Here is a 72,089-nt window from a genome sequence, read left to right as displayed (position 1 = left end):
TACCCAGTTCACCATGCTACAAGCCTTCAGCTTTACACACAGTAGACTACATACCCAGTTACCATGCTACAAGCCTCCAGCATTACACACAGTAGACTACATACCCAGTTACCATGCTACAAGCCTTCAGCATTACACACAGTAGACTACACACCCAGTTCACCATGCTACAAGCCTTCAGCATTACACACAGTAGACTACATACCCAGTTCACCATGCTACAAGCCTTCAGCTTTACACACAGTAGACTACATACCCAGTTCACCATGCTACAAGCCTTCAGCTTTACACACAGTAGACTACATACCCAGTTCACCATGCTACAAGCCTTCAGCATTACACACAGTAGACTACATACCCAGTTCACCATGCTACAAGCCTTCAGCTTTACACACAGACTACATACCCAGTTCACCATGCTACAAGCCTTCAGCATTACACACAGTAGACTACATACCCAGTTCACCATGCTACAAGCCTTCAGCTTTACACACAGTAGACTACATACCCAGTTCACCATGCTACAAGCCTCCAGCATTACACACAGTAGACTACATACCCAGTTCACAGCTCCCAGTTCGCTGTGCATTTTGTTTTCAGTATCATCTAGAAAGAAAACAGATTGTGGTCATTAAGTAATGTAAAGGAACATCTAGGGATCTGTGTACAAGAATGCAGCTTACTTTAGCTAATAGCCTATATAATAGCTGATCCTGAAGGGCTGGATGCTGATGTGACATGCTGGGACTTCTTGGGCGGCTGGGTCGGCGTCTTCTGCATCATTCTGAAATATATTGGAGGGGAGGGTTAAGTCTTTAAACATTGGTTTAAGACTGTACCACTCATCATATGAGGGTGGGGGGGGGTTAAGTCTTTAAACATTGGTTTAAGACTGCACCACTCATCATATGAGGGTGGGGGGGTTAAGTCTTTAAACATTGGTTTAAGACTATACCACTCATCATATGAGGGTGGGGGGGTTAAGTCTTTAAACATTGGTTTAAGACTACACCACTCATCATATGAGGGTGGGGGGGGTTAAGTCTTTAAACATTGGTGTAAGACTGTACCACTCATCATATGAGGGTGGGGGGGTTAAGTCTTTAAACATTGGTTTAAGACTATACCACTCATCATATGAGGGTGGGGGGGTTAAGTCTTTAAACATTGGTTTAAGACTACACCACTCATCATATGAGGGTGGGGGGGGTTAAGTCTTTAAACATTGGTGTAAGACTATACCACTCATCATATGAGGGTGGGGGGGTTAAGTCTTTAAACATTGGTTTAAGACTATACCACTCATCATAGGACACCTCCTACCTGTAGTGTGTTTTGTTTTTGCTGCCTCTCTTCTTCAGACCTTAGTGAGTGATTGACATACCTGAATATATGTTCATATTGAATGTATGTCAGGTCAGTCTGGCTCCAGTGAAACAGGTGATTTTAAGGATGCAAATGAAAGGTTTTTATAATGTTTAAGACTTACGGCATGGGAAAGTTCTGCAGGAGAACCAGGCACCACCATTGCCTAATTTGATGTGTGTTTTCCTTTGAAACAGAAAATCACACAATCGGATGGTTTTCCCAAAAAACATTACATCCACTATTGATGAGAATTTCCTACATACCTCAGTGAAATCACATCGTGCTCCCAGTGCAATGTACAGAGAGTACTGTAAGTTAAGAAAGAGGAGGTTGTTAAGTTTGATAGTTAAGATAACAACAATAATGATAATAGTAAATCATAATAACACCCCCCCAGGAATATATTTCAGGATGTAGAAGACACACCCCCCAGGAATATATTTCAGGATGTAGAAGACACACCCCCCCAGGAATATATTTCAGGATGTAGAAGACACACCCCCCCAGGAATATATTTCAGGATGTAGAAGACACACCCCCCAGGAATATATTTCAGGATGTAGAAGACACACCCCCCCAGGAATATATTTCAGGATGTAGAAGACACCCCCCCCCCCCCCCCATAATATATTTCAGGATGTAGAAGACACACACCCCAGAATGTATTTCAGGATGTAGAAGACACACCCCCCCAGGAATATATTTCAGGATGTAGAAGACACACACCCCCAGGAATATATTTCAGGATGTAGAAGACACACCCCCCCAGAATATATTTCAGGATGTAGAAGACACACCCCCCAGGAATATATTTCAGGATGTGAAGACACACCCCCCCCAGGAATATATTTCAGGATGTAGAAGACACACCCCCCAGGAATATATTTCAAGATGTAGAAGACACACCCCCCCCAGAATATATTTCAGGATGTAGAAGACACACCCCCCCAGGAATATATTTCAGGATGTGAAGACACACCCCCCCAGGAATATATTTCAGGATGTAGAAGACACACCCCCCCAGGAATATATTTCAGGATGTAGAAGACACACCCCCCCAGGAATATATTTCAGGATGTAGAAGACACACCCCCCCCCCCAGAATATATTTCAGGATGTAGAAGACACACCCCCCCAGGAATATATTTCAGGATGTAGAAGACACACCCCCCCCAGAATATATTTCAGGATGTAGAAGACACACCCCCCCAGGAATATATTTCAGGATGTAGAAGACACACCCCCCCAGGAATATATTTCAGGATGTAGAAGACACACCCCCCCCCCAGAATATATTTCAGGATGTGAAGACACACCCCCCCAGGAATATATTTCAGGATGTAGAAGACATCCTCCCGCAAGAAGTCACAGCATGTCACATCAGCATCTAGCTCTGCAGGAGTTTGATGTATGAATTGTGTATGTAGTGTAAAAACTGTAGGAAATAGGTCCTGCAGGTTCCCGGACATTTCTGGGTGGAATGGCCCTAGCCCTCATCCTCCGATCCAACAGGTCCCAGACTTTGCTCAACGGGATTGAGATCCAGGCTCTTCACTGGCCATGGCAGAACACTGACATTCCTGTCTTGCAGGAAATCACGCACAGAACGAGCAGTACGGCTGGTGGCATTGTCATGCTGGAGGGTCATGTCAGGATGAGCATGCAGGAAGGGTACCACATGAGGGAGGAGGATGTCTTCCCTGTAACACACAGCATTGAGATTGCCTGCAATGACAACAAGTTCAGTCCGATGATGCTGTGACACACAGCGCCAGACCATGACGGACCCTCCACCCTCCAAATCGATCCCGCTCCAGAGTACAGGCCTCGGTGTAATGCTCATTCCTTCAACGGGAATCCGACCATCACCCCTGGTGAGACAAAACCGCGACTCGTCAGTGAAGAGCACTTTTTGCCAGTCCTGTCTGGTCCAGCAACGATGGGTTTGTACCCATAGGTGACATTGTTGCCAGTGATGCCTGGTGAGGACCTGCCTTACAACAGGCATACAAGCCCTCAGTCCAGCCTCTCTCAGCCTATTGCGGACAGTCTGAATACAGATGGAGGGATTGTGCGTTCTTGGTGTAACTCAAGCAGTTGTTTTTGTCATCCTGTACCTGTCCCTGTAGGTGTGAAGTTTGGATGTACCGATACTATGCAGGTGTTGTTGCATGTGGTCTGCCACTGTGAGGACGATCAGCTGTCTATCCTGTCTCCCTGTAGCGCTGTCTTTGGTGTCTCACAGTATGGACATTGCAATTTATTTCCCTGGCCACAGCTGCAGTCCTCATGCCTCCTTACATTATGCCTAAAGCACATTCACACAGATGACCAGGGACCCTGGTTATCTTTCTTTTGGTGTTTTTCAGAGTCAGTAGAAAGGCCTCTTAGTGTCCTAAGTTTTCATAACTGTGACCTTAATTGCCTACCGTCTGTAAGCTTTTAGTGTCTTAACGACCGTTCCACAGGTGCGTGTTCATTAATTGTTTATGGTTTATTGAACAAGCATGGGAAACAGTGTTTAAACCCTTTACAATGACGATCTGTGAAGTTATTTGGATTTTTACTAATTATCTTTGAAGGACAGTATCCTGAAAAAGGGAAGTTTCTTTTTTTGCTGAGTTTATATGCATAGAGATGCAGTTGCACAAATAATACAGCAGGTGGCCCCACAACTACACATTCACACACTTAACCTGGCTGCTTAATTACAACAAAACTTATACAACTAAGGATGTCTATTTCAACCATGTTACTTATATTTAAATACAAAAAACACAGTCTTGGGAAGCACAAATAAAACGTCACAAATCACCCAGAAAAACTGTTATCTTCCTCAACAAATAAGTCCCCAATTACTTTAAATTGTCTGAACAGCACCAGAACCGCAAGATGAAATGTATTTAGAATGTTGTTCCAGTAATATGGTGAATTAAAACTAAAAGCAGATGGAGACCCTAGGAACCTTAAGAGTTAACCAGTCCTGTGAACTGGTTAGGAAACTCAGGGGTCTATACTTCAAGTTAGATAAGACGGAAGTTTATGAAGTAGGGCATTGTATACAAAAAGGGATTCATGTAGAGATCTGTGGGTCTATAGCGAAGTCCAGCCAACCTTTTGATACAGGATGCAGTGATGAGTATCAAAACTTTCCCCTGTTAGAAAACGAAGGGCATTATGGTAGATGGTATCCAAAGGTTTAAGAGTAGTAGCATCTGCACTTTGATAAATAATATCACCATAATCAAGAACAGATTAAAGGTTGACTGTAGGAAAGACAACTTTAAATGTTATCTTTTCAACCAGCTCATCTACTGTGTAGGTTTTCTAAATGTAAAATTTGTATCAATCCTAATGCCTAAGTATTTATATGCGGGAACATGTTTAATTAGAGAACCGTCTAATGGTATATACCCACTCAGTTTGAAGAATATAACGTACAAATTCCTCATGAGCTTAGTTCAACTGTCACACTCCATCAGAACCCAACATATAATATTGTTTTTTCTCCAATGTTTGTAAACAAAGCAAATGTAAGCAAACACAATACAGCCTCAAAACATGGTTAAAACAATAGTTTTGATATCATGGATGGTCAGTCCTTGCATCCATAGCTATGTCTATTAATCTGAGAGTGGTCGTATTTCTCCAGGCCCATCCATCAGCTTTTTAAGAGTTGAGCGCATATGAACCCAGTCCAAAACCTATTCTGTGGATCTTATCTTTTTTGTCAATGAGAGCGCAATGGGTGAGATTCAACAGTGAGTGCAGTACAAAGAAATCCAACTGGATCACCACAGTTCTCAGTCATCTATCCTGTCCCTATGTACAGTATATTTGGATGACTGTAGGAGCAGCTGCCCTGAGAGAGCATATACTGTATCATATATTCAGATGATACTGTTATTCTTGATACATGGAATTCTAGGGTGAAGACATGGGTAGATGATCGGGCGGGAATAGAAGAGAGGGGGGTGTCTGTGAGTAGAGGTCTGTCAAAAAAAGTCTAATCAAATGTGAGTGTGTTTGTCTCTGCTTGCTTACTCACTCAGTCAGTCAGTCACTTCGTCAGTCACTCAGTCAGTCAGTCACTTCGTCACTCACTCAGTCAGTCAGTCACTTCGTCACTCACTCAGTCAGTCAGTCATTTCGTCACTCACTCAGTCAGTCAGTCACTTCGTCACTCACTCAGTCAGTCAGTCACTTCGTCACTCACTCAGTCAGTCAGGCACTTCGTCACTCACTCAGTCAGTCAGTCACTTCATCACTCACTCACTCAGTCAGTCACTTCATCCCTCACTCACTCAGTCAGTCACTTCATCACTCACTCAGTCAGTCACTTCATCACTCACTCAGTCAGTCAGTCACTTCATCACTCACTCAGTCAGTCAGTCACTTCGTCACTCAGTCAGTCAGTCACTTCGTCACTCACTCAGTCAGTCAGGCACTTTGTCACTCACTCAGTCAGTCAGTCATTTCATCACTCACTCACTCAGTCAGTCACTTCATCCCTCACTCAGTCAGTCAGTCACTTCATCACTCACTCAGTCAGTCACTTCATCACTCACTCAGTCAGTCAGTCACTTCATCACTCACTCAGTCAGTCAGTCACTTCGTCACTCAGTCAGTCAGTCACTTCGTCACTCACTCAGTCAGTCAGTCACTTCATCACTCACTCAGTCAGTCAGTCACTTCATCACTCACTCAGTCAGACACTCAGTCAGTCAGACAGACACTCAGTTAGTCACTCAGTGAGTCAGTCAGTCAGTCACTCCGACAGTCAGTCAGTCAGTGAGTCAGTCAGTCACTCCGACACTCAGTCAGTCAGTCAGTCAGTCACTCAGTCACTCAGTCACTCAGTCAGTCAATCACTCAGTCAGTCACATGTTTGGGCAGTTAAGATTAAAACCTGCTATTTGATCTCTTAATGTTCATCGTTACATAATAAAGTCCAGACCTCTTCAACTGGTCTCCTCTATTTACCCAATGTAAGTAATCTACTTCAATAGAACCACATAACTCGCTATATATCTTTATGCTGACTGTCCAAGATCATTTTCCTCAAGGCACAAGTCACTCTAAACTCCAGAGTGCTAAATTGAAATCAGTAAGAACGTATGAGCATATGATGGTCAAAGAGCAATAATGTCTTCCACTTGTTAAAACCAAAACATTACCCTGACTCCATTCATGTGCAGTATGTGTTACATCAAAACCATTCCACCGATCTGAATCCATTTCCTCTGTGTGTTACATCAAAACCATTCCTCCATTCTAAATCCATGTCCTCTGTGTGTTACATCAAAACCATTCCACAGATCTGAATCCATTTCCTCTGTGTGTTACATCAAAACCATTCCTCCATTCTAAATCCATGTCCTCTGTGTGTTACATCAAAACCATTCCACAGATCTGAATCCATTTCCTCTGTGTGTTACATCAAAACCATTCCTCCATTCTAAATCCATGTCCTCTGTGTGTTACATCAAAACCATTCCACCGATCTGAATCCATTTCCTCTGTGTGTTACATCAAAACCATTCCACAGATCTGAATCCATTTCCTCTGTGTGTTACATCAAAACCATTCCTCCATTCTAAATCCATGTCCTCTGTGTGTTACATCAAAACCATTCCACAGATCTGAATCCATTTCCTCTGTGTGTTACATCAAAACCATTCCTCCATTTTAAATCCATGTCCTCTGTGTGTTACATCAAAACCATTCCACCGATCTGAATCCATTTCCTCTGTGTGTTACATCAAAACCATTCCTCCATTCTAAATCCATGTCCTCTGTGTGTTACATCAAAACCATTCCTCCATTCTAAATCCATGTCCTCTGTGTGTTACATCAAAACCATTCCTCCTTTCTAAATCCATGTCCTCTGTGTGTTACATCAAAACCATTCCACCGATCTGAATCCATTTCCTCTGTGTGTTACATCAAAACCATTCCTCCATTCTAAATCCATGTCCTCTGTGTGTTACACTAAAGCCATTCCTCAAATCTGAATTCATGTCCTCTGTGGGTTACATCAAAACCATTCCACCGATCTGAATCCATTTCCTCTGTGTGTTACATCAAAACCATTCCTCCATTCTAAATCCATGTCCTCTGTGTGTTACACTAAAATCATTCCTCAAATCTGAATTATTGTCCTCTGTGTGTTACATCCAAGCCCTCCCCCTTCTCACCTTTCTTGCATGAAGATGGCATGATGGCTTAGACTTTGACCCCCATGGCTCCAGTTCATGCCGTGGTGTCTTGATGAACAGCTTAAGAGCTGTCTGGGAGAATCCATATGCTGCTTGGCAAAGGAAGAAATGTAGATAAGATGTAACATAACTACATCACCTACTTCTACACCAAATGATTGACTTAAAAAAAAATGTACATGGCTCTGTTCATGATTAACGGGTTGTGCTGATATACAATATCTAGACACTATAGATAATAACAATAACCAGGATTAAAAAGGGAAACATTATTATCTGACCCCTAGCGGAAGGTTACCAGGCCAACAAACTGGTCAAATGTACTGTCAAAAAGAGGGGTAGAGATGAACTTGCAGGTGGGAGAGGTAGTATTTTTTTGCAGTTTGACTACATTGAAAAATTGCAAAAGAAGTGTGACTACAGAGTAAAGCATATTTCATGTTCATACCACAGGCTAAACTCAGTGGCAACACATCATCAAAGTGGTTGAAAGCATACCACATAGTAAATGACCTAGTTGTGGACATCTACCTTGAGGATGATCAACATGTGCAACCAGTGTACAGATATCTTAATTAAGGACCGTGTTCATCAAGGCCCTCACTACCATGCTCTACCAGACTTGGAGGAAGTCCCCTAATCCTGGGGGGCTATTGACAGAGGTCATTTAAGTAAGTAATAAGGCCCGAGGGTGTGTAGTTCTGTTCTTATACAGCCGTTACCTGTGGTATATTGGAAATATATCACAAAACCTAGAGGTGCCTTATTTCTATTATAAACTGGTTACCAATGTAATTACACCATTAAAAATACATGTTTTGTCATACCCGTGGTATACAGCTGTCAACCCAATCAGCATTCAGGGCTCGAACCACACAGTTTATAATGTCAAATAAATTATTGCCAAAAGTTGAGAAAAGTGGTTATTGTTAAAGTGCACTAAGATGTGGTACAACCACCAGTGTTGCAGTGAGAATGACAACAGGAACAACAGCTGGTATTGTTCTAGATCAGGTATTCAGGGTACGAGCAATGCCGCCAGGGGTACGCCAAATAAAATGTGATTCACATTTTATTTTATTTTATCATTCTTCACACTTTCAAACAGTACATTTATATTTCCCATGTCAAAAGCATGAAGAAAAGACGAAGGAAAAGAGGACGCTGATCAGGCTGACTTTTGAGAATCCGTAGGCGAGCGAGTAAACTCCCATTGCCATCAATTATACTTGCTAACATCCAATCATTAGAAAATCAAATGGATGATTTACGATTATCCTACAACCGGGAAATTACAGACTGTAATATCATATATTTCACAGAGTTGTGGCTGAACGACGACAGTGGCTCGGGTGGTTGTTGTCCTAGATTATCTTTTTGGCCTTCCTGTGACATCAGGTGCTGGAGGTGTCCTGGAGGGCAGGTGATGCATTGGGCAGACTGTACCACCCTCTGGAGAGCCCTGAGGTTATTAGTCACAAACAAAATTAGCAGAGGTTATTGCGGGTGTAGCGAAATGCTTGTGTTCCTAGCTCCAACAGTGGCTCAGGTGGATGATGTTCTTGATGATCTTTTTGGCCTTCCTTTGACATTGGGTGCTGTAGGTGTCCTGGAGGGCAGACAGTGTGCCCCCTGTGATGTGTTGTGAAGACCGTACCACCCTCTGGAGAGACCAGTGAATGCGGGCAGTTGCCATACCAGGCAGTGATACAGCCCGACAGGATGCTCTCATTTGTGCATCTGTAAAAGTTTCTGAGGGTCTTAGGGGCCAAGCCAAATTTGTTCAGCCTCCTTAGGTTGAAGACGTGCTGTTGCGCCTTCCTCTGCTGTTTCCTGAAGTCCAAGATCAGCTACTTCGTTTTGATTACATTGAGGGAGAGGTTATTTTCCTGGCACCACCCCACCAGGGAACTAACCTCTTCCATGTAGGCGGTCTTGTCATTGTTGGTAATCAGCCCTACTGCTGTTGTGTCGTCTGCTAAATTGATGATTGAGTTGGAGGCGTGCGTAGCCATGCAGTTACAGGTGTACAGGGGGTACAGGAGGGGGCTGAGCACGCACCCTTGTGGGGCCCCTGTGTTGAGGATCAGCGAAGTGGAGGTGTCGTTTCCTTCCTTCACCACCTTTTGGTGTTTTTCAGAGTCAGTAGAAAGGCCTCTTTAGTGTCCTAAGTTTTCATAAATGTGACCTTAATTGCCTACCGTCTTTAAGCTGTTAGTATCTTTAAGACCGTTTCACAGGTGCATTGTTATTAATTGCTTATGGTTAATTGAACAAGCATGGGAAACAGTGTTTAAACCCTTTACAATTAAGATCTGTGAAGGTATTTAAATTTTTATTTGTTATCTTTGAAAGACAGGGTCCTTTAAATAGGGACATTTTTTAAATATTTTTTATATTATTTATATAGTTTATATTCTTTGTATCTGTCTATTTACCACCACAAACCGATGCTGGCACTAAGACTGCATGAGATTAACTATATACGCCCATAAGCAAACAGGAAAACGCGACACTCAAAGTGGCTTGGGACTAATGCAGGGAAACATAAATAATGATGGAGCTCATGTGTGTGTAATGATGACCAGGTGTGTGTAATAATGGAGACCAGGAGTCTGCAATAATGATGAGTAGGTGTGTGTAATGATGAGGAGCAGGTGTGTGTAATGATGGTGATCGGGTTTGTGTGATGATGATCAGGTGTGTGTAATAATGATCAGTTGTGTGTAATGATGATCAGGTGTGTAATAATGATCAGGTGTGTGTAATGATGGGGAGCAGGTGTGTGTAATGATGACCATGTGTGTGTAATGATGACCATGTGTGTGTAATGATGACCATGTGTGTGTAATGATGACCAGGTGTGTGTAATGATGGTGTGCAGATGTGTGTAATGATTGTGTGCAGATATGTATACTGATGACCAGGTATGTGTAATAATGTGGAGCAGGTGTGTGTAATGATGACCATGTTTGTATGATGATGGGGTGCAGATATGTGTATTGATGGGGTCCAGAAGTGTGTAATAGTGAGGAGCAGGTGTGTGTAATGTTGAGGAGCAGATATGTGTATTGATGGGGTCCAGAAGTGTGTAATAGTGAGGAGCAGGTGTGTGTAATGATGAGGAGCAGATATGTGTATTGATGGGGTCCAGAAGTGTGTAATAGTGAGGAGCAGGTGTGTGTAATAGTGAGGAGCAGGTGTGTGTAATGATAAGGAGCAGATATGTGTATTGATGGGGACCAGAAGTGTGTAATGATGTGGAGCAGGTGTGTGTAATGATGACCAGGTGTGTGTAATGATGGTGTGCAGATGTGTATACTGATGACCAGGTATGTGTAATAATGTGGAGCAGGTGTCTGTATTGAGGACCATGTTTGTAATGATGATGACCAGGTGTGTGCAATGTTTGGGACCAGGTATGTGTAATTAGGACCAGGTGTGTGTAATACTGGGGACCAGGTGTGTGTAATGATGGGGACCAGGTGTGTGTAATGATGTGGAGCAGGTGTGTGTAATGATGACCAGGTATGTGTAATGATAGGGAGCAGATATGTGTATTGATGGGGACCAGAAGTGTGTAATAATGAGGAGCAAGTGTGTGTAATGATGACCAGGTGTGTGTAATGATGTTGACCAGGTGTGTGTAATGATGATCAGGTGTGTGTAATGATGTTGACCAGGTGTGTGTAATGATGATCAGGTGTGTGTAATGATGATGACCAGGTGTGTAATGATGGTGTGCAGATGTGTATACTGATGACCAGGTATGTGTAATAATGGGGAGCAGGTGTCTGTAATGATGACCAGGTGTGTGTAATAATGGGGACCAGGTGTGTGTAATGATGGTGATCAGGTGTGTGTAATGATTGGTAGCAGGTGTGTTTAATGATTGGGACCAGATGTGTGTATTGACGGCCTTGTGTGTGTAATTTTGAGGACCTGGTGTGTCTAATGGTGTGGAGCTGGTGCCGGTGGTTAGTAGACCAGTTATTTTGAGCGCTGGCGAGAGGGAGTGGGAGTAGGCGTGACAGTAGTCCTCCCCTGAGATGCAACTCCATCCACAGGATGACGCCAGCCAGGAGGACGGTCCGAGGGCAAGGAGCGGACCTTTCCGGACTGCGGAGATGGAAATCCCGGATAATGTTGGGGTCCAGGATGTCGGCCACTGGAACCCAACAGCGTTCCTCTGGGCCATTCCCATCACCAGTCCACCAAGCCGACCCCCACGGCGTCGGGAGTCCAGTAGGGATCTACAACCTGCCACGTTAATTATCATAACCAGCTGTGTTAATTACCCTAACCTGCCTCGTGAATTACCCTAACCTGCCACGTTAATTATCCAATCATGTCATGTTAATTATCCTAACATGTCACATTAATTATCCTAACCTGTCATGTTAATTATCCTAACATGTCACATTAATTATCCTAACCTGTCATGTTAATTATCCTAACATGTCACATTAATTATCCTAACCTGTAATGTTAATTATCCTAACATGTCACATTAATTATCCTAACCTGTCAGGTAAATTTTTCTAACATGTCACGTTAATTATCTCAACCCGCCACTTGATTTATCCTAATCGGCAACGTTAATTATCCTAACATGTCATGTTAATTATCCTAACCTGCCACTTTATTTATCCTAACATGTCACGTTAATTATCCTAACATGTAATGTTAATTATCCTAACCTGCCACTTTATTTATCCTAACATGTCACGTTAATTATCCTCACCTGGCATGTTAATTATCCTAACATGTCATGTTAATTATCCTAACCTGCCATGTTAATTATCCTAACCTGGCTCGTTAATTATCCAAACGTCACGTTAAACATGTCATTGTATTTATTCTAACCTGCCACTTTATTTATCCTAACCTGCCACGTTAATTATCCTAACCTGCCATGTTAATTATCCTAACCTGCCATGTTAATTATCCTAACCTGCCATGTTAATTATCCTAACCTGCCATGTTAATTATCCTAACCTGCCACGTTAATTATCCTAACCTGCCATGTTAATTATCCTAACCTGCCACGTTAATTATCCTAACCTGCCATGTTAATTATCCTAACCTGCCATGTTAATTATCCTAACCTGCCATGTTAATTATCCTAACCTGCCACGGCATTTATCCTAACCTGCCATGTTAATTATCCTAACCTGCCATGTTATTTATCCTAACCTGCCATGTTAATTATCCTAACCTGCCATGTTAATGATCCTAACCTGCCATGTTAATTATCCTAACCTGCCATGTTAATTATCCTAACATGTCATGTTAATTATCCTAACCTACCATGTTAATTATCCTAACCTGCCACGTTAATTATCCTAACCTGACATGTTAACTATCCTAACATGCCCTATAAACAAACCTTCTTTGGTGACAAATAATCAGTATCACCAAAACAGAAGCCAATCACAGTCCTTTTGAATCTGACAGTCCTTTTGCAGAATTGTACTGCAAAAGATGAAAACATCTTCCAACACAATAAATAGATGAATAGTTTATGTTAAATATTTGACAGTATGGGAAGGCAACAGTATTGGTGTGTGATAGGAGCGTGACATCATTGCCTAATTAAACTCAGAGCCTATCCCAAGGCAGGACATAAACACCCAATAATCTATTGCTAAACAACATTTTGAACAATAATTTATCTTTTGCATAGATGTCTGGGCTGTGGCATTTAGCCTACTTTTAAATGGTTTCGAATATACAATCAGTATTGCAGAACTGGTGGACAGGTACTCACTATACTGTAGGTATGCTAAACTACTTGTTTAATTTGAAAAAGTCACTGGAAAATATCAAAACATTCTGCCCAAACCACTATGTGATCAAAATTGCTGTTGCTCTTTCTTTTAGAAACTGCAGTGGCCTAATTCCAATAGTTCCAAGTTATACAATGGGCTCCCGAGCGGCGCAGCAGTCTAAGGCACTGTATCTCAGTGCAAGATGTGTCACTACAGTCCCTGGTTCAAATCCAGGCTGTATCACATCTGGACGTCATTGGGAGTCCCAAAGGGCGGTGCACAATTGGCCCAGCGTTGTCCTGGTTTGGCCGGGGTAGGCTGTCATTGTAAATAAAAAATACAGCAAATGAAGGGTGTTATTGTCACCATAAAAGGTGAATGAAGGGTGTTATTGTCACCATAAAAGGTGAATGAAGGGTGTTATTGTCACCATAAAAGGTGAATGAAGGGTGTTATTGTCACCATAAAAGGTCTAATTTATAACGGGAAACATGTACGGTCTGCGCCAAGTTTATAAATCACAATCTTTTCAGACTTTTCAGAAAAGTTGCACGATGAAATTTAGTGTGAAATTTACGCAATGACATGGACCCTCTATTTCCCATCAGAGCCTCAAGTGACAAAATGGACAGGAAGCAATGGTCACCAGTCAGACAACTGCTGTCTGATCCCAGATAACCTTTTATGTGTGTGTGTGTGTAGAGAGTGGAGGCTAGGGAGCTGGCTCATATCATGGTTGAGTCTAGAGAGAGAAGGAGAGAGGAGAAACAGAAGGAGAGGGAGAAAGAGAGGGAGTTAGTAAGTTTACCTGTTGAGAGAGGGAGAAGCCAGGGAGAGAGAAAGACAGAGAGTTATTAGTTAGTTTACCTGTTGAGAGAGGTAGAAGCCAGGGAGAGAGAAAGACAGAGAGTTATTAGTTAGTTTACCTGTTGAGAGAGGGAGAAGCCAGGGAGAGAGAAAGACAGAGAGTTATTAGTTAGTTTACCTGTTGAGAGAGGGAGAAGCCAGGGAGAGAGAGTTAATACGCCTGATCCACCTTCTATTAGTCGTTAATGTCTGGCATCTTGTGACGTTCTCGTGACAATTTACACCACTGTCTTGTAATGTTAAATCAACTGTTCATGTTTCATGTGTCTCTTCTAGTTGTTGTCATTCTATAATCCCAGAGTTTCATTTTGGGGCGGAGCTTTGTGTCTGAGAGCCAACCACACAGAGCAGAATCAGGTCAGTCTGCTGGAGAGGACCTGAAAAAAACCAGGCACAGAGCACAGCAGGAGGTAAGAGACCTGACACACACACACACACACACAAATACCCCTGTAAACACCTTGTGTGTGTGTTTGTGTCTGTGTGTGTCTGTGTGTGTCTGCGTGTCTGTGTCTGTGTCTGTGTCTGTGTCTGTGTGTGTGTGTGTGTGTGTGTTTGTGTGTGTGTGTGTGTGTGTGTGTGTGTGTGTGTGTGTGTGTGTGTGTGTGTGTGTGTGTGTGTGTGTGTGTGTGTGTGTGTGTGCGTGTGTGTGTGTGCGTGTGTGCGTGTGTGTGTGTGTGTGTGTGTGTGTGTGTGTGTGTGTGTGTGTGTGTGTGTGCTACTCAGAATAGAAATAGGGCAATGCCATTTTATATTTAGGTAAAAGATTTGCTTGAACATGTTAGGTCCATTCACTGTCAGTAGTTAACTGTGAGAGGAGGACATGTTTGAATGAGGATTGTGTGTTTATGAGTATATGCTCGTGTGCATGAGTGTGTGTGTCTCTGTGTGTCCATCTGTGTGAGTGCGTGTGTGTGTGTCTATTTTTGTGATTTTTTTTGTATATGTGAGTGTGTGTGTATCTATGTTTGTGAGTGTATATGTGTGTATGTGTGAGTGTGTGTGTATCTATGTTTGTGAGTGTGTGTGTGTGTCTATTTTTGTGAGTTTTTTTGTATATGTGAGTGTGTGTGTATCTATTTTGTGAGTGTATATGTGTGTATGTGTGAGTGTGTGTGTATCTATGTTTGTGAGTGTGTGTGTGTGTGTGAGTGTGTGTGTGGACAGAAAGCAGGTCCCCTCTGTGTATTTCTCTGCTATTTATAGTTAGAACAAATCCCAGATATGGGAAGAATCTGAGAGAGAGAGAGAGAGAGAGAGAGAGAGAGAGAGAGAGAGAGAGAGAGAGAGAGAGAGAGAGAGAGAGAGAGAGAGAGAGAGAGAGAGAGAGAGAGAGAGGGATAACTGATATCAAAAGTTAGAGGTTACAGGAAGAGAGAGAGAGATAAAGGTCAACTAAAGGTAACTGGGATCAAACGTCAGAGAGGTTACTGTTACATCAACAGGTAAGAGACTCAGAGAAATACGTGTGTGTGTGTGTCTCCCTCGCTCTGTGCGTGTAAAGCTTTCTTGATGTCCAGAGCCTTGTACTACTAATCAGGTCTGAGGAGTTAGTGAGGTAACTTTGGTCAACTCTGATTTCAACTCAGGTTAACCGGTACCATGAAAGTGGCTGACCTTTTAGCCAGCTATGGCAACAAGTCCTTCAGAACTAACCTGCTCTGAAGCAGGCTAACTCCATTTATCCTAAATGAAGTGTTTGAGCCATGAGTTGAGGACCAATGAAATTAGATTCTCTCCGTCTAGCAATGATTGTGTCATCATCCCCCTCATTTGAGGAAGACTACTTATTTAATATTTTACTAATCAAATGTTTTTATGTAAAAAATGATCAATAAAATACAGATGACATGACAAGGACAGAATGCATTTGAAACTTCACACACAGTAAAACTTCTGTATGACTTAATACAATTATTTTATCAATAGGAGATGGATAAAAGTTGCATGTGCATTGGTAACCACAACAAAGACGGCATTAATGAGTAGTAATAAAATAAAGGCACTTCTAAAAGCCTATTTTCAACCACAGGCTGCTGAATTTGCAAAGATAACTTTTCTTTCATTTGAATTTTATTTGTATCGATGTTTCAGCATTGTCTCAATGACTAGTTTGGCTATGTGCAACATGCATGTGCAGTTACAAGCTTGCTGGAGTTAGTGGTAGGCAGACAAGCAATATTCAAGCATTGTAGTACGGATAAAGCCTGAGCTGGAATATGAAGCTAACTGATCCTGGCTAGATTCCTTTGTAGTATACCCCTCTGGTAGGTTCTGACTGAGATCATCATCATCATTATTATTATTCATATTATTACATTAATTTGAACAGGGACAATGTATATACTGAACAAAATTAGAAATGCAGCATGCAACAATTTCTAAGATTTTACTGAGTTACAGGAAATCAGTCAATTTAAAAACATTTATTAGGCCCTAATCTATGGATTTTACATTACTGGGAATACAGACATGCATCTGTTGGTCAGAAAACCAGTCAGTATCTGGTGTGACCACCATGTGCCTCATGCAGTCTCCTTGACATAAAGTTTATCAGGCTGTTGATTGTGGCCTGTGGAATGTTGTCCCTCTTCACGCTATCGTACACGTCAATCCAGAGCATCCCATTTTTTATTTAACCTTTATTTAACTAGGCAAGTCAGTTAAGTACAAATTCTTATTTACAATGACGGCCTACACCGGCCAAACCCGGACGACGCTGGGCCAATTGTGCCGCCGTGCTATGGAACTCCCAATCACGTCCGGTTGTGATACAGCCTTGTCTTGTCACAGTCTCTCTGTGAATTCAAGTTGCCATCAATAAAATTGTATTCTATTTGTTGTCTGCAGCTTATGTGTGCCCCATACCAAAACCCCACCTCCACCATGGGGCACGTCGTCATACACATCTGTCATCTGCCCTGTACAGTCAAAACCAGGTTCTGTGAAGAACAGACTTCTCCAGCGTGCCAGTGGCCATCGAAGGTGAGCATTTGCCCACTGAAGTAGGTTACGACGCAGACCTGCAGTCAGGTCAAGACCCTGGTGAGGACGACGAGCACACAGATGAGCTTCCCTGAGATGGTTTTTGACAGTTTGTGCAGAAATGATTTGGTTGTGCAAACCAACAGTTTCATCAGCTGTCCGGGTGGCTAGTCTCAGATGATCACGCAGATGAAGAAGCTGAATGTGGAGGTCCTGGGCTGGCGTGGTTACACGTGTTCTGCGGTTGTGAGACCAGTTTGATGTACAGCCAAATTCTCTAAAATGGAGTTGGAGGCGGCTTAAGGTCGAGAAATTAACATCAAATTCTCTGGCAACAGATCTGTTAGACATTTCTGCAGTCAGCTTGCCAATTGTACGTTCTCTCAAAACTTGAGACATCTGTGGCATTGTGTTGTGTGACAAAACTGCATATTTTAGAGTGGCCTTTTATTGATCCCAGCCATATGTAATGATCATGTTGTTTAATCAGCTTGTTGATATGCCACACTTGTCAGGTGGATGGATTATCTTGGAAAAGGAGAAATGCTCACTAACAGGGATGAAAACACATTTGTGCCCAAAATTTGAGAGAAATAATATTTTTGTGCTTATGGAAAATTTCTTGCATCTTTTATTTCAACTCATGAAACACTTTACATGTTGCGTTTATATATATTTTTTTTGTTTGTTCAGTATACAACAAACATAAGTCTCAGTACACTTGAGAAAATATTTATCCACCAGCTAATTCCCTGGGTAACATACAAACATCAGCCATTTAAAAATGAATCATAAAAACAGAGGTCAGGACAAGGAAAAGTTCCTACAACAATTTATCCTCACATCTCCTCGCCAAGTGGAACTCATCAGTGAGAGCCCAAGATTGGGTCTGCCAACACCAGGACGAGGGAGGCTCGATGCTGCAGGGACTTCAACTCCACAGCAGGCTCCCCAAGCAGTAATGAGGCCAGCCCCAGCACCAGGAGACAAGTCCAGCAGCGCAAACATCCACCCTCCAGCATTCCTGAGGAAGGAGCCGAAGATCTCTTCATACCACCTGGGGTAAGACATTGAAAACTGCCTGCTGAGGTTTGAACGAATGGCTAAGATGTGACGGTGGCCAGAGGTACAATGAGCCTGCAATCTTGTCCCATTGCTCACAATTCAGTTTGTCTGTGATGTGTACGCCGAGGAACTTAAAACTTACTACCCTCTCCACTACTGTCCCATCGATGTGGATAGGGGGGTGCTCCCACTGCTGTTTCCTGAAGTCCACAATCATCTCCTTAGTTTTGTTGACGTTGAGTGTGAGGTTATTTTCCTGACACCACACTCCGAGGGCCCTCACCTCCTCCCTGTAGGCCGTCTCGTCGTTGTTGGTAATCAAGACTACCACTGTAGTGTCGTCCGCAAACTTGATGATTGAGTTAGAGGCGTGCGTGGCCACGAAGTCGTGAGTAAACAGGGAGTACAAGAGAGGGCTCAGAACGCACCCTTGTGTGGCCCCAGTGTTGAGGATCAGCGGGTGGAGATGTTGTTACCTACCCTCACCACCTGGGGGCGGCCCGTCAGGAAGTCCAGTACCTAGTTGCACAGGGTGGGGTCGAGACCCAGGGTCTCGAGCTTGATGACGAGTTTGGAGGGTATTATGGTGTTAAATGCTGAGCTGTAGTCGATGAACAGCATTCTCACATAGGTATTCCTCTTGTCCAGATGGGTTAGGGCAGTGTGCAGTGTGGTTGAGATTGCATCGTCTATGGACCTATTTGGGCGGTAAGCAAATTGGAGTGGGTCTAGGGTGTCAGGTAGGGTGGAGGTGATATGGTCCTTGACTAGTCTCTCAAAGCACTTCATGATGACGGAAATGAGTGCTACGGGGCGGTAGTCGTTTAGCTCAGTTACCTTAGCTTTCTTGGGAACAGGAACAATGGTGGCCCTCTTGAAGCATGTGGGAACAACAGACTGGGATAGGGATTGATTGAATATGTCCGTAAACACACCAGCCAGCTGGTCTGCGCATGCTCTGAGGAGCTCGGCTGGGGATGCCGTCTGGGCCTGCAGCCTTGCGAGGGTTAACACGTTTAAATGTTTTACTCACGTTGGCTGCAGTGAAGGAGAGTCCGCATGTTTTGGTTGCGGGCCGTGTCAGTGGCACTGTACTGTCTTCAAAGCGGGCAAAAAAGTTATTTAGTTATTTAGTCTGCCTGGGAGCAAGACATCTTGGTCTGTGACGGGGCTGGTTTTCTTTTTGTAATCCGTGATTGACTGTAGACCCTGCCACATACCTCTTGTGTCTGAGCCGTTGAATTGCGACTCTACTTTGTCTCTATACTGACGCTAAGCTTGTTTGATTGCCTTGCGGAGGGAATAGTTACACTGTTGGTATTCGGTCATGTTTCCGGTCACCCTGCCCTGATTAAAAGCAGTGGTTCCTTGCTTTCAGTTTCATGCGAATGCTGCCCTCAATCCACGGTTTCTGGTTTGGGAATGTTTTAATCGTTGCTATGGGAACAACATCTTCAATGCACGTTCTAATGAACTCGCACACCGAATCAGCGTATTCGTCAATGTTGTTGTTCGCCGCAAAGCGGAACATATCCCAGTCCGGGTGATGGAAGCAGTCTTGGAGCGTGGAATCAGATTGGTCGGACAAGAATTGAACAGACCTCAGCGCGGGAGCTTCTTGTTTTAGCTTCTGTCTGTAGGCAGGGAGCAACAAAATGGAGCATGCCTTGAACAAGGGCGTTAGCCACTATAGCCACTCCGGTGTGTCCGGTGCAAAGATCCAGAGCTTACGGCAGGAATCCGGTGATGTAGTGGCTTCTAGTCCTGTTAGTGAAGAGTCCAGGAGGCATCAGCTGTGTAGCCGAGTGATCATAGGGTCCACTGAGCAGGCCGGGAGATGGGCCTGGATCAAAGGCTAGCGTCGGGGCTGGGCCCCTCGGTAGCAGCTAGCTAGCTGCGATGATCCAGTGTAATGGTCCAGAGCTTACAGCAGGAATCCAGTGATGTAGTTGAGAAAAGCAGTCCGAAAAGCAGTTCTTAATAAGCACGACGCAACACGGAGTGACTGGATACAGCCCTTAGCCGTGGTATATTGGCAATATACCAATACGTTGATGGGAAAGCACTAGTTTGCTGGCACCATAATTTATGTTTATACTTTTGCGGCAATGCTGTTGTTTTGGAAATCACTATGTAAATAAACACCCTTGCACGGAAGTGCTTTTGCAACTCCACCATTTGTAGAGTTTAAATTTAGTATAGACTTAAGTTAGAATGATGTTTTTTCAGTTTAGCCTTCTGGCCTACAATACACAACAAATACCATGTGTATCTTTCACTATAGAATACCGTGTGTATCTTTCACTATAGAAAACCGTGTGTATCTTTCACTATAGAATACTGCTATAATCAGTTGTAAATCATTTTATGAACTTTAACACACTTTTAGTAGCTACTAGGATGTGAAAAAACTTGTATGACCTCTATTATATAATCAATATATCTCTGTCATAGCTCCGAGTCACACAACAAACACACAACTCTCTCTCTCTCTCTCTCTCTCTCTCTCTCTCTCTCTCTCTCTCTCTCTCTCTCTCTCTCTCTCTCTCTCTCTCTCTCTCTCTCTCTCTCTCTCATACACACACACACACACACAGAGAGATATTACCATTCTTACATAGCTGCATCTGTTTTTAATGTGGATTTAATGTAGCATGATATTTGAAATGGACAGTGTGATGTGGATCTGGTATGTGTGTGTGTGAGGGATCAGTGGGGTGTTAGGGGGCAGCTGTCCTGTCTTCCCCACTCAAGGCTCTCTGTCTGGGTATATATATTATATCCACGTCCTGGAGTATGTGTGTGTGTGTTAGAGCAGCAGAGCCCCATGTTGTGTAAACAACACCCTGGTTACGGTAACCAAGGCCTGCTGGGCTATATATATCGAACCCTTTACCTTGAGAGAGAGACAGAGAGAGTGATACTGGCTAGCTAGCTAACAGACTATTGAGATAGAATAGCTTCAACGCTAGCTAACAGGCATAGCCCACAGGTTAGCCAGCTAGTCATTGTGATAGCATAGTCCACAGGCTAGCCAGTTAGTGATTGTGATAGCATAGCCCACATGTTAGCCAGCTAGTGATTGTGATAACATAGCCCGCAGGTTAGCCAGCAAGACATTGTGATAGCATAGCCCACAGTTTAGTTTTGTCATTGTGATAGCATAGCCCACAGGTTAGCTAGATAGTGATTGTGATAGCATAGCCCACAGTTTAGTTTAGTCATTGTGATAGCATAGCCCACAGGTTAGCTAGATAGTGATTGTGATAGCATAACCCACAGGTTAGCCGGCTAGTGATTGTGATAGCATAGCCCACAGGTTAGCCAGCTAGTGATTTTGCAAGCATAGCCCGCAGGTTAGCCGGCAAGACATTGTGATAGCATAGCCCACAGGTTAGCAGGTGTAACAGTATAACTTTAGACCGTCCCCTCGCCCATACCCGGGCGCGAACCAGGGACCCTCTGCACACATCAACAACAGTCACCCACGAAGCATCGTTACCCATCGCTCCACAAAAGCCGCGGCCCTTGCAGAGCAAGGGGAACTACTACTTCAAGGGCTCAGAGCACGTCACCGATATTTAGCGCGCACCACCGCCAACTAAGCTAGCCGTTTCACATCCGTTACACAGGCAAGACATTGTGATAGCATAAAGGGGAAGGGGAAAGGGGGATACCTATACATAACCCTGCTTAGCCAGCTAGCACTCAACAACTCTAGAGATTATATGAAGTAGTTGACTGAGGGTTGAATGTGTTTCAAACAACAGTCGAGACAACAGACCAGACAACAGACCAGGGCCCGGTTGAATAAAGCATCTTGTTTCCATTAAGATTTCCCTTAAAGAATACTTTCCCCTTACCTGGGGGAATTGTTTAAGGGTGTTGCATACAGGCATGTAGGGGGCAGCAGGTAGCCTAGCAGGTTAGAGAGGTGAGCCAGCAACTGGAGGGTTGCCAGTTTGAATCCATGGTCCGACGGGAAAAATCTGATGGTAAATGAGCTGGCAAACGGAGGGTTGCTGGTGTCAAATTCTAGAGGCCATTGCCTACCGTTGTGCCCTTGAGCAAGGCGCTTAACCCAGGGCCACCCCGCCCATTAGGCAGGATTAGGCGGCCGCTTAGAGCAGCAGATTAATGAGGGAGGCATTTTCTGGGCTAAACTGACCAACAACACAAAATTCATCCCCAAAACAATGATAACTTCTTTCAGCAAGTGGCATATGGTCTATTAAGGTGAGCATGATAAGCAGTACCCACTTTGCCAATGGCAGGGGCACAAAATATGTATCGTGTTCATGCCCAGTGATCCTCTCCATGGTACTGTTGAAGAGACAGCCCTGTGGCGCTCCACCAACACTCCGTCAAAGTCATGTAACATTATTCATGTAGCCTGTATGGAAGAAAGAGTATATTGCCTCTGTGGACTTTTCTGTAGCCTACAGGGCGACCAAATTTATGACAATCTCATGAGACACTCACTCACCAAGATGGCGCCGATAGACTTGGCAGCTCTGTTTCTAGCTGTTAAGCAGCTTTGCACTATTTGTACAGTATATTTGTAGTATTTTCTTTTCTGTGTTATTTCTTACATTATTAGCCTAGAATGTTTTTTGCGTTATTACATACAGCCGGAAATAACTTTTGGATATTAGAGCGATAGTAACTCACCAGCAATCCAACCAGAAATATGACTTTCACAATTGAATCCAATGCTTAGTATATTACTCTATAATGTTCAGTCCCTGGACGATAAAGTAGACCACCTCAGGGCGAAGATCTCCTTCCAGAGAGACATCAGGGACTTTAACATACTCTGTTTCACGGAATCACGGCTCTCTCCAGCTATACTGTCTCGTCCAAACAGCCAGCTGGGTTCTCAGTACATCGTGCAGACAGGAATAAAGAACCTTTCTTGGAAAAAGAAAGGCTGACATGTATGTTTCATGATTAAGTACTTATGTTGTGATTGTGGTAACTCAAGTCCATTTGTTCACCCAACCTAGAATACCTCACAATCAAATGTTGACTGTATTACCTCCCAAGAGAATTCTCTTCGGTTATCGTCATAGCCATGTATATCCTCCCTCAAGCCGATACCACGACGGCCCTCAAGTAACTACACTGGTCTTTGCTCAAACTGGAAAACACATATTCTGAGGCCGCATTTATTGTAGCTGGGGACTTTAACAAAGCAAATCTGAGGAAAACGCTACCGAAGTTCAACATGTTGCCTGTAGTACCCGCACTTCAAAAACTCTCAACCGTTGATACTCACCCTTCTGGGATGGCTACAAGGCCCTCCCCCGCCCTCCCTTCAGCAAATCAGATCACAACTCCATTCTGCTCCTCCCTTCCTATAGGCAGAAACTCAAACAGGAAGTACCCATGCTAAGGTCTACTCAACACTGGACTGACCAATCAGGATCCATGCTTCAAGATTGTTTTGAGCACGTGGACTGGGATATGTTCCGTGTTGCCTCTGAGAATAACATTGAGGTATACACTGACACTGTGACTGAGTTCATCAAGAAGTGTATAGGGATGGTGTTCCCACTGTGATTATTTAATCCTACCCAAACCAAAAACCATGGACAGATGGAAGCATTCGCGCAAAACTGAATGCACGAACCACCACATTTAACCACGGCAAGGTGATTGGGAATATGGTTTAATACAAACAGTGCACTCTGTAATGTAACGAAAAAAGGAAAAAGTCAGGACAGAGACAAGGCGGAGTCGCAATTCAGTGTCTCAGACACGAGACGTATGTGGCAGGGACTCCAGGCAATCCCGGATTACAAAGGGAAAACCAGCCATGTTGCGAACACCGACTTCTTGTCAGGCTGTATCACTACCTGGCACGGCAACTGCACCATCTGCAACCGCAGGGCTCTCCAGAGGGTGGTGCGGAATGCCCAACGCATCACTGGGGGCACACTGCCTGCCCTCTAGGACATCACAGGAAGGCCATAAAGATCATCAAGGACATCAACCACCTGAGCCACAGCCTGTTCATCCCTTTATTAAGGCAATGTCAGTACAGGTGAATCGAAGCTGGGACCGAGAGACTGAAAAACAGCCTCTATCTCAAGGCCATCAAACTGTTAAATAGCCATCACTAGCCGACCTCCTACCCAGTACCCTTCCCGACTACCACCCGGTTACTCAACCTTGCACCTTAGAATCTGCTGTACATAGACATCGGCCACTGGTCACTTTAATAATGTTTACATACTGTTGTACTCATTTCATATGTATATACTGTATTCTAGTCAAGGCCATCCTATTTAACTATTGCTGTATATATACCATCACATATGTATACTATTCTAGAAAATATACTAAATATAATATCCACATACTGTCCATGTCTATATATACCTTCACATATACAGTATATACTATTCTACGTATTCTATAGATATACTAAATATTATATCCACATACTGTCCATGACTATACATCCTATCCCATATATATATGTATATAACCCTATTGTATGTATATATATATATATATATGTACAGTGCCTTGCGAAAGTATTCGGCCCCCTTGAACTTTGCGACCTTTTGCCACATTTCAGGCTTCAAAGATAAAGATATAAAACTGTATTTTTTTGTGAAGAATCAACAACAAGTGGGACACAATCATGAAGTGGAACGACATTTATTGGATATTTCAAACTTTTTTAACAAATCAAAAACTGAAAAATTGGGCGTGCAAAATTATTCAGCCCCTTTACTTTCAGTGCAGCAAACTCTCTCCAGAAGTTCAGTGAGGATCTCTGAATGATCCAATGTTGACCTAAATGACTAATGATGATAAATACAATCCACCTGTGTGTAATCAAGTCTCCGTATAAATGCACCTGCACTGTGATAGTCTCAGAGGTCCGTTAAAAGCGCAGAGAGCATCATGAAGAACAAGAAACACACCAGGCAGGTCCGAGATACTGTTGTGAAGAAGTTTAAAGCTGGATTTGGATACAAAAAGATTTCCCAAGCTTTAAACATCCCAAGGAGCACTGTGCAATTGATAATATTGAAATGGGAAGGAGTATCAGACCACTGCAAATCTACCAAGACCTGGCCGTCCCTCTAAACTTTCGGCTCATACAAGGAGAAGACTGATCAGAGATGCAGCCAAGAGGCCCATGATCACTCTGGATGAACTGCAGAGATCTACAGCTGAGGTGGGAGACTCTGTCCATAGGACAACAATCAGTCGTATATTGCACAAATCTGGCCTTTATGGAAGAGTGGCAAGAAGAAAGCCATTTCTTAAAGATATCCATAAAAAGTGTTGTTTAAAGTTTGCCACAAGCCACCTGGGAGACACACCAAACATGTGGAAGAAGGTGCTCTGGTCAGATGAAACCAAAATTGAACTTTTTGGCAACAATGCAAAACGTTATGTTTGGCGTAAAAGCAACACAGCTCATCACACTGAACACACCATCTCCACTGTCAAACATGGTGGTGGCAGCATCATGGTTTGGGCCTGCTTTTCTTCAGCAGGGACAGGGAAGATGGTTAAAATTGATGGGAAGATGGATGGAGCCAAATACAAGACCATTCTGGAAGAAAACCTGATGGAGTCTGCAAAAGACCTGAGACTGGGACGGAGATTTGTCTTCCAACAAGACAATGATCCAAAACATAAAGCAAAATCTACAATGGAATGGTTCAAAAATAAACATATCCAGGTGTTAGAATGGCCAAGTCAAAGTCCAGATCTGAATCCAATCGAGAATCTGTGGAAAGAACTGAAAACTGCTGTTCACAAATGCTCTCCATCCAACCTCACTGAGCTCGAGCTGTTTTGCAAGGAGGAATGGGAAAAAATGTCAGTCTCTCGATGTGCAAAACTGATAGAGACATACCCCAAGCGACTTACAGCTGTAATCGCAGCAAAAGGTGGCGCTACAAAGTATTAACTTAAGGGGGCTGAATAATTTTGCACGCCCAATTTTTCAGTTTTTGATTTGTTAAAAAAGTTTGAAATATCCAATAAATGTCGTTCCACTTCATGATTGTGTCCCACTTGTTGTTGATTCTTCACAAAAAAATACAGTTTTATATCTTTATGTTTGAAGCCTGAAATGTGGCAAAAGGTCGCAAAGTTCAAGGGGGCCGAATACTTTCGCAAGGCACTGTATATATATATATTTATACTGTATTTATACTCTGGACTCTGACATTGCTCATCCTTATATTTATCTATTTCTTAATTCCATTCATTCACTTTTAGATTTGTGTGTGTTGCAAAGTTGGAGGTAGAAACATAAGCATTTCGCTACTCCCACAATAATCTGCTAAATATGTGTATGTGATAAAATGTGATTTAATTCAATTTTTTTTACATCACACTTGATTTCAATCAAACAGCCTAAATGGTGCCCTATCAAATCAGAATACTCTTTGATGTGAATATGAATGAAAATATCCTAAAAATAGGACAGGTAAAGGTAAAATGGACAACAACCTATGGAATCAAATTAGGCTACTCACAACTGCTGTCCGGGAGTTTCACTTAGTGGGATAAATTGCCAATATAATTAGTCATTTCAAATCTGTATTTGTCCATTTCTGAGCTGATCGTGGCGAAGAAGAACATGCGAACTGCATTTTCCAAGAAAATGCGACGCCTGACAACATGGGTAGCTGAGATAGGCAGCCAGTGAGTTTCAATTTTGTAGAAGCTTATGTACAATGTATCCTACCATTTCTACCAAAATTTGAGGAATGCGAGAGCACCCGCCTCTGCCATATGGACACATTGATTCACAGTGAGCCATTACGGTAAAGAAATGAGCACATGGAACGTGGAGATCAGTCACAGCAGTAGGCCTATAAATCAAATCAAATCAAAGTGTATTTGGTCGTGTACACAGATTTGCAGATGTTATCACAGGTGCAGCAAAATGCTTGTGCAGCAATAATACACAGAAAGCAATACAATACAATACACACATAATCCAAAAGAAAAAAGAAAGAAATTAAGATCAGAATATCAGAACGTGCAATGTCAGAGTCCGGAATATAATATATACTCAGTATCTAGTTTATTAGGTACACAACCCCAGACAGGCATCGAGGCATTCAGTTGCTGTTCCATTGAACGTTAGAATGGGCAAAAAGAGTTATCTAAGAGATTTTGAGCGTGATATGATTGACGGTGCCAGGCACGCCAGTTCCAGTGTCTCAGAAATGTCCGGCCTCCTGGGCTTTTCATGCACGACAGTGCAGTGTTTCTACAACTTGATTAGAGTCCACCAGTGGTAAATTCACTTGATTGGACAAAATTGGAAAGGCACACACCTGTCTATATAAAGTCCCACAGTTGAAAGTGCACGTCAGAGCAAAAACCAAGCCATGGGGTCGAAGGAATTGTCCGTAGAGCACAGAGACACGATTTTGTTGAGGCACAGAATTGGGGAAGGGTACCAAAAAATGTCTGCAGCATTGAAGGTCCCCAAGAACACAGTGGCCTTCATCATTCTTAAATGGAAGAAGTTTGGAACCACCAAGACTCTTCCTAGTCCTGGTCGCCCAGCCGAACTGAGCAATTGGTTGAGAAGGGCCTTGGTCAGGGAGGTGACCAAGAACTGATGGTCACTCAGACAGAGCTCTAGAGTTCCTCTGTGGAGATGGGAGAACCTTCCAGAAGGACAACCACCTCTGCAGCACTCTACCAATCAGGCCTTTATGGTAGAGTGGCCAGATGGAAGGCACTCCTTAGTAGAAGGCACATGACAGCCGGTTGGAGTTTGTCAAAAGGCACCTAAAGACTTGAAGACCATGAAAAACAAGGTTCTCTGGTCTGATGAAACCAAGTTTGAACTCTTTGGCCTGAATGCCAAGTCTCACGTCTGGAGGAAACCTGTCACCTTCCCTACATTGAAGCATGGTGGTGGCAGCATCATGCTGTGTGGATGTTTTTCAGCTGCAAGGACTGGGAGACTAGTCAGGATCGATGGAAAGATGAATGAAGCCCTAAGGACCTCAGACTAGGGTGAAGGTTCACCTTCTAACAGGACAACGACCCTAAGCGCGCAGCTAAGACAGTGCAGGAGTGACTTCGGGACAAGTCTCTGAATGTCCTTGAGTGGCCCAGCCAGAGCCCGGACTTGAGCAAGAGCCCAGACTTGAACCCGATCTAACATCTCTAAAGAGACTTGAAATTAGCTGTGCAGATACGCTCCCCATCCAACCTGACAGAGCTTGAGAGGATCTGCAGAGAAGAATGGGAGAAACTTCCCAAATACAGGTGTGCCAAGCTTGTAGCGTCATACCCAAGAAGACTTGATTGAGGCTGTAATCGTTGCCAAAGGTGCTTCAACAAAGTACTGAGTAAAGGGTCTGAATACTTACTTAAAGTGATATTTAAGTTTTTTATTTGTAATACTTTTGCTGCAATTTCTAAAAACCTATTTTTGCTTTGTTGTTATGGGGTATTGTGTGTAGATTGATGAGGAGGAAAAAAATATGTAATCCATTTTAGAATAAGGCTGTAACGTAATTATTTGGAGGGAAAGGTCTAGGGGTCTGAATACTTTCCGAATGCGCTGTAGATAATAAATAAAAGTGAAATAAACAATGAAAAATGAGCACAAACTCATAAAAATTCCAAAGGAATAGAGACATTTATAATGTCATATTATGGCTATAAACAGTGTTTTAACGATGTGCAAATAGTTAATTAAAGTACAAAAGGGAAAATAAATAAACACAAATATGCGCTGTATTTACAATCTTTACACCACTCCATTTCATAAAGATGGGTTGTATTTAACATGGGGTTTGTTCTTCACTGGTTGCCCTTTTTTTGTGGCAACAGGTCACATACATTGCTGTTGGGATGGCACACTGTGGTATTTCACCCAATCGATATGGGAGTTGATCAAAATTGGATTTGTTTTCGAAATTCTATGCGGGCCTATGTAATCAAAGGGAAATATGTGTCTCTAATATGGTCATACATTTGGCAGGAGGTTAGGTAGTGCAGCTTAGTTTCCACCTCATTTGTGGGCAGTGTGCACAAAGCCTGTCTTCTCTTGAGAGCCAGGACTGATGCTCTCAATAGCAAGGCTATGCTCACTGAATCTGTAAGCTTTCCTTAAGTTTAGGATTAGACACAGTGGTCAGGTATTCTGCCACTATGTACTCTCTGTTTAGGGCCAAATAGCATTCTGCTCAGATTTTTTGTTAATTCTTTCCAATGTGTCAAGTAATTATCTTTTTGTTTTCTCATGATTTGGTAGTGTCTAATTGTGTTGCTGTCCTGGGACTCTGTGAGGTCTGTTTGTGTTTATGAACAGAACCCCAGGACCAGCTTGCTTAGGGGACTCTTCTCCAGGTAATGTCTCTGTAGGTGATGGCTTTGTTATGGAAGGTTTGGCAATCGCTTCCATTTAGCTGGTTGTAGAATTTTGATTTTGATAATTAGCAAGTATCCCTAAAATTCTGCTCTGCATGCATTATTTGGGGTTTTACGTTGTACACATAATATTTTTGCAGAATTCTGCATGCAGTCTCAATTTTGTGAATTATTTTTTGTGACCAGACCCCAGACCTCACAACCATAAAGGACAATGGGTTATATAACTGATTCAAGTAATTTTAGCCCAGTTCCTAATTGGTATGTCAAATTTGATGTTCCTTTTGATGGCATAGAAGGCCCTTCTTGGTCTCTCAGATCGTTCACAGCTTTGTGGAAGTTACCTGTGCCGATGTTTAGGCAGAGGTATGTATAGTTATTTATGTGCTCTAGGGCAACTGTGTCTACATGTAATTTGTATTTAAGGTCCTGGCAACTGAACTTTACTTGGAACACCATTATTTTTGTCTTACTGACATTTACTGTCAGGGCCCAGGTCTGTCAGGGCCCAGGTCTGACAGGGCCCAGGTCTGTCAGGGCCCAGGTCTGTCAGGGCCCAGGTCTGACAGATTATATGCAGAAGGTCTAGGTGGTGCTGTTGGTCCTCCTTGGTTGGAGACAGAAGCACCAGATCATCAGCAAACAGTAGATATTTGATTTTAGTATACACTTGCAAGTTCCACGCATATGAGGAAGCAGCATCACAGGCAGCCCAGAACTTTATTCCATTGGTTTTAGACGGTATGTACTGCCTGAAGGGGCAGCGGCCCCTAAATGGCATAAGCTGCTCATCAACAGTAACGTTGGGCCCAGGGTTGTAAAACAGGGGAAGGTGGTCCACCCACTTGTCCCACACTGATCTGATTGCATCTAGCTTGTCTCTCTGCTGTCGAACTGGTGCATCGGTCATCGAAGTGGATATTCCTGGAAATAATGTGGAAGTTTTCCAGAGACATTGTTGCATGGAAAAGTCATTTTCCAGTTTCTGCATCCCACAGGGATTCTGTGGATTCCCCATTTGATTTGAAAACACCAGCAAGGATTAGAACCCCAAAGTATGCATGTAAATGAGTCTGGTCCTTCTCCTTCCATCTCTCTCCAAAAACACGCCTTCTCTCCAAAATAGTGCAGTCCAGAATGATTTTCTGGATGTTGTCTGGGATGAACATTTCAAAAGAAGACTATGTCCTGCACATGAGTACCTGCCATCTGCGTTGGCCCTGGTTGTATCCTTATCAAATTGGCAACTGAGGGGGGGCTCATTCCTTGGGCAAGAAGACCACTACATTTCAAAAAGTTTTGACATCCATAATTCTCCTCCTGCAGACTGCTGATGAGCTGGTTGCTGACGGGCTGGTCCTGGGGCTGGCTGAGGGTCGACCTCATCCTCTTCTTCCAACTCACTGTCAGACTCCGAATTGACATAGACACAATCCTCATATTCTGAAAATTCTTCATCCTCCTTCCACACTGGCTTCTCTCTCTGCATATTTTTTGTTTTACTCCAAGGCCCTCTAAGCAGAGATCATTTTTTTGCCATACTGATTGATTGTGATAAGGAGCCACACATGCAAAGCTATTTATTTGTTGTGTCCCTCCCTCAATTTGCACCTGGCAGGGGTAGAGTTTGGGAAAATACAGATTTTTTTTACAATGTATCTTCCAGGTTCCCGCAAGAGATTGTGTAGTTTCACACACTACAAAGTGTAAAAAGTGCAAGAAAAGCGGGAGACAGGCAGATGGGCAGGGAGACAGACAGGTTCTTGGTGCTGTGTTGAAACAGCAGACCCAGGAAGGAGGAGGAAGAAAGAGTGAAGGCACACAGCAAATATTTTTGTTTCATTTTTACTTGTTTTCACCTACACACACACTTTTCCACACTTTTATTACCCTCGGGTCCAGTGGACCCGAAAACCACAAACGTTTTAAGTATAGCCAATTGGAATTTGTGGTCAGTATATTTTATCATTTCATGTATCATTTCCATCAACACTAAAGGCCTTTTTGGTTGGAGGGTTTGTATTTTGTCCTGTAGTTCAATCAATTGAATTGGAGAATCCAGTGGGTTCTGGTAGTCTTCAATAGTTGATTCTAGGATTGACATTTGATCATTTATATGTTTTTGCTGTTTGTTCTTTGTTATAGAGCGAGAAAGATTAGAGAAGTGGTTCATCCATACATCTCTGTTTTGATAGATAACTGTTGGTGTTTGTTCAGTGTGTTCCAATTTTCCCAGAAGTGCTCTATGGATTCTTCTCTCTCTCTCTCTCTCTCTCTCTCTCTCTCTCTCTCTCTCTCTCTCTCTCCCCCACCCTTCTCTCCACTCCCCTCTCCCCCTCTCTATCTCCTACTCTCTCCACTCCCTCTCCTTCCTTCTTTGTCCACTCCCTCCCCCTCTCCCACTCTCTCCCATATTCTCTAACTTTCTCTCTTTCTCTCTCTCTCTCTCTCTCTCTCTCTCTCTCCACTCCCTCTTTATCCCTCCCCCACACTCTCTCCCCCTTTCTCTCCCCCTCTCTATCTCTCCTCTTTCTTCTCTCTCTCCCCCCTCTATCTATACTTCCTCTCTCTGTCTGTTAAATTATTCAGGTGTTAGTTTTGTACCTGCCTCTCTCTTTGGGAGTTGCCAGGCAACTGAAAGACTATCCCAGGCCCCTGAACCAACCCACATGACAGCAATGCCCTCCCACCCCCAACACACACACACACACACACACACACACACACACACACACACACACACACACACACACACACACACACAAACAAACAAACACACTCAGTCTCTCACCAGTCCTGTCTGGTCTAATCTCGTCAGTTTGATCTGAGCCAGGCTCTCTCACCTGTCTAACGCTAACCCTAACGCTTCTCAATGCTTTGTATTTCCTGCAGGATAGTTGACTGACTGAACAAGCAGCATGTCTAAACCATCGTCCAACGTCAAAGCCCTGCAGGTAGGAGTGTGTGTCTGTGTGTGTGTATAATTTCTCTCAATAAAATATAGTACTGTTTTGAATCCATCTACAGTAGTTATTTTGTTTAAAATATAAATGACACTACAGAGGGACCTCCTCACTAAAATCTGTAGCTCTCCCAGTGGTCTAGTGTAGTTAGAGCTGGGTTACAGATACAACCTGTAGCTCTCCCAGCGGTCTAGTGTAGTTAGAGCTGGGTTACAGATACAACCTGTAGCTCTCCCAGTGGTCTAATGTAGTTAGAGCTGGGTTAGAGATACAACCTGTAGCTCTCCCAGTGGTCTAGTGTAGTTAGAGCTGGGTTACAGATACAACCTGTAGCTCTCCCAGCGGTCTAGTGTAGTTAGAGCTGGGTTACAGATACAACCTGTAGCTCTCCCAGTGGTCTAGTGTAGTTAGAGCTGGGTTAGAGATACAACCTGTAGCTCTCCCAGTGGTCTAGTGTAGTTAGAGCTGGGTTACAGATACAACCTGTAGCTCTCCCAGTGGTCTAATGTAGTTAGAGCTGGGTTAGAGATACAACCTGTAGCTCTCCCAGTGGTCTAGTGTAGTTAGAGCTGGGTTACAGATACAACCTGTAGCTCTCCCAGTGGTCTAATGTAGTTAGAGCTGGGTTAGAGATACAACCTGTAGCTCTCCCAGTGGTCTAGTGTAGTTAGAGCTGGGTTAGAGATACAACCTGTAGCTCTCCCAGTGGTCTAGTGTAGTTAGAGCTGGGTTAGAGATACAACCTGTAGCTCTCCCAGTGGTCTAATGTAGTTAGAGCGGGGTTAGAGATACAACCTGTAGCTCTCCCAGTGGTCTAATGTAGTTAGAGCTGGGTTACGGATACAACCTGTAGCTCTCCCAGTGGTCTAGTGTAGTTAGAGCTGGGTTACAGATACAACCTGTAGCTCTCCCAGTGGTCTAGTGTAGTTAGAGCTGGGTTACAGATACAACCTGTAGCTCTCCCAGTGGTCTAGTGTAGTTAGAGCTGGGTTACAGATACAACCTGTAGCTCTCCCAGTGGTCTAATGTAGTTAGAGCTGGGTTAGAGATACAACCTGTAGCTCTCCCAGTGGTCTAGTGTAGTTAGAGCTGGGTTAGAGATACAACCTGTAGCTCTCCCAGTGGTCTAATGTAGTTAGAGCGGGGTTAGAGATACAACCTGTAGCTCTCCCAGTGGTCTAGTGTAGTTAGAGCTGGGTTACAGATACAACCTGTAGCTCTCCCAGTGGTCTAGTGTAGTTAGAGCTGGGTTACAGATACAACCTGTAGCTCTCCCAGTGGTCTAGTGTAGTTAGAGCTGGGTTACAGATACAACCTGTAGCTCTCCCAGTGGTCTAGTGTAGTTAGAGCTGGGTTAGAGATACAACCTGTAGCTCTCCCAGTGGTCTAGTGTAGTTAGAGCTGGGTTACAGATACAACCTGTAGCTCTCCCAGTGGTCTAATGTAGTTAGAGCTGGGTTAGAGATACAACCTGTAGCTCTCCCAGTGGTCTAGTGTAGTTAGAGCTGGGTTAGAGATACAACCTGTAGCTCTCCCAGTGGTCTAGTGTAGTTAGAGCTGGGTTACAGATACAACCTGTAGCTCTCCCAGTGGTCTAATGTAGTTAGAGCTGGGTTAGAGATACAACCTGTAGCTCTCCCAGTGGTCTAGTGTAGTTAGAGCTGGGTTAGAGATACAACCTGTAGCTCTCCCAGTGGTCTAGTGTAGTTAGAGCTGGGTTAGAGATACAACCTGTAGCTCTCCCAGTGGTCTAATGTAGTTAGAGCTGGGTTAGAGATACAACCTGTAGCTCTCCCAGTGGTCTAGTGTAGTTAGAGCTGGGTTACAGATACAACCTGTAGCTCTCCCAGTGGTCTAATGTAGTTAGAGCTGGGTTAGAGATACAACCTGTAGCTCTCCCAGTGGTCTAGTGTAGTTAGAGCTGGGTTAGAGATACAACCTGTAGCTCTCCCAGTGGTCTAATGTAGTTAGAGCGGGGTTAGAGATACAACCTGTAGCTCTCCCAGTGGTCTAATGTAGTTAGAGTTGGTTTAGAGATACAACCTGTAGCTCTCCCAGTGGTCTAGTGTAGTTAGAGCTGGGTTAGAGATGACAACATGTGGGCCTCCCGGGTGGCGCAGTGGTTAAGGGCGCTGTACTGCAGCGCCAGCTGTGCCATCAGAGTCCTGGGTTCGCGCCCAGGCTCTGTATCTGTGTATCTCTCTACAACCAGAACTAAAGCTAAACTGTGTAGCTCTGTAGCTCTCCAGGACCAGGACCAGGACTGGAACTAAAGCCTGTAGCTCTGTAGTTTTCCAGGACCAGGACTAGAACTAAAGCCTGTAGCTCTGTAGTTTTCCAGGACCAGAACTAGAACTAAAGCATGTAGCTCTGTATTTCCCCAGGGCACATGCAGGAATATAGGACCAGGAATATAACTCAAGCCTGTATCTGTGTATCTCTCTACAACCAGAACTAAAGCTAAACCGTGTAGCTCTGTAGCTCTCCAGGACCAGGACTGGAACTAAAGCCTGTAGCTCTGTAGTTTTCCAGGACCAGGACTAGAACTAAAGCCTGTAGCTCTGTAGCTCTCCAGGACCAGGACTAGAACTAAAGCCTGTAGCTCTGTAGTTTTCCAGGACCAGGACTAGAACTAAAGCCTGTAGCTCTGTAGCTCTCCAGGACCAGGACAGGAACTAAAGCCTGTAGCTCTCCAGGACCATGACTAGAACTAAAGCATGTAGCTCTGTATCTCTCCAGGACCAGGGCGCATGCAGGGTTATAGGACCAGGAATATAACTAAAGCCTGTATCTGTGTATCTCTCTACAACCAAAACTAAAGCTAAACCGTGTAGCTCTGTAGCTCTCCAGGATCAGGACTGGAACTAAAGCCTGTAGCTCTGTAGTTTTCCAGGACCAGGACTGGAACTAAAGTCTGTAGCTCTGTAGTTTCCAGGACCAGGACTGGAACAAAAGCCTGTAGCTCTGTAGCTCTCCAATACCAGGGCTATAATTAAAGCATGTAGATCTCCAGCACCAGGACTAGTGCAGGGTTAACACCGAAGCCTGAATCTCTGTAACTCTCTAGGACCAGGATTAGCACCAAAGCCTGTAGCTCTGTAGATCTCCAGGACCAGGACTAGAACTAAAGCCTGCAGCTCTGTAGATCTCCAGGACCAGGACTAGAACTAAAGCCTGCAGCTCTGTAGCTCTCTATGACCAGGGCTAAAACTAAAACCTGTAGCTCTTTAGCTCTCCGGGACCCAGTCTCATGCGGGATTTAAACTAAAGCCTGTAGCTTTGCAGCTTTCCAGGAACAGAGGTAGTGCAGGCTTAGACCAAAGATTCCCATTAGAGAGAAGGGAGCTGGCCAGGCAGAGACAGCAAGGGCAGTTCGTCGCCCCAGTGCCTTACCATTCAACATCACACCCCTGGGAAAGACTACACTCAATCAAAGGACATACTGAATAGATGAGTCTTCAATAAAAAAATATTTAAAAAAATATTTCACCTTTATTTAACCAGGTAGGCTAGTTGAGAACAAGTTCTCATTTGCAACTGCGACCTGGCCAAGATAAAGCATAGCAATTCGACACTTACAACAACACAGAGTTACACATGGAATAAACAAAACATACAGTCAATAATACAGTAGAACAATACTGGTAGAGGTACTGGGGTGCACAGGAGCAAAATAAATAAATACCAGTATGGGGATGAGGTAGGTAGATGGGCTGTTTACAGATGGTCTATGTACAGGTGTAGTGATCTGTAAGCTGGTGGTTAAAGCTAGTGAGGGAGATGTGAGTCTCCAGCTTCAGAGATTTTTGCAATTCGTTCCAGTCATGGGCAGCAGAGAACTGGACGGAAAGACGACCAAAGGAGGAATTGGCTTTGGGGGTGACCAGTGAGATATACCTGCTGGAGCGCGTGCTACGAGTGGGTGCTGCTATGGTGACCAGTGAGCTGAGAGAAGGCGGGGCTTTACCTAGCAGAGACTTGTAGATAACCTGTAGCCAGTGGATTTGGCGACGAGTATGAAGCGAGTGCCAACCAACGAGAGCGTACAGGGAACAATGGTGGGTAGTGTATGGGGCTTTGGTGACAAAACGGATGGCACTGTGATAGACTGCATCCAATTTGTTGAGGAGAGTGTTGGAGGCTATTTTATAGATGACATCACTGAAGTCGAGGATGGATGGTCAGTTTTACGAGGGTATGTTTGGCAGCATGAGTGAAGGATGCTTTGTTGCGATATAGGAAGCCGATTCTAAATTTAATGTTGGATTGGAGATGCTTAATGTGAGTCTGGAAGGAGAGTTTACAGTCTAACAAGACACCCAGGTATTTGTAGTTGTCCATGTATTCTAAGTCAGAGCCGTCCAGCATCACTACTCTGGAGAGCAGGTGCGGGCATTGATCGATTGAATAGCATGCATTTAGTTTTACTTGTGTGTAAGAGCAGTTGGAGGCCACGGAAGGAGAGTTGTATGGCATTGAAGCTTGTCTGGAGGTTAGTTAACACAGTGTCCAAGGTGGGGCCAGAAGTATACAGAATGGTGTCGTCTGCGTAGAGGTGGATCAGAGAATCACCAGCAGCAAGAGCAACATCATTGATGTATACAGAAAAGAGAGTCGGCCCGAGAATTGAACCCTGTTGCTCCCCCATAGAGACTGCCAGAGGTCCGGACAACAGGCCCTCCGATTTGACACACTGAACTCTATCAGAGAAGTAGTTGGTAAACCAGGCGAGGCAATCATTTGAGAAACCAAGGCTGTCAAGTCTGGCCATGTCGATGAATACGGCTGCACAGTAATGTCTCTTATCGATGGCGGTTATGATGTCGTTTAGAACCTTGAGCATGGCTGAGGTGCACCCATGACCAGCTCTGAAACCAGATTGCATAGCGGAGAAGATATGGGGGGATTCGAAATGGTCAGTAATCTGTTTGTTAACTTTGCTTTTGAAGACCTTAGAAAGACAGGGTAGGATAGATATCGGTCTGTAGCAGTTTGGGTCTAGAGTGTCACCCCCTTTGAAGAGGGGGATGACCGCGACAGTTTTCCAATCTTTAGGAATCACAGACGATACAAAAGAGAGGTTGAAATTTGAGTAATAGGAGAGGTTGAGAGGCTAGTAATAGGGGTTGCAACAATTTTGGCAGATACTTTTAGAAAGAGATGGTCCAGATTGTCTGGTCCGGCTGATTTGTTGGGGTCCAGATTTTGCAGCTCTTTCAGAACATCTGCTATCTGGATTTGGGTAAAGGAGAAATGGTGTGGGCTTTGGCTGGTTGCTGTGGAGGGTGCAGGGCAGTTGACTGGGGTAGGGTTAGCCATGTGGAAAGCATAGCCAGCCGTAGAGAAATGCTTATTGAACTTCTCAATTATAGTGGATTTATCGGTGGTGACAGTGTTTCCTAGGCTCAGAGCAGTGGGCAGCTGGGAGGAGGTGCTCTTATTCTCCATGGACTTTACAGTGTCCCAAAACTTTTTTGAGTTAGTACTACAGGATGCAAATTTCTGTTTGAAAAAGCTTGCCTTAGCTTTTCTAACTGCCTGTGTATATTTGTTCCTAACTTCCCTGAAAAGTTGCATATCACGGGGGCTATTCGATGCTAATGCAGAATGCCACAGGATGTTTTGATGCTGGTCAAGGGCAGACAGGTCCGGAGTGAACCAAGGACTATATCTATTCCTAGTTCTACATTTTTGGAGATGGGCATGCTTATTTAAGATGGTGAGGAAGGCACTTTTAAATAATAGCCAGGCATCATCTACTGACGGGATAAGGTCAATGTCATTCCAGGATACCCCGTCCAGGTCGATTAGAAAGGCCTGCTCGCAGAAGTGTTTCAGGGAGCGTTTGACAGTGATGAGTGGTGGTCGTTTGGTCGCAGACCCATTACGGATGCAGTCAATGAAAAAGTGATCGCTGAGATCTTGATTGAAAACAGCAGAGGTGTTTTTGGAGGGTGAGATAGTTAGGATGACATTTATGAGGGTGTTTACTGATTTGGGGTTGTACCTGGTAGGTTCATTGATAATTTGTGTGAGATTGAGGGCATCAAGCTTAGATTGTAGGATGGCCGGGGTGTTAAGCATGTCCCATTTTAGGTCACCTAGTAGCACGAGCTCAGAAGATAGATGGAGGGCAATCAATTCACATATGGTATCGAGGGCACAGCTGGGGGCAGAGGGAGGTCTATAGCAAGCGGCAACAGTGAGAGACTTGTTTCTGGAAAGGTGAATTTTTAGAAGTAGAAGCTCAAATTGTTTGGGTACAGACTTAGATAGTAATACAGAACTCTGCAGGCTATCTTTGCAGTAGATTGCAACACCGCCCCCTTTGTCAGTTCTATCTTGGCGGAAAACGTTATAGTTAGCGATGGAGATTTCAGGGTTTTTGGTGGTTTTCCTAAGCCAGGATTCAGACACGGCTAAGACAACATAAAGACTTAAAGGTCAAGACCAACTCTGAGTCTCTCACATGGATAGGCAGACGATTCCATAAAAGTGTAGCTCTATGTGAGAAAGCCCTGCCTCCAGCTGTTTGCTAACAAATTCTATGAACAGTAAGGAGGTCTGTGTCTTGTGACCATAACGTACGTGTAGGTACAGTATATACAACAGGACCAAATCAGAGAGATAAGTAGGAGAAAGTCCACGAAAACCTTGAAATCAGCCCTAGCCTTAACAGGAAGTCAGTGTAGAGAGGCTAGCACTGGAGTAATATCATACATTTTTGGGGTTCTTGTCAAGATTCTAGCAGCCGTATTTAGCACTAACTGAAGTTGATTTAGTGCTTTATCCGGGTAGCTAGAGAGTACTCCATTGCAGTCGTCTAATCTAGAAGTGATAATAGCATGAATTAGCTTTTCTGCATCATTTTAAAAAAAAATATATTTTTGCAAGGTTAAGAAGATGGAAAAAAGCTGCCCTTGAAATATTCTTGATATGTTCGTCAAAATAGAAATTAGGGTCCAAAGTAACGCAGTCCTTCGGAGATTTATTTGTGACGACAGTACAACCATCAAGATTAATTGTCAGATCCAACAACAGATCTCGTTATTTCTTGGGACCTAGAACTAGCATCTCTGCCACCATCCACTTCCTTATGTCTGAGACACAGACTTCCAGGGTAGGCAATTTTAGGGTTTTACCATGTTTCATCAAAATGTGCAGCTGTGTGTCGTCTGCATAGCAATGAAAGTTGACATTGTGTTTCCGAATGACATTACCAAGAGGTAGAATATATAGTGAAAACAATAGTGGTCCTAAAACGGAACCTTGAGGAATATTGAAACGTACAATTTATTTTTCAGAGGACAAACCCCCCACAGAGACAAACTGATATAAGATCCAAACCGGGCCAGAACTTGTCCATGTATGTAACGATGTGCGCTGAGAGTCGGGAACCAAGTTCAGGGAGTGAGTGTTTTAATAAATGAACACAACATAATACAAACTAAGAAACACAGACAGCGCACAGACATGGAACAGAAACAATGATGCCTGGGGAAGGAACCAAAGGTAGTGACATATAAAGGGCAAGTAATCAAGGAGGTGATGGAGTTCAGGTGAGTGTCATCATATGCTGATGCACTTAATGATGGTGACAGGTGTGTGCCATAACGAGCAGCCTGGTGACCTAGAGGCCAGAGAGGTAGCACACGTGACAGTGTAGACCAATTATGACTTCCAATCTCTCCAAAAGAATGTGGTGATCGATGGTGTCTAGGTCTAGGAGCACGAGGAAAGATGCAGAGCCTTGGTCTGACGCCATTTAAAGGTTATTTACCACCTTCAATAGTGCAGTCAGTATGATGATGGGGTCTAAAATGTACTGGAGTGTTTCGTATACGTTATTTGTCTTCAGGAAGGCAGTAAGTTGCTGCAACAGCTTTTTCTAAAATGTTTAAGAGGAATGGGTGATTAGATATAGGCCGGTCAATGTTTGGCTTTTTCAGGAGAGGCTTTATTACTGCCACTTTTAGTGAGTTTGGTGCACATCCGGACGATAGGGAGCTGTTTATTATGTTCAAAATAGGAGGGCCTAGCAAAGGAAGTAGCTCTTTCAGTAGTTTAGTTGGAATTGGGTCCAGTAAGCAGCTGGTTTAGAGGCCATGACTATTTGATGAATGTGTCGAGAGAGCATAAAAACTTGAGTGTCTCTATTGATCCTAGGTCGTGGCAGTTCTATACACTCAGGATAACTAAGTTTTGGAGAAATATGCAGATTCAACGAGGAGTCCATAGTTTGCTTTCCGATGATCATGATCTTTTCATCAAAGAAGATCATCAATTCATCACTGCTGAAGTAAAGGCCATACTCACTTGGGGAATGCTGCTTTTTAGTTAGCTTTGCGACAGTATCAAAGATATGTAAATGTTTGATTGTTTTTATTCTCCTCAATTAGGTTGGAAAAGTAGGCTGATCAAGCAGCAGTGAGGGCTTCTGGATATTGCACGGTACTGTCATTCCAAGCTAGTTGGAAGACTTCCAGTTTAGTGGTGAGGGCTCTTCTGGATACTGCACGGTACTGTCATTCCAAGCTAGTCGGAAAACTTCCAGTTTAGTGGTGAGGGCTCTTCTGGATACTGCACGGTACTGTCATTCCAAAATAGTCGGAAAACTTCCAGTTTGTTGGAGCGCCATTTCCTTTTCAACTGATACGCAAAACAACGTCTGATTCAAAGCGTAGAATTTTTCAATTTACATTTTTAAACAAAATTCTTGCAAACAATAGAATGTTATATATATGGAGGATACAACCATCACAGCTCTGCAGATTTTGCAATGAAGAGACCGAATCATTAGATCATTTGTTTTGGTACTGTCCATTGTTTTGGCACTGCTTGTTTTTGGTCGCAGGTCCAGGAATGGTTGAAGAAGAGCAACATTTACTCTGCATAACTCTGCAGATAGCAATACTGGATGATTTGAAAAGTCAGTTGATGATCAATAATATAATAATACTTTAAGCAAAAATGTTTATCTTTAATTTACAATCTGTAGAAACTATGAGAATAGAAAGGTTCAGAACTTTGGGAAACATCACAGCAAAAATGTTTTTATTTTAGCTCCTTGGGTAGGTGGTTAACAATGACGCCTGGGAGATTGAGGGCATCCATCCTTGGGTCGGTGGAGGGAGTCTAAAAGGGCATCTAGAAATTAGTTGTATCCTTGGTTCTGAGCAGATGATTTGTTGCAATTGCAAATACACTGCTCAAAAAACTAAAGGGAACACTTAAACAACACAATGTAACTCCAAGTCAATCACACTTTTGTGAAATCAAACTGTCCACTTAGGAAGCAACACTGATTGACAATAAATTGCACATGCTGTTGTGCAAATGGAATAGACAACAGGTGGAAATTATAGGCATTTAGCAAGACACCCCCAATAAAGGAGTGGTTCTGCAGGTGGGGACCACAGACCACTTCTCAGTTCCTATGCTGATGTTTTGGTCACTTTTGAATGCTGGCGGTGCTTTCACTCTAGTGGTAGCATGAGACGGAGTCTACAACCCACACAAGTGGCTCAGGTAGTGCAGCTCATCCAGGATGGCACATCAATGCGAGATGTGGCAAGAAGGTTTGCTGTGTCTGTCAGCGTAGTGTCCAGAGCATGGAGGCGCTACCAGGAGACAGGCCAGTACATCAGGAGACATGGAGGAGGCCGTAGGAGGGCAACAACCCAGCAGCAGGACCGCTACCTCCGCCTTTGTGCAAGGAGGAGCACTGCCAGAGCCCTGCAAAATGACCTCCAGCAGGCCACAAATGTGCATGTGTCTGCTCAAACGGTCAGAAACAGACTCCAACAGAGGGTGGTATGAGGGCCCAACGTCCACAGGTGGGGGTTGTGCTTACAGCCCAACACCGTGCAGGATGTTTGGCATTTGCCAGAGAATACCAAGATTGGCAAAAACGCCACTGGCGCCCTGTGCTCTTCACAGATGAAAGCAGGTTCACACTGAACACATGTGACAGACGTGACAGAGTCTGGAGACGCCATGGAGAACATTCTGCTGCCTGCAACATCCTCCAGCATGACCGGTTTGGCGGTGGGTCAGTCATGGTGTGGGGTGGCATTTCTTTGGGGGGCCGCACATCCCTCCATGTGATCGCTAAAGATAGCCTGACTGCCATTAGGTACCGAGATGAGATCCCTCAGACCCCTTGTGAGACCATATGCTGGTGCGGTTGGCCCTGGGTTCCTCCTAATGCAAGACAATGATAGACCTCATGTGGCTGGAGTGTGTCAGCAGTTCCTGCAAGAGGAAGGCATTGATGCTATGGACTGGCCCGCCCGTTCCCCAGACCTGAATCCAATTGAGCAAATCTGGGACATCATGTCTTGCTCCATCCACCAACGCCACGTTGCACCACAGACTGTCCAGGAGTTGGCGGATGCTTTAGTCCAGGTCTGGGAGGAGATCCCTCAGGAGACCATCCACCACCTCATCAGGAGCATGCCCAGGCATTGTAGGGAGGTCATACAGGCACGTGGAGGCCACACACACTACTGAGCCTCATTTTGACTTGTTTTAAGGACATTACATCAAAGTTGGATCAGCCTGTAGTGTGGTTTTCCACTTTAATTTTGAGTGTGACTCCAAATCCAGACCTCCATGGGTTGATAAATTTGATTTCCATTGATCATTTTTGTGTGATTTTGTTGTCAGCACATTCAACTATGTAAAGAAAACAAGTATTTAATAAGAATATTTCATTCATTCAGATCTAGGATGTGTTATTTTAGTGTTCCCTTTATTTTTTTGAGCAGTGTATAAGATGGTGGTCCGATAGTCCAGGATTATGAGGAAAAACATTTCCACAATATTTAACCCATGGGACTAAACTAGATCCAGGGTATGAATGTGACAGTGAGTAGGTCCAGATACATGTTGGACAAAACTTCTTCATTACACAAAGGAATAACCTCAACCAAAGGTCCCTTAGAAATTTTAAACACAGTGATGGAGCAGCAACAGAAACTAAAACAGAGTGATGGAGCAACAACAGAATCTAAATAAGAGTGATGGAGCATCATCAGAAACTAAAACAGAGTGATGGAGCATCATCAGAAACTAAAAAAGAGTGATGGAGCATCATCAGAAACTAAAACAGGGTGATGGAGCAGCATCAGAAACTAAAACAGGGTGATGGAGCATCATCAGAAACTAAAACAAACTGATGGTGCAGCAACAGAAACAAAAACAGAGTAATGGAGCAGCAATAGAAACTAAAACATAGTCATGGAGCAGCAACAGAAACTGTTAGAAACTGTGTTCATGAAACTCAGTTAGGAACACTTTATATGGCCCAGGAGGCCTGTAAAACAGTTGCTATAAAAAGTGATTGAGTAGGCTGCATAGATTTCATGACTAAAAGTTAAAAAGACAAAATGCTGTATTTTTTCAATTGTTTTATTTGCTATCGTAAATGTTAGCAACACCTCCCGCCTTTGCAGGATGCACAGGAGATATGGTCACTAGTGTAACCAGGAGGAGAGGCCTAATTTATTAACACAGTAAATTCATCAGGCTTGAGCCATGTTTCAGTCAGGCCAATCACATCAAGGATATGAACAGTGATTAGTTCATTGACTATGACTGCCTTGGAAGTGAGGTATCTAACATTAAGTAGTCCTATTAAGATGTGAGATTATCACAATCTATTTCAATAATGGCAGGAATGGAGGAGGTCTTTATTCCAGTGAGGTTGTTAAGGTGAACACAGCCATGTTTAGATTTGCGGCACAGACACGGTCTCAATGAGGAAAGCTTAGCTGACAACACTGACTGTGCTAGTGGCAGACTCCACCAAGCTGGCAGGCTGGCAAACAGACTGCTGCCTGGCCTGCACCCTATCTCATTGTGGAACTAGGGGAGTTAGAGCCCTGTCTACGTTGATAGATAAGATGAGACAATACCGACATTCATAATATGTTAAGCACACCGTGTGTGTGTGTGTGTGTGTGTGTGTGTGTGTGTGTGTGTGTGTGTGTGTGTGTGTGTGTGTGTGTGTGTGTGTGTGTGTGTGTGTGTGTGTGTGTGGGTGTGTGTTTCATTTCCATACTCTTAATAGAACAGGACCAAACCAGGATGTAGTGTCTGTAACCAAAGCAGAGGGTTTTGTGGCATTACAGACACCAGGTTCACACACACATCAGTCAATACACACACAATACTCAGGGATCTATAAGTAAATAACTTGCAAAGAGTCTAGAGGAGGTTTACACCAATCCAATGCTCTTAAATGTGTGCTGAGGAGTGAACGAATGCTGAGGAGTGAACGAATGCTGAGGAGTGAACAAATGCATTTCAGGAGAAAGGACAGAGAATTGGAAAGCTGTACATGTGGCCTCGAGAGTTGAGTGTGTCTGATTGGTTGTTGCTCCTGTCCAACAGGCAAATCTAAATATTCCGATGGGAGCGCTGCGTCCAGGTGCGGGACATCCTGTCAAGAGGAGAGAGGATACTGTAGACACAGAGGAGGTCAGACACACACACACACACACACACACACACACACACACACACACACACACACACACACACATAAACAAACACGCACCAATATGGCTTGAGGACCTACAGTTGAAGTCGGAAGTTTAGATACACTTAAGTTGGAGTCAATAAAACTCGTTTTTCAACCACTCCACAAATTTCTTGTTAACAAACTATTGTTTTTGTGCATGACTATCTACTTTGTGCATGACACAAGTCATTTTTCCAACAATTGTTGACAGAGATTTTTTCACTTCTAACTCACTGCATCACAATTCCAGTGGGTCAAGAGTTTAGATACACTAATTTGACTGTGCCTTTAAACAGCTTGGGAAATTCCAGCAAATGATGTCACGGCTTTAGAAGATTCTGATAGGTTAAATGACATAAATCCATTTGAGTCAATTGGAGGTGTACCTGTGGATGTATTTCAAGGCCTACCTTCAAACTTGCTTGACATCATGGGGAAATCAAAAGAAATCAGCCAAGACCTCAGAAAAAAAGTTCATCCTTGGGAGCAATTTCCAGATGCCTGAAGGTACCATGTTCATCTGTACAAACAATAGTATGCAAGTATAAACACCATGGGACCACGCAGCAGTCATACCGCTCAGGAAGGAGACGCGTTCTGTCTCCTAGAGATGAACGTACTTTGGTGCGAGAAGTGTAAATCAATCCCAGAACAACAGCAAAGGACCTTGTGAAGATGCTGGAGGAAACAGGTACAAAAGTATCTATATCCACAGTAAAACGAGTCCTATACTGACATAACCTGAATGGCTGCTCAGCAAGGAAGAAGCCACTGCTCCAAAACCGCCATGAAAAAGCCAGACTACGGTTTGCAACTGCACATTGGGACAAAGATCGTACTTTTTGGAGAAATATCTTATGGTGTGATAAAACGAAAATAGAACTGTTTGGCCATAATGACCATCATTATGTTTGGAGGAAAAAGGGGGAGGCTTGCAAGTCGAAGAACACCATCCCAACCGTGAAGCACGGGGGTGGCAGCATCATGTTGTGGGGGTGCTTTGCTGCAGGAGGGATTGATGCACTTCACAAAATAGATGGCATCATGAGGGAGGAAAATTATGTGGATATTTTGAAGCAACATCTCAAGGCATCAGTAAGGAAGTTAAAGCTTGGTTGCAAATGTGTCTTCCTAATGGACAATGACCCCAAGCTTCCAAAGTTGTGGCAAAATGGCTTAAGGACAACAAAGTCAAGGTATTGGAGTGGCCATCACAAGACCCTGACCTCAATCCTATGGAAAATGTGAGGGAAGAACTGAAAAAGCGCGTGCGAGCAAGGAGGACTACAAACCTGACTCAGTTACACCAGCTCTGTCAGGAGGAATATGCCAAAATTCACCCAACTTATTGTGGGAAGCTTGTTGAAGGCTACCCAAAACATTTGACTCAAGTTAAACAATTTAAAGGCAATGCTACCAAATACTAATTGAGTGTATGTACACTTCTGACCCACTGGCAATGTGATGAAAGAAATAAAAGCTGAAATAAATCATTCTCTCTACTATTATTCTGACATTTCACATTCTTAAAATAAAGTGGTGATCCTAACTGACCTTTAACAGGGATTTTTACTATGATTAAATGTCAGGAATTGTGAAAAACTGAGTTTAAATGTATTTGGCTAAGGTGTATGTAAACTTCCGACTTCAATTGTAAATACACAATAGGAAACTCTTTTTGAACAGGCTCCTCCCCCAGACCCCCTGCAGGAAGCCACGGCCCTGTCGCCAGAGGAGAAGAAACCATTGCCAGGATCGATGAAGCTTCCTGGTCCAGCAGTCAACCTATCAGAGCTGCAGAATGTCAAGAGTGAACTACGATGGGTCACCAAGGACTAACACACACACTGGTACAGACACACACTGGTACAAACACACACACACATACACACTTCAACCATGAAAAACATTGCAGTAGATGCATTTTTAGGATTTCACTACAAGATGTCAGTGTGGGCTGTGTATTATTCTTATTAGGGGTTATGAGTACTCATTTGGATTGTGAGTACCTATTTGGGGTTATGAGTACTTATTTGGGATGTGAGTACTTATTAGGGTTTATGAATACGGATTAGGGGTTATGAGTACTTATTAGGGGTGACGGGTACTTATTAGGAATTACGGGTACTTATTTTGGTTGTGAGTACTTATTTGGGTTATGAGTACTTATAAAGGGTTATGAGTCCTTATTTGGGTTATGAGTACTTATTTCAGTTATGAGTACTTATTAGGTGTTATTAGTACGTATTAGGGATTATGAGTGATTATTTGGGTGATAAGTATTTATTAACGGTTATGTGTACTCATTTGGATTGTGAGTATTTATTTGGGTTATGAGTATTTATTAGAGTATATGAGTATTTATTTGGGATTAAGACTTCTTATTTGGGTTATGATTACTTATTTGGGTTATGAGTACTTATTTCGGTTATGAGTACTTATTATGGATATTTATTTATGGATCTTGGGTACTTATTTGGGTTTGATACTTATTTGGGTTATTTGTACTTATTTGGTTTGAAGACTTATTAGGGGTTATGAGTACTTTAAAAAAAGATATATTTCACCTTTATTTAACCAGGTAGGCTAGTTGAGAACAAGTTCTCATTTACAACTGCGACCTGGCCAAGTTAAAGCAAAGCAGTGCGACACAAACAATAACACAGAGTTACACATGGAATAAACAAGCGTATAGTCAATAACACAATAGAAAAAAGAAAGTCTATATACAGTGTGTGCAAATGGCGTGAGGAGGTAAGGCAATAAGTAGGCCATAGTAGCGAAATAATTACAATTAAGCAAATTAACACTGGAGTGATAGTTGAGCAGATGATGATGTGCAAGTAGAAATACTGGTGTGCAAAATAGCCGAAAAGTAAATAAAACAATATGGGGATGAGGTAGGTAAATTGGCTGGGCTATTTACAGATGGACTATGTACAGCTGCAGCGATCGGTTAGCTGCTCAGATAGCTGATGTTTAAAGTTAGTGAGGGAAATATAAGTCTCCAGCTTCAGCAATTTTTGCAATTTGTTCCAGTCATTGGCAGCAGAGAACTGGAAGGAAAGGAGGCCAAAGGAGGTGTTGGCTTTGGGGATGACCAGTGAGATATACCTGCTGGAGCGCGTGCTACGGCTGGGTGTTGTTATGATGACCAGTGAGCTGAGATAAGGCGGGGCTTTACCTAGCAAAGACTTATAGATGACCTGGAGCCAGTGGGTTTGGCGACGTATATGTAGCGAGGGCCAGCCAACAAGAGCGTACAGGTCACAATGGTGGGTAGTGTATGGGGCTTTGGTATCAAAATGGATGGCACAGTGATAGACTGCATCCAGTTTGCTGAATAGAGTGTTGGAGGCTATTTTGTAGATGACATTGCTAAAGTTGAGGATCGGTAGGATAGTTAGTTTTATGAAGGTATGTTTGGCGGCGTATGTTATGGTTATGAATACTCATTTGGGTTATGAGTACTTATTTGGGTTATGAGTAGAAAGGTTTTCTGTTTGGCCCTGGAAATGTGTTGTTTTTAATGCGTAACTTTGTGAACACTGTATGGTTAAATAGAGGTGACATTAAAATATGAAAAAGATAACCTAGCTAAGTCTTTATGTTTCTGTGTCCTACAGCGGTGTTTCCCAACTTCTCCTCCAGTACTGAATTAGTTGTGCTTGTCCAGGGATACCATAAAATGTGTACTATTGGGGATACTCAAGGAGTACTACAGGTTTCTCATCAGACCCACACCCACCCTGCATCTTCTACTGATGAACTACAACTACCACACCCACCCTGCATCTTCTTCTGATGGACTACAACAACCACACCCACCCGGCATCTTCTACTGATGAAATATAAGATTGACCCTGCATCTTCTACTGATGAAATATAAGATTGCCCTGCATCTTCTACTGATGAACTACAAATACCAGACCCAACGTACATCATCAACTGATAGACGACAACTATACCAGACTACACCTAACCCTATCAGCTACGGACAGCTATACCAGACTACACCTAACCCTATCAGCTACAGACAACTATACCAGACTTCACCTAACCCTATCAGCTACAGACAACTATACCAGACTACACCTAACCCTATCAGCTACAGACAACTCCACCAGACGAGTGACCTGCAATAGGCCATCTACTTCAACAAACCCATAACTGGTTTAATTTCCCATGCAGTGAAGTTAGGGTTAGGGATAGACTGGATTGGAGTGAACTAAATGTAACAATAATACATCCAGCCCTGGTAGCTATAGGTCTCTGTGTTACCTCATATAGAAAAGACTACAACCAGACTAGTTATAGGTTTTGTTTGTAAATTCACTCTGGAGTGCAAGAGTGCAGAATTAGTCAATTCAGAGCGTTTCACTCTTGGACTAATCAGAGCTCACACTGGACACTGGCGGTTAATCAGAGCGTTCTGTCAAGCACCCAAGATAACTGGCTGAAGTTGACTAGCTTGCTAGCTACTTCCAGACACAAATGAGACAACACCTCACTCTGACCATTCACCATAGCAGAGCTGGTTAGGATGTTTTCATGTTATCCAGAGCATTGGTGACTGTAATTGTGCTGCTGACAACAATATATTTACATTTCTTTGCCAACGTTTACTGACACCGATCATATTCAATGGGTGCTCGTAAATTAATCAGTTATTTTGGACTCTGGTACACTCAGACGATGAGTGCTCTGGAATAGGATTAGATAGTCAGAGTGAATTTACTAACGCACCAATAGACATAACATTACAGCTCTGTTACAGCTCTGCTACCTTTTACATCTTTAACTGTCAATGTGAACAAGACACAATCTGGAGAATGTATCTGATGGACTGATGTCATCAGAATGTGTATGGCGGGTTGTGATGTCATCAGAATGTGTATGGTGGGTTGTGATGACATCAGAATGTATTCGGTGGACTGTGATGACATCAGAATATTGTGATGTTTTAATTGTTTGAAATTCCCTTATAATCAAAATGGTTTCTAGGAGATTATGGATTCCTTAGCAACTGTTGCAATAAATTATATCTTGATTCTACACAGTGGCACGGTCTCTGTCATACACACAACAGGCAGCCACACAGACAGACACATGACACACACACACACACACACAGAGCAGTGTGTAGGTCCGTGTGTATGTGTCATCACTTTCACTCCTCTGTTCCCCCCCTTCAGCATCACTACATTAATCACAAGACACTCATCCATCATCATCACACACACACTCACACAGAGTCTGCCCTGGAGAGCAAAAGCAGAGGGCAGATGTGTCTAAATTTAGTTTCCACCAGGTCACAGTGTATTCGACTGGTTACAACTGCTAGTCGGGGTACTGCAGCCTACAATAAAAACAATATGGCTACAGACCACAGCACCAAACCAAACATCAACACTATACCAGACTGCAAATCTACTGGGGTAAAACATAAAATTTAAGATTAATTTCACACAGCGTTTGTGTTAAAAATATATTTTTTTAATGAGTATGATGACACCATTTTCAGGAGAATGGAGAACAAAAACACACGTACACACAAACGCCTGAGGCTAATCACAGGTATTTGAGCCAGACAGATAATAAAGTCATAATAAACTAAAACAGAGTGAAGGAGCATCAACATTTACTAAAACAGAGTCATGGAGCAGCATCAGTTATGAAGAAGAGAGTCATGGAGCAGCAACAGAAACTAATACAGAGTGATGGAGCAGAAACAGAAACTAAAACAGAGACATGGAGCATCAACAGAAACTAAAACAGAGTGAAGGAGCATCAACATTTACTAAAACAGAGTCATGGAGCAGCATCAGTTATGAAGAAGAGAGTCATGGAGCAGCAACAGAAACTAATACAGAGTGAAGGAGCATCAACAGAAACTAAAACAGAGACATGGAGCATCAACAGAAACTAAAACAGAGTGAAGGAGCATCAACATTTACTAAAACAGAGACATGGAGCATCAACAAAAACTAAAACAGAGTGATGGAGCAGCAACAGAAACTAAAACAGAGTGATGGAGCAGCAACAGAAACTAAAACAGAGTGATGGAGCAGCAACAGAAATTAAAACAGTGATGGAGCAGCATCAGAAACTAATACAGAGTGATGGAGCATCAACAGAAACTAAAACAGAGACATGGAGCATCAACAGAAACTAAAACAGAGTGAAGGAGCATCAACATTTACTAAAACAGAGACATGGAGCATCAACAGAAACTGAAACAGAGTGATGGAGCAGCAACAGAAACTAAAACAGAGTGATGGAGCAGCATCAGCAACTAAAACAGAGTGATGCAGCAACAACAGAAACTAAAACAGAGTGAAGGAGCATCAACATTTACTAAAACAGAGACATGGAGCATCAACAGAAACTAAAACAGAGTCATGGAAAAGAAACAGAAACTAAAACAGAGTGATGGAGCAGCAACAGAAACTAAAACAGTGTGATGGAGCAACAACAGAAATTAAAACAGTGATGGAGCAGCAACAGAAACTAAAACAGATTGATGGAACAGCAACAGAAACTAAAACAGAGTGATGGAGCAGCAACAGAAACTAAAACAGATTGATGGAACAGCAACAGAAACTAAAACAGAGTGATGGAGCAGCAACAGAAACTAAAACAGTGTGATGGAGCAGCAACAGAAATTAAAACAGTGATGGAGCAGCAACAGAAACTAAAACAGAGTGATGGAACAGCAACATAATCTAATACAGAGTGATGGAGCAGCAACAGAAATTGAAACAGGGTGAAGGAGCAGCAACAGAAATTCAAACCGGGAAGGAGCAGCATCAGAAACTAAAACAGAGTGATGGAGCAGCATCAGAAACTAAAACAGAGTGATGGAGCAGCATCAGAAACTAAGACAGAGTGATGGAGCAGCAACAGAAACTAAAACAGAGTGATGGAGCAGCAATAGAAATAAAACCGTGATGGAGCAGCATCAGAAACTAAAACAGAGTGATGGAGCAGCATCAGAAACTAAAACAGAGTGATGGAGCAGCATCAGAAACTAAAACAGAGACATAGAGCAGAAACAGAAACTAATACAGAAACATGGAGCATCAACAGAAACTAAAACAGAGACATGGAGCATCAACAGAAACTAAAACAGAGTGATGGAGCAGCAACAGAAACTAAAACAGAGTGATGGAGTAGCAACAGAAACTAAAACAGAGTGATGGAGCAGCATCAGAAACTAAAACAGAGACATAGAGCATAAACAGAAACTAATACAGAGACATGGAGCATCAACAGAAACTAAAACAGAGACATGGAGCATCAACAGAAACTAATACAGAGTGATGGAGCAGCAACAGAAACTAAAACAGAGTGATGGAGCAGCAACAGAAACTAAAACAGAGTCATGGAGCAGCATCAGAAACTAAAACAGAGACATAGAGCAGAAACAGAAACTAATACAGAGACATGGAGCATCAACAGAAACTAAAACAGAGTCATGGAGCATCAACAGAAACTAATACAGAGTGATGGAGCAGCAACAGAAACTAAAACAGAGTGATGGAGCAGCATCAGAAACTAAAACAGAGTGATGGAGCAGCATCAGAAACTAAGACAGAGTGATGGAGCAGCAACAGAAACTAAAACAGAGTGATGGAGCAGCAACAGAAATTAAAACCGTGATGGAGCAGCATCAGAAACTAAAACAGAGTGATTGAAAATAACAGAAACTAAAACAGAGTGATGGAGCAGCAACAGAAACTAAAACAGAGTGATGGAGCAGCAACAGAAATTAAAACTGGGAAGGAGCAGCAACAGAAACTAAAACAGAGTGATGGAGCAGCATCAGAAACTAAAACAGAGACATAGAGCAGAAACAGAATCTAATACAGAGACATGGAGCAGCAACAGAAACTAAAACAGAGTGAAGGAGCATCAACATTTACTAAAACAGAGTGATGGAGCAGCATCAGAAACTAAAACAGAGTGATGGAGCAGCATCAGAAACTAAAACAGAGTGATGGAGCAGCATCAGAAACTAAAACAGGGACATAGAGCAGAAACAGAAACTAATACAGAAACATGGAGCATCAACAGAAACTAAAACAGAGACATGGAGCATCAACAGAAACTAAAACAGAGTGATGGAGCAGCAACAGAAACTAAAACAGAGTGATGGAGCAGCATCAGAAACTAAAACAGAGACATAGAGCAGAAACAGAAACTAATACAGAGACATGGAGCATCAACAGAAACTAAAACAGAGTGAAGGAGCATCAACATTTACTAAAACAGAGTGATGGAGCAGCATCAGAAACTAAAACAGAGTGATGGAGCAGCATCAGAAACTAAAACAGAGTGATGGAGCAGCATCAGAAACTAAAACAGGGACATAGAGCAGAAACAGAAACTAGTACAGAAACATGGAGCATCAACAGAAACTAAAACAGAGACATGGAGCATCAACAGAAACTAAAACAGAGTGATGGAGCAGCAACAGAAACTAAAACAGAGTGATGGAGTAGCAACAGAAACTAAAACAGAGTGATGGAGCAGCATCAGAAACTAAAACAGAGACATAGAGCAGAAACAGAAACTAATACAGAGACATGGAGCATCAACAGAAACTAAAACAGAGTGAAGGAGCATCAACATTTACTAAAACAGAGTGATGGAGCAGCATCAGAAACTGAAACAGAGTGATGGAGCAGCATCAGAAACTAAAACAGAGTGATAGAGCAGCAACAGAAACTAAAACAGAGTGATGGAGCAGCATCAGAAACTAATACAGAGACATGGAGCATCAACAGAAACTAAAACAGAGACATGGAGCATCAACAGAAACTAATACAGAGTGATGGAGCAGCAACAGAAACTAAAACAGAGTGATGGAGCAGCATCAGAAACTAAAACAGAGTAATGGAGCAGCAACAGAAACTAAAACAGAGTGATTGAGCAGCAACAGAAATTAAAACCGTGATGGAGCAGCATCAGAAACTAAAACAGAGTGATGGAAAAGAACAGAAACTAAAACAGAGTGATGGAAAAGAACAGAAACTAAAACAGAGTGATTGAGCAGCAACAGAAACTAAAACAGAGTGATGGAGCAGCATCAGAAACTAATACAGAAACATGGAGCATCAACAGAAACTAAAACAGAGACATGGAGCATCAACAGAAACTAAAACAGAGTGATGGAGCAGCAACAGAAACTAAAACAGAGACATAGAGCAGAAACAGAAACTAATACAGAGACATGGAGCATCAACAGAAACTAAAACAGAGTGAAGGAGCATCAACATTTACTAAAACAGAGTGATGGAGCAGCATCAGAAACTAAAACAGAGTGATGGAGCAGCATCAGAAACTAAAACAGAGTGATGGAGCAGCATCAGAAACTAAAACAGGGACATAGAGCAGAAACAGAAACTAGTACAGAAACATGGAGCATCAACAGAAACTAAAACAGAGACATGGAGCATCAACAGAAACTAAAACAGAGTGATGGAGCAGCAACAGAAACTAAAACAGAGTGATGGAGTAGCAACAGAAACTAAAACAGAGTGATGGAGCAGCATCAGAAACTAAAACAGAGACATAGAGCAGAAACAGAAACTAATACAGAGACATGGAGCATCAACAGAAACTAAAACAGAGTGAAGGAGCATCAACATTTACTAAAACAGAGTGATGGAGCAGCATCAGAAACTGAAACAGAGTGATGGAGCAGCATCAGAAACTAAAACAGAGTGATAGAGCAGCAACAGAAACTAAAACAGAGTGATGGAGCAGCATCAGAAACTAATACAGAGACATGGAGCATCAACAGAAACTAAAACAGAGTGATGGAGCAGAATCAGAAGTTAACAGAGAATAATGGAGAAGAAACAGTTCATAAAACATAGTAATGGAGCAGCAGCAGAAACTAAAACAGCGTGATGAAGCAGCAACAGAAATTAAAACAGTGATGGAGCAGCAACAGAAATTAAAACAGTGATTGAGCAGCATCAGAAACTAAAACAGAGTGATGCAGCAACAACAGTTACTAAAACAGAGTCATGGAAAAGAAACAGAAACTAAAACAGAGTGATGGAGCAGCAACAGAAACTAAAACAGTGTGATGGAGCAACAACAGAAATTAAAACAGTGATGGAGCAGCAACAGAAACTAAAACAGATTGATGGAACAGCAACAGAAACTAAAACAGAGTGATGGAGCAACAACAGAAACTAAAACAGAGACATGGAAAAGAAACAGAAACTAAAACAGAGTGATGGAGCAACAACAGAAACTAAAACAGAGTCATGGAAAAGAAACAGAAACTAAAACAGAGTGATGGAGCAACAACAGAAACTAAAACAGAGTCATGGAAAAGAAACAGAAACTAAAACAGAGTGATGGAGCAACAACAGAAACTAAAACAGAGTCATGGAAAAGAAACAGAAACTAAAACAGAGTGATGGAGCAACAACAGAAACTAAAACAGTGTGATGGAGCAACAACAGAAATTAAAACAGTGATGGAGCAGCAACAGAAACTAAAACAGATTGATGGAACAGCAACAGAAACTAAAACAGAGTGATGGAGCAACAACAGAAACTAAAACATAGTGATGGTGCGGCAACAGAAACTACATTTAGAGTGATGGAAAAGCAACAGAAACTAAATCAATGTTTGAGCAGCAACAGAAATGAAAACAGGGTGATGGACCGGAAACAGTTACTAAAAACAGATTGATGGAGCAGCATCAGGAACTAAAACAGACTGATGGGGCAGCAACAATTACTAAAACAGGGTGATGAAACAGAAACTTAAACAGAGTGATGAGGCAACAACAGTTACAAAAACAGAGTGATGGAGCAGCATGAGAAACTGAAACAGAGTGATTTAGTAGCAACAGAAACTAAACCAGTGTGATGGAGCAGCGACAGAAACTAATACAGAGTGATGTAGCAGCAACAGATACTAAAACAGAATCATGGAGCATCAAAATTTACTGAAACATAGTGATGGAGCAGCAACAGAAACTAATTCAGAGTGATGTAGCAGCAACAGATACTAAAACAGAATCATGGAGCATCAAAATTTACTAAAACAGAGTGATGGAGCAGCAACAGAAACTAAAACAAAGTGATGTAGCAGCAACAGATACTAAAACAGAATCATGGAGCATCAAAATTTACTAAAACAGAGTGATGGAGCAGCAACAGAAACTAAAACAAAGTGATGTAGCAGCAACAGATACTAAAACAGAATCATGGAGCATCAAAATTTACTGAAACAGAGTGATGGAGCATCATCAGAAACTAAAACAGAGTGATGGAGCATCATCAGAAACTAAAAAAGAGTGATGGAGCATCATCAGAAACTAAAACAGGGTGATGGAGCAGCATCAGAAACTAAAACAGGGTGATGGAGCATCATCAGAAACTAAAACAAACTGATGGTGCAGCAACAGAAACAAAAACAGAGTGATGGAGCAGCAATAGAAACTAAAACATAGTCATGGAGCAGCAACAGAAACTGTTAGAAACTGTGTTCATGAAACTCAGTTAGGAACGCTGTATATGGCCCAGGAGGCCTGTAAAACAGTTGCTATAAAAAGTGATTGAGTAGGCTGCATAGATTTCATGACTAAAAGTTAAAAAGACAAAATGCTGTATTTTTTCAATTGTTTTATTTGCTATCGTAAATGTTAGCAACACCTCCCGCCTTTGCAGGATGCACAGGAGATATGGTCACTAGTGTAACCAGGAGGAGAGGCCTAATTTATTAACACAGTAAATTCATCAGGCTTGAGCCATGTTTCAGTCAGGCCAATCACATCAAGGATATGAACAGTGATTAGTTCATTGACTATGACTGCCTTGGAAGTGAGGTATCTAACATTAAGTAGTCCTATTAAGATGTGAGATTATCACAATCTATTTCAATAATGGCAGGAATGGAGGAGGTCTTTATTCCAGTGAGGTTGTTAAGGTGAACACAGCCATGTTTAGATTTGCGGCACAGACACGGTCTCAATGAGGAAAGCTTAGCTGACAACACTGACTGTGCTAGTGGCAGACTCCACCAAGCTGGCAGGCTGGCAAACAGACTGCTGCCTGGCCTGCACCCTATCTCATTGTGGAACTAGGGGAGTTAGAGCCCTGTCTACGTTGATAGATAAGATGAGACAATACCGACATTCATAATATGTTAAGCACACCGTGTGTGTGTGTGTGTGTATGGGGGGGTGTGTGTGTGTGGGGGGGGGGTTCATTTCCATACTCTTAATAGAACAGGACCAAACCAGGATGTAGTGTCTGTAACCAAAGCAGATGGTTTTGTGGCAAGACAGACACCAGGTTCACACACACATCAGTCAATACACACACAATACTCAGGGATCTATAAGTAAAATTAGAACGCTGTACATATGGCCTCTTGGGAGTTGAGTGTGCCTGATTGGTTGTTGCTCCTGTCGATCATGTAAATCTGAAAATTCCGATGGGAGCGCTGCGTCCAGGGGTGGGACATCCTGTCAAGAGGAGAGACGAGACTGAGGTCAGACACACTCAAGTACACACACACACACACACACACACACACACACACACACACACACACACACACACACACACACACACACACAAAAACTTTTTTTGTGTTTTAGGATTTCATAACAAGGTGTCAGTGTAGGCTGCGTATTCTTCTTATTTGAGTTATGAGTACTTATCAACTAATGAACTACAACTACCACCAGACTAACCCTAACCCTATCAGCTACAGACAACTATACCAGACTACACCTAACCCTATCAGCTATAGACAACTATACCAGACTGCACCTAACCCTATCAGCTACAGACAACTACCACCAGACTACACTTGACCCTATCAGCTACAGACAACTATACCAGACTACACCTAACCCTATCAGCTACAGACAACTATACCAGACTACACCTAACCCTAACCTTAACCTCAACCATTCATTAGCCCTAACAGTATCCTAAACCCCAACCCTAACCCTATCCTTCCACCAACTAACGAATGGATGGGCCCACTCTCAAGAGGACTATACCTAAAACCTGCTCAAGGAATCACTCAGCCAGCAACGGGTGGAACAACCGCTACGACAAGGAATGGAATCACCACAATTTCTCCTAAAAAAATCTCAGCATTTCGTGCATGCACCCCTCAATGCTCATGTCCTGCAAGCGAAGTGCCCTACCTGGTCTCCAATCTGCTACATGTTCTAGAAACGTTTAGATCGACCCTGTGGATTAAGAAAGCAAAACCTAACTCTAAACCTATTCCGCAACACTCGATCTGCTTGACCCTCACCATCATGCCGTTGTTGCACCGAACCACCTCTAGCAATCTAGGCCGGTCCGTCGCTCCTAACACTGGGCTCACCCTACAGCATTGAAGGTAGTATCCAACTGCCTGTGGGACACAAATGGATGCTCGCCCCCTCTCCTCCCTCTCTCCCCATCTTTGGGACCATGGAACGCGAGCCTGCACCTCGCTGTCTGTAGGAGCTAGAGGCGGAGTGCACCTCTGAATGATGCCCAGGATAAGACTCCTTTAAAAAGGAGATGGTGCCCTATGCAATCAGAATTTTCTTAGCCAGACCCTCTCACCTCAGTGTATCGCGACCTGGCCAACAACACACCTTCACTCCCAGCAAGCTTCCTCGCAACTGTCTGCCTGCCCCTTAGTCAAGGATAGCTACTGCGGGTTTAGCCAAGAATGGCCTGGAGGAACCTGGTGGCTACAATGGAGTGTTGGTGAAATAGGCTTGTGGTGGTTCGGTGTGGCGGTTCACAGCTAGGGCCTTCAGACCACGGGACAGCCCTGTGTGTGGGTAGGCAGCGACATGGGCCCGACACACCCGAATTTACAGGGTTTGCGCCCTTGGCCCTGTCCCATTCACGCTGGGCTCCCCTAAATTCACTTGGCAGGATCGACTCTGCTATAGGGAGCCTCGGACCAGAACCTTGGAAGCCATTACAGATACCCAAGATGGAACTACAGTCCCAAACAGGAGTCGCCACCTCTTGAGGATCGCCTCTTTCGGTAATTCTGGTCTAACCTTAATCCCAAACCCTAACCCCTAGCTTCATTAAAATGGTACCCGCAAACACCTGTCACAACGTCAACAGTGAAGAGGCGACTCCGGGATGCTGGCCTTCTAGGCAGAGTTGCAAAGAAAAGGCCATATCTCAGACTGGTCAAATAAAAGAAAATATTAAGATTAAGATGGGCAAAAGAACACAAACACTGGACAGAGGAACTCTGCCTAGAAGGCCAGCATCCCGGGAGTAGGCTCTTCACTGTTGACGTTGAGACTGGTGTTTTGCGGGTACTATTTAATGAAGCTGCCAGTTGAGGACTTGTCTGTTTCTCAAACTAGACACTCTAATGTACTGATCCTCTTGCTCAGTTGTGCACCGGGGCCTCCCACTCCTCTTTCTATTCTGGTTAGAGCCAGTTTGCATTGTTCTGTGAAAGGAGTAGTACACAGCGTTTTATGAGATTTTCAGTTTCTTGGCAATTTCTCGCATGGAATAGCCTTCATTTCTCAGAACACGAATAGACTGACGAGTTTCAGAAGAAAGTCCTTTGTTTCTGGACATTTTGAGCCTGTAATTGAACCCACAAATGCTGACACTCCAGATACAAAACTAGTCTAAAGAAGGCCAGTTTTATTGCTTCTTTAATCACACGAACAGTTTTCAGCTGTGCTAACATAATTGCAAAAGGGTTTTCTAATGATCAACTAGTCTTTTAAAATGGCAAAATTTGATTAGCTAATAATGGGCCTCTGTACGCCTATGTAGATATTTCATAAAAATCAGCCGTTTCCAGCTACAATAGTCATTTACAACATTAACAATGCCTACACTGTATTTTCTGATCAATTTGATGTTATTTTAATGGACATTTTTTTTTGCTTTCATTTCAAAAACAAGGAAAATTCTAAGTGACCCCAAACTTTGAACTGTAGTGCATACAGTGCCTTGTAAAAGTGTTCACCCCCTTGATGTTTTTCTTATTTTGTTGCATTACAACCTGTAATTGAAATGGATTTTTATTTGGATTTCATGTAACGGACATACACAAAATAGTCCAAATTGCTGAAGTGAAATGAAAAAAATAACTTGTTTAAAAGAATTCAAAAAAAATAACAAACGGTGCGTGCATATGTATTTATCCCCTTTGTTATGAAGCCCCTAAATAAGATCTGGTGCAACCAATTACCTTCAGAAGTCACATAATTAGTTAAATAAAGTCCACCTGTGTGCAATCTAAGTGTCACATGATCTGTCACACAATCTCATTATATATACACCTGTTCTGAAAGGCCCCAGAGTCTGCAACACCACTAAGCAAGGGGCACCACCAAGCAAGCGGAACTACGAAGATCAAGGAGCTCTCCAAACAGGTCAGGGACGAAGTTGTGGAGAAGTACAGATCGTGGTGGGGTTATAAAAATATATCAGAAACGTTGAACATCCCACGGAGCGCCATTAAATCCATTATAAAAAAAATGGAAAGAATATGGCACCACAACAAACCTGCCAAGAGAGGGCCGCCCACCAAAACTCATGGACCATGCAAGGAGGGAATTAATTAGAGAGGCAACAAAGAGCAAAGATAACCCTGAAGGAGCTGCAAAACTCCACAGCAGAGATTGGAGTATCTGTCCATAGGACCGCTTTAAGCCGTACACTGCACAGAGCTGGGCTTTATGGAAGTGTCCAGAAAAAATAAGCAAACATGTTTGGTGTTCGCCAAAAGGCATGTGGGAGACTCCCCAAACACATGGAAGAAGGTACACTGGTCAGATGAGTCTAAAATGTAGCTTTTTGGCCATCAAGGAAAACTCTATGTCTGGTGCAAACTCAACACCTCCCATCACCCTGAGAATACCATCCCCACAGTGAAGCATGGTGGTGGCAGCATCATGCTGTGTGGATGTTTTTCATCGGCAGGGACTGGGAAACTGGTCAGAATTGAAGGAATGATGGATGGCACTAAATACAAGGAAATTCTTGAGGAAACCTGTTTCAGTCTTCCAGATATTTGAGACTGGGACAGAGGTTCACCTTCCAGCAAGACAATGACCCCAAGCATACTGCTAAAGCAACAATTGATTGGTTTATGGGGAAACATTTAAATGTCTTGGAATGGCCTAGTCAAACACCAGACCTCAATCCAATTGAGAATCTGTGGTATGACTTAAAGATTGCCGTACACAACCCATCCAACTGGAAGAAGCTGGAGCAGTTTTGCCTTGAATAATGGGCAAAACTCCCAGTGGCCAGATGTGTCAAGCTTATAGAGACATACCCCAAGAGACTTGCAGCTGTAATTGCTGCAAAAGGTGGCCCTACAAAGTATTGACTTTGAGAGAGTGTTCTGTTTTTTTGTCTTATTTCTTGTTTGTTTCACAATAAAAAATATTGTGCATATTCGAAGTGGTAGGCATGTGGTGTAAATCAAATGATACAAAACCCCCCAAAATCAATTTCAATTCCAAGGTGTCAGGCAACAAAATAGGAAAAATGCCAAGGGAGGTGAATACTTTCGCATGCCACTGTATGTGAGGGCTGTTGGGGCCCTGTTTCAGCTCCAGATGACAAAACATGCATACACTCCCAGACAGTTGCAGGTTTACCAACTTCCTTTTGGTAATTCGTTTAAAACAGAGATATATCCAAAAAAACTAACTGTTGCTTTAACTGTGAATGTACTTTATTGCACACAATCCTCAAATAAAATGGGGCATACACAAAATTAACAATGTATTTATATTCGGTCTAATGTGTGTGTGAGAGGGAGGCATGTTTTTCAACAGAATTCTCAAATTGTACACAATATTATCAATCACTCTTTGATTTGATAGATAGTTAGAGTAATTAAGTAGATATAGATAATGGATATGAAGGAGTAGATATCTCTAATCCTAAAATAAAATGGAGCATACATAAAATAAACAAGTAATTACAATGTATTTACATTGGTGATACCATGTGTGTGACAGAGGGAGTGTGTGTGCATGTTGCGTTTTATTTTTCCTTGTCAGCCACTCATCTCTGCTTTGACAGTCTTGATAGGCCCAATCAGTAAGCAGCTGCTCTTGATCATTGTCATGAAGCCACACCCTTCCTACTCTGGTCAGGATGCTCTCGATGGTGCAGCTGTAGACATTTTTGAGGACCTGGGGATCCATGCCAAATCTTTTCAGTCTCCTGAGGGGGAAAAGTGGTTGTTGTGCCCTCTTCAAGACTGTCTTAGTGTGTTTGGACCATGATAGTTGTTAAGGGATTTTTTATCAATAATGACTAATTATGTATACATTTCAATCAGGACTGACTAATCAGAATACTATTATGTTACTGTATAGATGTATGAATTTTATTTTAATCCTAGTACTGAATGAAATGTGTGTAAATATAATCAAGAATTAGAACAATGACTGTCTGTTCCTTGCTAGAAATTAATGAACTTATCGTCAGACTGGCTAGAACGCTTATCTACACAGGAAGACCTTGGCTCGGTCATAAATCATATTAAATTGGCGTGGGACGATGTGGGAAGGCTTGAGATACTGCCTTTGTACTAGGGTGGGAGAAGAGACGGGACAGTTCGAAAACTAATGACATCATTTTCAGTTTATAACCTGTGGTAAACTGTATCATGTTCAGTACTCTCGAGAATAAACGCTGCTGATTGATTTTGAGACTGGTCTCTGTCCATTTTATGCAAATAAGAGTCTTACAAATCCTTAGAAGTGGACAGAGTGTTTAAAATAATTGGGTATTAAAACATGTAGGAATTTAATTCCTGTAACAATAGTTCGTTGGTGATGTGGACAGCAAGGAACTTGAAACTGCTCCCCTACAGCCCTGTCGATGTTAATGGGGGGCTTGTTCGGCCCGCCTTTTCCTGTAGTCCACGATGAGCTCCTTTGTCTTGCTCACATTGAGGGAGCCCCGAGTGAGGGAGAGTATGCATGTGTGTTTACATGTACAGTATGTGATAATTACCTGTATCACCTGTCGCATGTAGCAGGTGCAGGGGCAGACGACTGCCGCTGTGAGGGATGTGGTTGAGCTAATAGGGGTGTCAGACCTAAAAGAGAGGGAAACAATTTTCTTAATTGAAAAATTATTCTACAACTAAACAGAGTGAGTGTGTGAGTGAGTGTGTATATGTACGTGTGTGTGATAATTACCTGGACCACATTACACTGCTTCAGGTCTACAAGCCTCTGGAAGTTCCAGCGTGCCACTCCAGGCCTGGAACAGCATAGTGGAAGCACGGTTACCTGTCACCCTGCGAGCCTGGTTGGCAGATCTGAAAGATAGACACCATATTATTTTAATGACAAAGCCTTGAATACACACTAACCTAAATTAAGTGTGTGTGTGTGTGGGCAACCACGCAGCAGACTTCATTTTCCCAACTGCTCAACATTCTTGCCCTCACAATATGAGGTGTGTGTGATCTGTGTTATTGTGTCAACCTGGCCACATCCTTGTAGTAGTACATTCTTTGGAAAAAAACAAACAGTGTCCACTTCAAAGGATATCAGAATTTCAGATCTGGACTGACAAGTACGCTAAATCATGTGAAGTTACAAAACCTCTAAGGCTTAGTCTGCACAAATTAAATAAAGGATGCAGGACCTGAGCTGTAGGACCATGCCTCAGGACTACCTGGCCTCAGGACTACCTGGCCTGATGACTCCAGGCTATCCCTTTCACTAGTCCACCTGGTCGTGCTGCTGATCCAGTCTCTGCTGTTTCTGTCTGCGTCTATGGAACCCTGACCTGCTTATGGCTCACCGGAGGTACTACCTTGTTCCAGACCTGCTGTTTGATCCTGTCTCTCTCTACCGGACCTACTGTCTCAACCTCTAAATGCTCAGCTATGAAGAGCCAACTGGCATGTAGCCCTGAGGTGCTGAACTATTGCACCATCTATTACCACTGTGATTATTTCTTGACCCTGCTGGTCATCTATGAACGTTTAAACATCTTGAAGAACAATCTGGCCTTAATGGCCATGTACTCTTATAATCTCCACCCAGCACAGCCAGAAGAGGACTGGCCACCCCTCAGAGCCTGGTTCCTCTCTAGGTTTCTTCCTAGGTTCCTGCCTTTCTAGGGAGTTTTTCCTAGCCACCATGCTTCTACATCTGCATTGCTTTCTGTTTGGGGTTTTAGGCTTGGTTTCTGTATAAGCACATTGTGACATATGCTGATGTAAAAGTGGCTTTATAAAATACATTTGATAGATTGCCTGTATATGCTTATTTTCAGGTCAGTAACTCTTAATATGACATTGAGTTATCTTAAAATCTTAAATAGGAAGTTGCACCTGATGCCAACACTTCTTCATGGTCTTTCCTGCTGGGGACAGGGGGCTTCAGGTTTGCGAATGGAGGACCTAGAGAATTGGAATATTAACAATAATTTGAGCCCACAATCAAATTCAACTTGGGTTAGCTGTTTATCTCATTTGATAGAGAAATGTTGATGAGAGAGTGCCTGCGGAAAGTATTCAGAACACTTGACTTCTTCCACATTTTGTTATGTTACAGCCTTATTCTAAAATGGATTAAATAGTTTTTTCCCCTCATCAATCTACACACAATAGCCCATAATGACAAAGCAAAAACATTTTTTATTTTTCTTTCTTCCAATATATATGAAAAAAAAAAAACGGAATGATCACATTTACATAAGTATTCAGACCCTTTACTAAGTACTTTGCTGAAGCACCTTTGACTGCGATTACGGCATCAAGTCTTCTTGGGTATGACGCTACAATCTTGGCACATCTGTATATGGGGAGTTTCTCCCATTCTTCTCTGCAGATCCTCTCAAGCTCTGTCAGGATGGATGGGGAGCATTGCTGCACAGCTATTTTCAGGTCTCTCCAGAGATGTGCGATCAGGATCGAGTCTGGGCTCTGGCTGGGCCACTCAAAGACGGCAGGCGGCAGGTAGTCTAGTGGTTAGAGTGTTGGGCCAGTAACCAAAAGGTTGCTGGATTGAATCCCTGAGCTGACAAGCTATAAATCTGTAGTTCTTCCCCTGAACAAGGCAGTTGACCCACTGTTCCCCGGTAGGCCGTCATTGTAAATAAGCATTTGTTCTTAACTGTCTTGCCTAGTTAAATAAAGGTTAAATAAAAAAGTTTCAAAAAGACAGGGGTACGCCAAAGCCACCCCTGCATTGTCTTGGCTGTGTGCTTAGGGTTGTTGTCCTGTTAGAAGGTGAACCTTCGCCCGGAGGTCGGAGTGCTTGGGAGCAGGCTTTAATCAAGGTTCTCTCTGTACTTTTCTTAGTTCATCTTTTCCTCGATCCTGACTAGTCTCTCTGCCCTTGCTGCTGAAAAACATCCCCACAGCATGATGCCACCACCATGCTTCACCCTACAGATGGTGCCAGGTTTCCTCCAGATGTGGTGCTTGGCATTCATGTCCAATCAATTGAATTTACCAAAGGTGGACTCCAATAAAGTTCTAGAAACATCTCAAGGATGATCAATGGAAACAGGATGCGCATGAACTCAATTTCGGGTCTCATAGCAAATGGTCTGAATACTTATGTAAATAAGGTATTTCTGTTTTATATTTGTCATACATTTGCAAACATTCTAAAAAACAGTTTTCACTTTGTCATTGTGGGAAGATATGGATTTACAAATTACAGGCCACTAAGTACCCTGGTTTAAATGAACATATGGATTTCTCACCCTTCCTGTAGGGTCGTGTTAGGTCCATTTGCTGTCATCTAGTGGACATTTTGCTCAATTGCTCTCAGCTATGTTAATACTGTTGTTGTTCATGTTTTGCTGTGTTCTAGTGTACTATGGAATATATTGCTTTCTTATTCTTGACACTTCTCCCAGTCATATTTAAGGTTAGAACTACCTTTCTAAGTGTTCTCATACTTCTAGCTTGGAGTTGTATTTTTATGATAACATAGGTACAGTATTTCACTTTTTAATGTGTATAGTATTGCTTACTAGGTGTTGTCCAATCAATTTTGTAACCACTCCCTCTTCTAATTAGGGCTGATTGGAAAAGCTGTTCAAAAGAGGACATTGTATTATTTCTTTGTACTCCCTGACGAAGGCCATGCAGCTGAAACGCGTCAGATTTTTAAAACCTTGTTTCTATTGAACATGCCATACTAATAGAGGCATTTTAATTAATTATATGAAGAGTGCCTTGGTCCTCCTTTCTTTTTGATGACCAATTCACCCCTTTTACCAAAGAGCACCTCTGTCTACCAAAATGTACAATTGTGTACCTTAGTAGCGCTTCCCTTCCTCCTCTTTCTACTAATAACCTAGACTGTTTGTGTATGTATATCTTATGTTATCATTTAGTTTGTTAGTAAATAAATAATCAGCTCAATTTGTGTGGTACGGAATGATTAGTGAGAACCGGGTTTGTGCAGATTTACAAATTATGCAACGTTCAGATTGAGACTGATGAGGAAATTAATTAATTAGTGACTGCTATGAAATCGGTATTCTGATATCCTTTGAGTTAAATCGGGCCCCAGGTTACTGAGTTAATGGTTACCTGATTAAGATAATCACGTAATTATAAACATAGTTAATTATTCGATAAATAACATGTGATCACATTGACGATAACACGTCACAACACTGTATATAGCCATGTTATTTTCTACTTCCTGTATATAACTGTTGTCTTCCACTCCCTGTATATAGCCATGTTATATTCTACTCCCTGTATATAGTCATGTTATTTTCTACTTCCTGTGTATAGCAATGTATTTTTTACTTCCTGTATATAGCCACGTTATTTTCTACTTCCTGTATATAGCCATGTTATTTTCTACTTCCTGTATATAGCCACGTTATTTTATACTTCCTGTATGTTTCCATGTTGTTTTCTACTTCCTGTATATGTAACCGATGTGAAATTTCCAGCTAGTTAGCGGGGTGCGCGCTAATAGCGTTTCAATCGGTGACGTCACTCGCTCTGAGACCTTGGAATAGTTTTTCCCCTTGATTTGCAAGGGCTGCGGCTTTTGTATGTATTCATGTTATTTTCTAGTCTCTGTATATAGTCATGTTATTTTTCACCTCCTGTATATTGTCATGTTATTTTTCACCTCCTGTATATAGTCATGTTATTTTTCACCTCCTGTATATTGTCATGTTATTTTTCACCTCCTGTATATAGTCATGTTATTTTTCACCTCCTGTATATAGTCATGTTATTTTTCACCTCCTGTATATAGTCATGTTATTTTCTAGTCTCTGTATATAGTCATGTTATTTTTCACCTCCTGTATACTGTCATGTTATTTTCTACTTCCTGTATACAGCCATGATATTTTATTCTTCCTGCATATAGTTATGTTATTTTCTACTCTCTTTATATAGTCATGTTATTTTCTACTTCCTGTATATAGTCATGTTATTTTTCACCTCCTGTATATTGTCATGTTATTTTTCACCTCCTGTATATTGTCATGTTATTTTTCACCTCCTGTATATAGTCATGTTATTTTTCACCTCCTGTATATAGTCATGTTATTTTTCACCTCCTGTATATTGTCATGTTATTTTCTACTTCCTGTATATAGTCATGTTATTTTCTACTTCCTGTATATAGTCATGTTATTTTCTACTTCCTGTATATAGTCATGTTATTTTCTACTTCCTGTATATAGTCATGTTATTTTCTACTTCCTGTATATAGTCATGTTATTTTTCACCTCCTGTATATTGTCATGTTATTTTTCACCTCCTGTATATTGTCATGTTATTTTTCACCTCCTGTATATAGTCATGTTATTTTTCACCTCCTGTATATAGTCATGTTATTTTTCACCTCCTGTATATAGTCATGTTATTTTCTAGTCTCTGTATATAGTCATGTTATTTTTCACCTCCTGTATATTGTCATGTTATTTTTCACCTCCTGTATATAGTCATGTTATTTTTCACCTCCTGTATATAGTCATGTTATTTTCTAGTCTCTGTATATAGTCATGTTATTTTTCACCTCCTGTATGTTGTCATGTTATTTTCTACTTCCTGTATACAGCCATGATATTTTATTCTTCCTGCATATAGTTATGTTATTTTCTACTCTCTTTATATAGTCATGTTATTTTCTACTTCCTGTATATAGTCATGTTATTTTCTACTTCCTGTATATAGCCATGTTATTTTATACTCCCTAGATATAGCCATACTATTTTGTACTTCCTGTACATAGCCATGTTATTTTCTACTCCCTGTATATATCAATGTTATTTTCCACTCCCTGTAAATAGCCATGTTATTTTGTGCTTCCTGTATGTAGTCATGTTATTTTCTACTTCCTGTATTTAGCCATATTATTTTCTACTCCCTGTAAAAAAAAAAAGTTACGAGCCTATGCCGTGACTGTTAGTGGTAGTTGGTGGCATTCTGTCATTGTACCACACTGTCACAAGGGGGAGTTAGAACGCTGATAAATTAGTAGTCTATACTGTGGCAATTAATGGAGGCATTTTCAGTCTGAGAGTCTCTTCTCTGGCACTAGAGTCCTGCATCAGGCAACAACAACAAAAACTGTCGGTGGTTATGGCGTTAAGAGAGAACTTGGGTAAATACAAATGGGGGAATTTCACTTGACATGTGGACTGATGATTTTCGAAAAATAGGCATGGTGGGCTTTTGGTTTCTCTCCCTCTAAAATAACAAACTGGCTTTATTTACAAATTAGTTAGAATCTCTCACCTGGCTTTTCCCCCTTTATTCAGATTACAACCACTCACTTTCGGTAATTTGAAAACTAAATAATCTCCAAAATATCAATATTTTTTATACAATCCATAGAAAATTGGTTGCAATTTCAGTTTAATCTACCAGAAAAGACAGAACAAATAATATGACAAATATTGTGGTGAAACTCAAATATACTAATTGATTATAAAACTTGATTGGAACCTTTATCAAGTGGAAGGGGGAAAAAGTAAGGAACTTGTCTGTCGGACATGCATTAAAGACCAAAATTGGTTATAGAAAATTGTGATGAACAAAAATATGTACCAGTTTCATTTAAGGACCAAAACATAGATAGCTGTGCCATATAGATTGCAAAATTGACACGCAATTGTCTGTTTTTTTTAACCTACTGCAATCCTAAAAACCTATGGCTTTAACCTTCTGAATTAATGATTATATTGAAGATAGATGCCGCCTCTTAATGAGTTCCGAGAGCCGATCTGTTATCCAACGATGATTAATATTACTATTATTACTGAATGACAGAGCATGGGGACCAGTCCTGATAAATCAATCAGATTTTTATTTGGAAATGTTAGGATTATTTTGTACAGGCCATATTTTTTACTAACTGAAACCCTTAATTAAATTGTCTTAATGAGTTCTGAGAGCCGATCTGTTATCTAAAGATTATTATTATTATTATTATAATTTAACCCTGCATTGTAATTATATCAAAGCCCCTTAGATATTCTCACAGACCAGATTTGCCTTCACTGTTTTGACCAAGTTAATCTGCTCATGTTGTGTGTGTTCAACTTTTTGTAACATTGTGGTTAAAATAAAGAAGGGTTAGGGTTAGGGATAGGGATAGGGTTAACCCTAACCCTAAGTATTATGTGATTTTTTTTAAGATGCTGTGTTTTTATTTACAGTAGTGATGGACAGGTGGAGGCATTTTGAAAACATGTTTACAAACACTTTAGTCCATTATGCAAACAATGTTTCCATGATGGGCTATTAACAGGATAATAGATTCTTCACACATCAATTTATTTACAAAATGGTTATTTAATAGCCTGGCTACTGTAGGTGTGAAAATCCTCCCAACTTGCAATGTATTCTGTCACACCCTGATCTGTTTCACCTATCTTTGTGATTGTCCCCACCCACCTCCAGGTGTCAGCCGTTTCCCCCATTAGTCCATGTGTATTTATTCCGGTGTTCCCTGTTTGTCTGTTGCCAGTTCGTCTTGTCTTGTAAAGTCAACCAACGTGTTTTCGTGCTCCTGCATTTTCTTATCTCTTTTTTGATATTCCTCCCAGTTTTGACCCTTGCCTGCCTTGACTCTGAACCCGCCTGCCTGACCATACTGCCTGCCCTGACCTCGAGCCTGCCTGCAACTCTGTACCTCCTGGACTGTGACCTTGTTTATGATCTTTTACCTGTCTACAACCATTCTCTTGCCTGCTCCTTGGATTATAATACATATCAGTGACTCAAACCATCTGCCTCCCGTGTCTGCATCTGGGTCTTGCCCTGTGCCCTTATAGTACGAACTGGCAATGACAGACACAGCACAACTTGGACCAGCTCCGCCTCGCTGTCTCCCTGCAGGGATCCACCATTGGGAGGCATGAGGAGCTACTGTTGGACCTTTTGGAAGGGCTTCATTCCCTGACGGAACGCCACTACCAAGGGTTCAAGGCTATTATGGAGCAAATCGGGGAGTTAGCTCATAGGCAGCCAGCCACCACTGAGACCCCCCAACCACCCAGTAACCTTTTTACTATTAGTGGTGGGTTTGTACAACCTACCACCGAGAACCTCCTCCGGAGCGATATTCTGAGGATCCTGGAAACTGCCGGGGTATTCTTTCTCAGTGCTCCCTTATTTTTGAGCAGCAGCCATCTTCGCTCCCTTCGGACCGGTCGACGACAGCGTATGTTATCACGTTAATGTCAGGAAGGGCACTCTCCTGGGCTACGGAAGTTTGGGAGAAACAATCCGCTATTTCTCGTGATCTAGAAGACTTTCTGTAGACTTTCGCATGTTGACCGCCGAGAGTGAGTCCCTATTCGATACCTTCCTTCACGGATTATCAGAGGTGATAAAAGATGAGCTAGCTGCTCGGGAGTTACCAGTGGACCTCAATTCCCTCATCGCCCTCACCATTAGGATTGATGGACGTCTACGGGAAAGCAGGAGTGAGAAGAGGTCTGGCCTAGGTCACACTTGTCCATCCGCTATGGCTCGTTCATCTCCAGAGGCTGTTTTTTCGACAGGATCCGAGGCCACCCGAATCATCAACGACGGGTGAGTCGGATACACCGGAACCTATGCAATTGAGAAAAGCTAGATTATCACATAGGGAACGTTCACGCAGGTTAAGCTCCAATAGTTGTCTGTATTGTGGTGCTGTAGGGCATTACATAGCTACCTGCCCAGTGAAGAGACCTGAATCCTTAGTAGGTACAAGTACACTGGTGAGCCTGACTGGGAAACCTCTAATTCCCATTACCCAAACTCTTTTTTTTATGTGATCTTGTTGTGGGGAGACCAGTCTAAGTCTCTCCGGGTGCTCATTGACTCTGGCAGAGGAGAGTTTCATGGACGCTACCCTGATAACGGAACTAAGTATCCCTACTCAACTCCTCTCCTTTCCCATGAATGCCAGGACACTGGACGGCTGCTCCATTGGAAGAGTCATGCACAGCACAGTTCCCATTAATATGCGGGTATCAGGAAACCACAGAGTCAATACAGCTTCTCCTCAATGAGTCTCCCCACATCCTTATTGTTTTGGGATTTCCTTGGCTCCAGAAGCACAACCCTGATATTGACTGGACCACAGGTTAAATCCTGGGTTGGAGCCCGTTCTGCCATTCACGTTACCTGAAGGTGGCGCAGCCTTCCCAGGAACATCTGCCTCCAGGGTTGAGAACGGCCTCGGATCTCTCTGCCATTCCCGCAGAGTACCATGACCTCCTGGAGGTTTTTAGCAAAGCTCAAGCTACCTCCCTTCCTCCACATTGTCCTTATGATAGTGCTATTGACCTCCTCCCGGGCACCACACCGCCTTGATGCCGGCTTTATCCCTGTATGGTCCTGAGACCAAGGCCATGGAGGAGTGCATCAAGGATTCTCTGGCTGTTGGGAACGTTCGTCCTTCTACCTCTCCTGCTGGCGCAGGATTATTC

General features: G+C 42.6%; 1 protein-coding gene and 1 long non-coding RNA gene across 2 annotated transcripts in view; one reads left to right on the top strand and one right to left on the bottom strand.

Annotated features, from left to right (window-relative positions):
- Window positions 1-836, bottom strand: part of LOC118938907 — a 2,133-nt gene extending 1,297 nt beyond the window's left edge. The window contains exons 1-2 of the long non-coding RNA XR_005036300.1: window positions 684-836; window positions 560-606 (exon numbers count right to left, since the gene is read on the bottom strand). This is a non-coding gene — a long non-coding RNA (uncharacterized LOC118938907). The remainder of the gene's footprint in view (window positions 1-559; window positions 607-683) is intronic.
- Window positions 837-14,139: 13,303 nt separating this feature from the next.
- On the top strand, window positions 14,140-50,200 carry smpx (small muscle protein X-linked). Its single transcript, XM_021562221.2, has 6 exons — window positions 14,140-14,155; window positions 14,501-14,634; window positions 32,549-32,610; window positions 45,016-45,102; window positions 46,832-46,995; window positions 48,772-50,200. Exons 3-5 carry the CDS (start codon window positions 32,575-32,577, stop codon window positions 46,982-46,984), a joined length of 276 nt encoding a protein of 91 aa, XP_021417896.1. The 5' UTR covers window positions 14,140-14,155; window positions 14,501-14,634; window positions 32,549-32,574; the 3' UTR covers window positions 46,985-46,995; window positions 48,772-50,200.
- The last annotated feature ends 21,889 nt before the right edge of the window (window positions 50,201-72,089 follow it).

Source organism: Oncorhynchus mykiss, chromosome 15 (genome assembly GCF_013265735.2).
Source record: "Oncorhynchus mykiss isolate Arlee chromosome 15, USDA_OmykA_1.1, whole genome shotgun sequence".
Classification (NCBI taxonomy): Eukaryota; Metazoa; Chordata; class Actinopteri; order Salmoniformes; family Salmonidae; genus Oncorhynchus; species Oncorhynchus mykiss.
The sequence above is the reverse complement of the archived record's forward strand: the minus strand, read 5'-3'. Positions and strand labels throughout refer to the sequence as shown.

What these genes read in the sequence shown, in the direction of transcription:
- smpx (XM_021562221.2), top strand. Translation starts at nt 32,575, where the DNA reads ATGTCTAAACCATCGTCCAACGTCAAAGCCCTGCAG. An exon ending in CCAACGTCAAAGCCCTGCAG is followed by an intron (nt 32,611 to 45,015) that starts GTAGGAGTGTGT and finishes CCTGTCCAACAG; the next exon opens with GCAAATCTAAATATTCCGAT. An exon ending in ATACTGTAGACACAGAGGAG is followed by an intron (nt 45,103 to 46,831) that starts GTCAGACACACA and finishes CTTTTTGAACAG; the next exon opens with GCTCCTCCCCCAGACCCCCT.